This window comes from Pelodiscus sinensis, chromosome 22, assembly GCF_052426305.1.
Source record: "Pelodiscus sinensis isolate ZL-2025 chromosome 22, ASM5242630v1, whole genome shotgun sequence".
NCBI lineage: Eukaryota > Metazoa > Chordata > Testudines > Trionychidae > Pelodiscus > Pelodiscus sinensis.
In genome coordinates this window covers 958,421-1,028,291 of record NC_143073.1, presented here as the reverse complement: position 1 = coordinate 1,028,291, position 69,871 = coordinate 958,421, and the positions used below count along the sequence as shown (strand labels likewise).

The window sequence follows — 69,871 nt, the reverse complement described above, 5'->3', positions numbered from 1 at the left end:
CCCTCTGCCTACATGACGTCCCGCTTAAGCCTTCTAAGTGGAACTGGGGCAGCACTGAAATGGGGCAAGTTATTGGTGGATCCCCCTGGTTTTCAGCCTCATGCCATTCTGCAGAGGTGTCCAGCCAAGCGATGAGAGGGTGGGTCAGCCACTGGAGGGGATCAGAACTGGATGCCCATGGTCCTCCTCCTGCAGGCTTGCTCCTGAGGTGCATCAAAGGGTGCGAGTTGGAGGAAGGAGCGAGCACCTTGCCGCGTACTGATTTAGGGTTAAAATCCTGGAGCTGCTTCTCCCTGGAGGACTGACCAGGCAGTGAGCTGCTGGTGGGACACGGCACCTCCCAGAGCCCAGCAAGGGCCCGCGTGTGGGAGGCCTGGCTCACGCACAGATGAGATGGGAATTCTGCCCACTCGGTCCGGGGGGCGGGCTTAGGAATGAGCTTTCAGGGGAAATTAGAGTAATCTCCTGTAGACACCGTTTTACCACAAGGCACTAGGTCTGGGCTGGGGACAATACGGCCCGGGAGACGGAGCCAGCCCGCCAAGCACCCTGCCGGGACCCTCAGGCACACGCGGCTGCCACATGGAACAGCATCCCTGCACGTCTCCACTCTGCAGGCAGGAGGCGGCTGCATGTGATCTCCCTGCCCCCGGCCCAATCCTCAGCTCCTATTGGCCAGAAACAACCAGCCAATAAAAACTGACCTCAGCTAATCTCTCAGCTTCTATTGGCTGGAAGCAGCCAGCCAATTGGAGCTGAGAGATTGGCCTGAGAAACAGGAGCAGCTGGAGTTGAGAGCCACGTGGAGGGAGCAGCCTGTCTGAGGCTGCCAGCCAGGAGACGCTCAGGTAAACTACTCCCAGCCAGCACCTGCATCTGGCACTCCACCCCTCCTGCACCCCAACTGCCCCCGGTCACCATCCAAACCCTCTGCACCCTCCCGCCCCAGGGGACTACTCCCGCCCAGACCCTGCACCCCCCTGCATCCCTCCCCCAAGCTAGAATCCTCTCGTGCACCCACACCCCTTCCCTGACCCTGCACCCTAATCCCCTGACCCAGGTCCCAACCCCTCCTCCACCTAAACACCCTCTGAGACCCCACGTCTCTCCTGCACCCACACCCCTTCCCTGACCCTGCACCCCAGTCCCCTGACCCAGGTCCCAACCCCTCCTCCACCCAAACACCCTCTGAGACCCCACGTCTCTCCTGCACCTACACCCCTTCCCTGACCCTGCACCCTAATCCCCTGACCCAGGTCCCAACCCCTCCTCCACCTAAACACCCTCTGAGACCCCACGTCTCTCCTGCACCCACACCCCTTCCCTGACCCTGCACCCCAGTCCCCTGACCCAGGTCCCAACCCCTCCTCCACCCAAACACCCTCTGAGACCCCACGTCTCTCCTGCACCTACACCCCTTCCTTGACCCTACACCCTAATCCCCTGACCCAGGTCCCAACCCATCCTCCACCCCCCTCCACAGGAACGTGCAGCCCTTGACTACTTACCAAAATCTTGGAGTGGCCCCCTCACCAAAACTTATTGCCTACCCCTGCACTAGGTCCCTGTAAGAGAGAGAACAGCCCCATGCACTGAGCCAGGGCTCAACAATTGGCAGCTCTTGGGGGATTCTCCTAACCCAGCGGTGTGTGACATTTTTCCCAGCACAACCCCTGGGAAAATTTTGATTGAGAAGAAAAAAAAAGTGCGGCCCCTTTAAATGCTGCTCTGCTTGCCTGCCACTCCCCCCACCCCCGCCGCATGTACGCCAAGCCAGGGCAAAAATGGTGGCCAGCCCGGCTCTGCGACCTGCCCACCCTCCGTAGAAGACAGCTGGGTTGCGCACCGCTGTCCTAGTCCATCGTGCTTTCCCTGCTGGTCCCGAGCCCATGCCAGTCCTGGAAGCAGCTGGCTTGGCCCCACAGCCCCACTGCGGGGCAGGGGTCTTGTCATGGCTCCTGCCTGCAAGCCCCAACCCTGCAGCTCCCATAGGCTGGGAGCAGGGGAACTGGAGCTAACAGGAGCTGAGGGGTCAGTACTGGGAGAAAGGGGCAGCACCCAGAGCCCAAGGGCCACACGGGTGCATTGGCGCCCTCCGGGAGTGGGGTGCGAGCGGCGGGAGGGAGTGTGGGCATGGGGGGGGGGGTCTGGGCTGGAGCAGAGAGGCGGGGGGGGGGGGCAAACTGCTGAACTGCAATGAAGGCAAGGGGTTGGCTCCCGGAGGGGAAGCCCTGGAGGCACCGCTCTGTCTGGCACTAGCAGAGGGCACCGGGATGGGCCCCAGCGAAACGTGTAGCCTGGAAGGGAGTTGAGTCTTTCACACAGAGTGTGACTTGGCCGCAGGGCTGAGCAGCCAAACAGGCTTTTCAAAGAGACAGTGCAGGCTCCCACACTCGACCAGCCGGAGGCGCTCGCGGGAGGTGAGGGCCACTCTGACACAGGCCTGAAGGGAACAGTGGTGTCTGGGCACCGGGATACCATGTCCCCACCTCCCCGAGTAAATTCCCACCAAGATTCTAGCGGGATTCAGGGAACTAACTTGGAACCCTGTGCAGGGCCGCAGCTTGCCACATAGCTCCTGCTGTGAGGCCAGGCCTACACTAAAAGGAAGGTCAATTCAAGATACTGAAACTCCCGTAGCTGGAGTCGCCATACCTTGTTTCGAGGTTCCCCACTGTCCCCCAGAAACAGGAAACCCTCAAGTTTCCCTGCCATCCTGCAGAGAAGCAGGAATACGGCCCCCCTCTCTTCCCAGGGTGGAGAGGGAGGCCCTCTGAGTTAGATTTAGTGAATCTAGTTACTTGGGCACCTCTAATATTTGTTATATGTTGCTACCTTCTCAGCCTGTTCACATGCATCAAGATATTAACACCTGCGGGCCATCTGACCCTTCTGTTTCCATCGCACAATGGTGGCTGGCCTTCATAAATAATGATTCAACTGTACTTAAACAGAATCTTAGAACACTAGGACTGGAAGGGACCTTGAGAGGTCATCAAGTCCAGTCCCCTGCCCTCTTGGCAGGACCAAATACTAACTAGACCATCCCTGATAGACATTTATCTAACCTACTCTTCAATATCTCCACAGATGGGGATTCCACAACCTCCCTGGGTAATTTATTCCAGTGTTTGACCACCCTGACAGTTAGGAACCTTTTTCTAATGTCCAACCTAAACCTCCCTTGCTGCAGTTTAAGCCCCTTGCTTCTTGTTCTATCCCCCGAGGCCAAGATGAACATGTTTTCTCCCTCCTCCTTATGACACCCTTTTAGATACCTGAAAACTGCTATCATGTCCCTCCTCAGTTTTCTCTTTTCTAAACTAAACAAGCCCAATTCTTTCAGCCTTCCTTCATAGGTCATGTTCTCTAGACCTTTCATCATTCTCGTTGCTCTTCTCTGGACCCTCTCCAATTTCTCCACATCTTTCTTGAAATGAAGTGCCCAGAACTGGACACAATACTCCAACTGAGGCCTAACCAGCGCAGAGTAGAGCTGAAGAATGACTTCTCGTGTCTTGCTCACAACACACCTGTTAATGCAACCTAGAATCACGTTTGCATTTTTTGCAACAGCATCACACTGCTGACTCATATTTAGCTTGTGGTCTACTATAAATTAGATCCTTTTCTGAAGTACTCCTTCCTAGACAGTCGCTTCCCATTCTGTGTGTGTGAAACTGATTGTTCCTTCCTAAGTGGAGCACTTTGCATTTGTCTTTATTAAACTTCATCCTGTTTACCTCAGACCATTTCTCCAATTTGTCCAGATCATTTTGAATTATGACCCTATCCTCCAGATTAGTGCCAACCCCTCCCAGCTTGGTATCATCTGCAAACTTAATAAGCGTACTTTCTATACCAATATCTAAATCGTTGATGAAGATATTGAACAGAGCCAGTCCCAAAAGAGACCCCTGTGGAACCCCACTTGTTATGCCTTTCCAGCAGGATTGTGAACCATTAATAACTACTCTCTGAGCACGGTTATCCAGCCAGTCATGCACCCACCTTATAGTAGCCCCATCTAAGTTGTATTTGCCTAGTTTATTGATAAGAATATCATGCGAGGCCGTATCAAACGCCTTACTAAAGTCCAGGTATACCACATCCACGGCTTCTCCCTTATCCACAAGACTTGTTATCCTAGCAAAGAAAGCTATCAGATTGGTTTGACATGAAACCAATGGATGGACAGAGAAAGATGGATAGAACTGTGCTCTACTGAATGGGCACTGCAAAGAGATTTTGAAGAAGAAAATATGGTGTTTTCCTCTTTATTACACACCTTTGTTGTTCTTCAGACTCGCTCTGATCTATCTGTTTCTGTTTCCTAGCCGAGACAGCGGGCTAAAGCACATGGACACATGGTTTAATCAAGTCTGGGAATTCCTCCATTCAAATATGTGTAAACTGCAATTTTTAAATCCAGATAGGAGCTGTGAGCCAGGACAGCTGCTTTCAGGGCAGCTCTGCTATGACTCTTAACACCAGCTGAGGGCCGTCTCTTCATAAAAGAATGTTTTGCTTACTCATTTACATCTAATTGTTGACTCATAAGCATTAGCAACCAAAATGCTACATTCTGTTGCTGCACAGAGCCATCCAAGGGAGCTGGCCTGGCTCCACCAAATTCCTTTTTATGATTTTCCACATTGATTTCAACATGCTATTGGTCTATGGTAGAAACATTCTATGTCTGTCATGTTCTTTTTTATAGTCAGTGATTTATCTAAACTGTCATCCCTGCATTTTGTGGGCTTTACCAGCATACATCTAGGGAGCTGGACTTGAAAGTTCAGACTAGAATAGCAAAAAATCACAATGGAGTGTGCAGAACTGAATAACTGATGGGAACCTTGGGGAGGATGACTAGGTCATAATTCAAAATGACCTTGACAAACAAGAGAAATGCTCTGAGGTAAATAGGATGAAGTTTACCAAAGACAAATGCACTTAGGAAGGAACAATCAGTCTCACACATATAGAATGGGAAGTGATCGTCTAGGAAGGAGTCCTGCAGAAAAGGATCTAGGGGTCTTAGTGGAGCACAAGCTAAATATGAGTCAACAAAACAAAATTGCAACAAAAAAAATCAAACATGATTCTGGGCTGCATTAATAGGAGTGTTGTGAGCAAGACACAAGAAGTCATTCTTCTGCTCTACTCTGTGCTGATTAGGCCTCAACTGGAATATCCTGTCTAGTTCTGGGCACTACATTTCAGGTAATATGTGAAAAAAAATGGGAGAAGGTCCACTGAAGAGCAATAAAAATGATGAAAGGTCTAGAGAACATGAGCTATGAGGGAAGACTGAAAGAACTGGGCTTGATTAGTTTAGAAAAGAGAAGTCTGAGAGGGGACATGACAGCAGCTTTCAAGTATCTCAGGGTATGTCTACGCTACCACCCTAGTTCGAAGCAGGGTGGTAATGTAGGCAACTGGAGTTGCAAATGAAGCCCGGGATTTGAATTTCCCGGGCTTCATTTGTATCTTGCTGGGCGCCGCCATTTTTAAATGTCCGCTAGTGCGGACTCCGTGCCCCACGGCTAAACGCGGCATGGACTAGGTAGTTCGGAGTAGGCTTCCTATTCCGAACTACCGTTACTCCTCGTTGCCTACATTACCACCCTAGTTCGAACTAGGGTGGTAGTGTAGACATACCCTAAAAGGGTGTCTAAGGGTATGTCTACACTACCCCGCTAGCTCGAACTAGCAGGGTAGTGTAGACATACCCAGAGGGAGGAGGGAGAAAAATTGTTCTCCTTGGCTTCTAAGCCCATTGCTTCTTGTCCTATCCTCAAACTGCAACAAAGGAGGTTTCGGTTGGACATTAGAAAAAACTTTCTGTCTGTCAGGGTGGTGAAACACTGAACTAAATTGCCTAGGGGGGTTGTGGAATCTCCATCCCTGGGGATATTTTAGAGCAGGTTGGACAGACACCTGTCAGGGATGATCTAGATGGTGACTGGACTCGCTGATGTCTTGATGTCCCTTCCAGTTCTAATGTTCTATGATTCGATGATTTTAATTCACTTCGGGTATGTCTAAACTACATACCTCTGACAACAGAGGCATGTAGATTAGGCTACCCGGCATAGGGAAATGAAGCCGCGATTTAAATAATCACGGCTTCATTTAAATTAAAATGGCTGCTACGCTCTGCCAACCAGATGATGATCAGCTGTTTGTCGGCAGGTCGGGGCAGTCTAGACGCACCGTGGTTGACAAGGAAGCCTTTGTCGACCGGCGCAGGTATGCCTCGTGAAACCAGGTTTACCTGCGCCGGTCGACAAAGGCTTCCTTGTCGACCGTGGCGCGTCTAGACTGCCCCGATCTGCCGACAAACAGCTGATCATCAGCTGGTCGACAGAGCGTGGCAGCCATTTTAATTTAAATGAAGCCATGATTATTTAAATTGCAGCTTCATTTCCCTATGCTGGGTAGCCTAATTTACATGCCTCTGTCATCAGAGGCATGTAGTTTAGACATACTCTTATAGCGCTCCTCCCCCACCAATACGATCTGTTCTAAGAATGATTTTATGGCTAAGGCTGTGGATTAGATACAAAAACCAAAGTGGCTGCATTGCTCATTTCCAGTGGGATGTTGGACAAGTCTGTAGCAAGATTTGCAGAAGAGCGCAGTACTCAGAGGCTGTGTCTAGACTGGTAAGTTTTTCTGCAAAAGCTGCTTTTGCGAAAAAACTTGCCAGCTGTCTACACTGGCCACTTGAATTTCCGCAACACTGACTTCTACTGTCTGAAATCAGTGCTTCTTGCGGAAATACTATGCTGCTTCCATTCAGGAAAAAGCCAAGCTTTTGTGCAAAAGGGCCAGTGTAGACAGCTCAGATTTGTTTTGCACAAAAAAGCCCCAATCGCAAAAATGGCAATCAGGGCTTTTTTGTGGAAAAGCAAGTCTAGATTGGCATGGACGCTTTTCTGCTAAAAGTGCTTTTGCGGAAAAGCGTCCATGCCAATCTAGATGCTCTTTTCTGCAAATGCTTTTAACAGAAAACGTTTCCGTTAAAAGCATTTGCGGAAGATCATGCCAGTCTAGACGTAGCCAGAATGTGCTTCACTGTATTGAAAAGCTTGCCCTTCATCGCCTTCTTCATCCTCTCCCCAGTGTACTCTGAATCCTCCCTCCCACCTTTCTGCTAGCTTGTGTGGTTGGTGTGTTAGTCTCCATCGCCAAGAGTTGTTTCAGCCTCCGGGTTTGTATTGCAAGTAGCAGAAAGGGGCCAGAGCTCACTGGCTGTGTCCCAGAGACACACAACTTCATTGCTATAATAGGATTAATAACAAGGTGTACCTGAGTTCTCGCCCAGTCTTTCTGCTGAAGTAGCCTTAGGCAGTTAAATTGGTCTGTGGCCATCTGTCATCCTTTATTAGGCAAGAATATAATCACTGCCTGTTTCACATGGGTGTTGTTAGAACAGCAGTGTTGCTATGGAATGGAGAGGCCGTAGTTTCCCAGTGTAGGAAGTTGTAAAAGGAAAGATGAGAAGCTGCATGGATGAAGGATCTAGGAAGAGGAATATTCTCTGTGCTAAGCCTTCAGTCTGTTCCACAGAGCTAGAAGATATATACCCCTCACACACACACACACACACACACACACACAACTCTCAGTCTCTCCTCAAACACTGAACAAATGTGCACCTCTTCAGAAATGACACAAATGCCAGAGCAATAGACTTGAATGTCTGGAAATCAAAGAAACCGCAAAGGTGGTGTTAACATCCCAGTGACGTGGAGGCAGCAGCTGTATCCCAATGCAGGCTCCCATGGGTAAAGCCAACCGCTTGTCCTGGAAGCAAATGTCGATCAGCACACAGCACTGGATTATCCTGTGTGCCTGGTGAATGTCACCCAAGAGGCTTTGGAAGGACTGAGAGAGGAAGGAAAGGCAGAAGGCCAATGCTACGAGGCGGTGTACGTCTGCAAGGCCGTTAGCAGAGGTGTTCATGCTTGCAGGATGAGTTACTGCCAGTGTTACGCAACAAGCTAAGGCCAATATCCCGGCCAACGCGACGCATTTCACACAGCACGTCCGGCTCTCTTTCTTGACGCTGCACGATTGGACAGTCATGCTCCGTTTGCAGCCAAGAGACTCTTGTCTTGGTCCATTCAGCCTCCCATGGAACAGCGCGGGACATTCATTAAGATCAAGTTGCATAAAAATTAGTTTATAACCCGAGGGTCATCTGTAACAATCAGAAGAGGAAGATGGGCCAGTTTTACAGAGGAAATGAACAACCACTGCCAGCTCTGGTTTCAATCTGACTTGTAGACATCTTTGTCTATTAGCTTATTAATGAATATTTATCAGGTCACCTCCTGGTTTGGGGAAAGGGTATTCTGGGTGCCACCATGGAAATTGTGTGCTGTCTTAAAACCCAGAAACATGATTCATGGCCTGAGGAACAAGCTCCCTCATAACCACCGCCGCAAACTCCCCCATAACCACCACCGCAAACTCCCCCATAACCACCTCCATAAACTCCCCCATAACCACCACTGCAAACTCCCCCATAACCACCACTGCAAACTCCCCCATAACCACCGCCGCAAACTCCCCCATAACCACCGCCGCAAACTCCCCCATAACCACCACTGCAAACTCCCCCATAACCACCACCGCAAACTCCCCCATAACCACCACCGCAAACTCCCCCATAACCACCACTACAAACTCCCCCATAACCAGCACCGCAAACTGCCCATAATCGACATCACAAACTGCCCATAATCGACGTCACAGACTCCCCCATAACCACTGCCTCCTGATGTCCCTGCCCGCCCTGAGATTCTAGGATTCATGGGAACAACACTAGCAGCCAACAAGCTCAGTGGAGATGCCCTGCCCACCCTCAGTGGTGAGTCTCTGACTGAGCCGGAAGCAGCATTCTGCCTCTCCCAATCATTTTCCATTGGTCAGTGGGAAACTCCAGGGGCTGCCCGTTGGGACGGGCACTACAGAGAGGAAGAGGCAGTAACTGGAGTTCAAGAGCTCAGACGGGAGGTGTGAGTTCTGGAGTCGGGTTGATGCGCACGTCCGTAAGCAGGTCTCCTGTGTCCTAGTCAGCAGCCTATCGCACATTCAGAGGAGTCCCCAATCCAGCCAGCACACTAACGCCCTGTTGTGTTCCCAGTGGGTCGTCAATTGCCCCGTGCACCCCAAGAAAACCCACTGGCCTGTGACCCATACGTGAGATTGGGGCAAGAGCGCTGAGCAGCCACACAGCATCAGGACTGTGCTGACTTTGTGCGGGCGCGTGGACAGAAACTTTGGTGCCAAGGAAATGTAGGTGCCTGCAGCATTCGCACTGTGGAGGACTTCAGTGTGACCAGACATCAAAGGAAGAAGCAAATGCAGATTTCCTGCATCCCAGTCTTGTGCCACGAGCCCAGACCTTCCTGCCCTCCCCAGTCCGCGAGGGATGAGGGACTCTCACTGACTCCACAGAAGGAAATATTTCCTCCCTTGATGGCTGGAACTTGGAATCCTATTGGAAAGTTTTAGCACAGAGAAACGCAGAGATTCTGTTAGAAATGCGAGTGTCCTTTTCAAACCAGCTCAAAACAAGGGCTAGAGACTTTATCTGCTTGAAGTCATCAGAGCTGCCATTAATGCAAGGGCACTATTTCAACTGACACAAGATAGAAATCTGACTCCAGGATGAAAAGACTTTGCAATTTGCTAGACACGATCAGATCACTCATCGGATTCACCCATTATCCTCTATCTACGGCTATGGAGTACACACCCTTCAGTGGAAATTAGAGAGGTTCTGACAGCCTGTTAGGGAGGAAATGGCTCACCAGGAGAATTTCATCTTCTGATCAATAACGCGCAGGTTAGATTTCCCCTGAAGGAGAATTCATATGAAGAACTACTAATCTCGAATGCTTCCGTTCTCTAATGCTTAGATCTATATTCTCACCAAACTAAAAAGAGCAATCAAGTTGCTGTTCAATACTTATCACCGAAAAGGCACAGCCAGCGTTTTATGGAAAGAGCAGAGTCGGACGATAGGTAGGAGCCAAGTAAAGTCAGCGGAAGGTCCATCAATTGTATTTATTTATAAATGGGGAAAGCTGTTCCAGTCCCGTTGGTGGAACTGGGGTGGGTGTAGCCCATAGTTAAAACTATCACTAAAGAAAAAACTGGAGCCCTCTGAATTCACTGACGTTACCCACTTCACCAAGGGGATAAAATGCAAAGCAGAGGATAAAACTGCCTGGCATTACAAGCACTTTTCTACTCCTTCCTAGACAATGGGAATAAGAGGAGTCACCCTTTTTGTATTAAGACCTTATCAATAACCAGAGTGCTTTCTTGTGGGCCTAATTGCAGAGGAAACATTTTTTCTTGCATTGGTAATGCCTTTAACTGTTGTAATGGTCTTGTCATGGTTGGTCCATTAGTAAATTGCCAGCCCTACATACATGTGCCTTCATATCACACCCAGCACTGCCTTATATCTGACATCTTTATGGGCAACGCACAGGAACGGCCCAAGGCCGGCTGTGGCAGCTGGCACCCCAGGCAGAAGGTGCGATCGGCACCCCCGCCTGTACGGCTGTCAATGGCGGTGACATAATCACGGGGTACTCCGGTGCCCCATGACGTCATCACCGGGCGCCTGGGCCGGTGGCACCCATGGCAACTGCCTAGTTTGTCTAGGCTCACCGGCCGCCCCTGGCAACGCACTACCCTGTATCATCTCCCTGATTTCCTTGGGGTTGGCACATGCCGCCCCTTTTTATTAGCTTTTCCCTGAAGAACTTCCAAACAGGAGGGTGACTCAGAGGGTATGTCTACACTACCCCCCTAGTTCGAACTAGGGGGGTAATGTATGCATACCGAACTTGCTAATGAAGCCCGGGATTTGAATTTCCCGGGCTTCATTAGCATAAAGCCGGCTCCGCCATTTTTAAAAGCCGGCTAGTTCGAACACCGTGCCGCGCGGCTACACGCGGCACGGGCTAGATAGTTCGAACTATGTAGTTATTCTGAACTATCTGTACGCCTTGTGGAACGAGGTGTACAGATAGATCGGAATGGCTACATAGTTCGCACTTGAGAACAAGAACCCACCTGAGATTTACAGAGGTAAAATGGCAGCCTGGGCGTGGCGGCAGATCTCCATACTGGCACGCTTCTGAGCCGCCCTCCTGTTGGAAAGTTCTTGAACGGGGAGGTAATAAAATGGCACTGCCTGTGCCAGCACTGAGCAGATGTGTGAGATGATACTAGGATGGTTTGTGGCCCATAAAGATGTCAGACATAAGGCAATGGTGGGAGTATTATAAACGCCAGTGTAGGTGGGATTGGAAATTTAGTAATGGATCAGCTGTGTCAAGACCATTGCGCTAATGAATAGGGTTGCCAAATCAAGAAAAAAAGTGTTTTCTCAGCAATTAACAGTCAAAAAAACACTTTCATGGGTTATTGTGTTGCCTGATCTAAGATTACGTTTTAATTTCTAATGACCACCTTTAGGGTTGACAGTTCTTTGTCCCAGGGTCAGGCCCAGTATTCAATTATTCTGTGGTTGGGAACCCTGATGTGCACAGTTGCAACACTCACATTATAGAAACTCTTGCACCTTTACAAATATAGTTTATTAATATGGTTAGCACAGTCACACACCCCCAATGTTATAAGATATTGAATGTACAGCCATATTTCCATATCATATACTTATATCATTCCTTCTAGAACAATCTTAGGTGTTAGCCCATCATCTTTCTTGTTACCTTCACCTTCCCCATCATCACCAGGGGCTATCATTCTGGCCCTTCGAAAGACAACATCTTCTTCTCCCTATCACCTCTAGGCCAGGGTCCCACTTTTATACGATGTGACGCTGACATATTTGATGCATATTCAGTAGGGGAGGTTTCCAGTGTGGAAGTGTTCTTTTCCTATAGGTCAATGTATCATTGCTCTCAACTTATTATCATATTAATCAATTTGTTACCATGGGCCTTTGTGGTCATTTTTCACATACTGTGTCCCAATTACTTCAGCTTAGCCTGAACCAGTTATTTTGGGACTTTTTATTATAATAATGTACCTGCTGAGTCTGAGGATATTTTTTCCTCCATCCTGTGTGGGTGAAAGGTCTCAGACGTAAGTTCCGCTTTTCAGTCCAGGGAAGCTATAAAGGAGCTATGACCTGCGTCTGGCTGAGATCAGTGTCTCAGCCACAGAAATCTGCTAACCTTAGCTTCTGCTGATCTTGCAAATGGCCTGTTACAGTTTTTAGCAGATTTCTGAGGCTATGTCTAGACTGCAGGCTTCTTTCGGAAGAAGCTTTTCCAGAAGAGATCTTCCAAAAACATTTCTTCCGAAAGAGAGTATCCACGCTGCCAACGCCCATCGAAAAAGCAATCTGCTTTTTTGAAAGATAGCGTCTATACTGATTGGACGATCTCTCACATTTCAGCTGTGATTACTATGGGCAGAGTGGCCACCAGGGCACCTGTGCTTTTTCCTCTTTCCTCTTCTTGAGAAAGAACTTCCTCTTCCCCATCCACACACACCTTTTCCGAAAGTGCTCTTTCAGAAAAAGGCTTCTTCCTCATAGAAAGAGCTTTACCAATGTCGGAAAAACCCCTCTGGTCTTTTGTTTTTTTGTAGAGAGAACGCGATTGCAGTGTGGACTTAAGTGAAGTTTTTTCAGAAAAATGGCTGTTTTTCCAAAACAACCTCTGCAGTGTAGACATATCCTTGCATTACAGCTCTGAGCTACTAGCTCTCTGCTAAAACTACCCATTAATATATTAATGAAGTAATCTAAATCAACACAACCATGTTATTAGCATGATAGCCTACAATTGGCAAGATGGACAAATTCTGTCTACGTTCCCAATTGAGCTAAAGCAATATCCTCTTTCCTTGTTGTTCTCCCCATATGGAAAAAGGGGGGAGGTGAGAAACCTCCCATTTGAGGGCGATCACCATTGGCTCATCTCCGTAAAAGGATTGTGTAGTCCCTAGTAGCACAGCATGGAAAGGTTTCCCAGTTGAACATGTCTGTAAGGGGCCATGCTGGTTACTGTTTAGCTGTGGGTCTCACAGACCAGGAATGTCAGACCACAGTCCTGTGATCCAACTTTCCTACAAATGCCTCCCTTGTCAGTACCAGGTGGCCTTTTCTGCTTCCCACCACTCTGCTTACCAGAAGCGAAGGCTGTAATGGAGACAATAATTTAAATGCCATTCCAGCACTGATGGGTAGTTTTCTTGGCCAGGAGTTTAGGAATATATATATATACATCTTGCAAAAAAGAAGACCGAAGGGAGCTATGATCAAGATCTAGAAAAGTATGAGGGGTGTGGAGAAAGTTACAAAGCAAGTGCTATTTACCCCTTCCCATAACACGTAACACAGGAGTCACCCAGTGAAACTCATCCATAGCAGGATTAACTCAAACCCACAATCCATGTGTGTAACTTGTTCCCATGGGATGGTGTGAGATCAGAAGAGTAAGTGGATTACAAGAAGTATGAGGTTACAGTCACTGAGATTAGATCCATCAGTGGCTATTACGGCAGATGGTCCAGGAGACAACCCCATGCTGTGAATTTCTCCACACCTGGAACTAGGGGACGGCAGATGGATCACGCAATACATTGTCCTTTTTGGTTCAGTCTCTCTGGAGCACCTGCCATTGGCCGCTCTCAGAAAACAGGATACTGCTCTTGATGGACCCTGGGGCGGACCTTGCAGACCATTCTCATGTTCCCATGGCTTGTGTTCATGACATTCCTGGAGAGGCATCCACTCAAGTGAACCCTGATGGAACATCGGCGACTCAGATGATGACCGGAGCAGGGCAGCCATGGTCGATGTAATGTAGGCTGCCTCCTGTGTTGCAGGGGAAAGTGTAAGATGGTGAACGAAGTGGCCCGTGTTGCGTAAGAGCTTGGGGTTCAAACCTTGGAACTGTATCACCATCTGTAACCTCACAAGACAGCAGTGGTTTTCTGGGAAAGTGCAGGAGTCGCCCCTGAGAGCTGGAAATCAGAAAGTTGTCAGTTGTTGGCAGCAGATGGGATCCCCACCAGCCAGGAAAGGCACGAAAATACTTGGGTTGGAATAACCCCAGTTCAGCGCCTTAGCCCTGAACCCAGTGGGTGTTCTTCTTTGGCATGTCACTCAATCACAGTATTAGTGCCCTAAAGGCGCTTCGCGGCCAGCCAAGGCACATACAGCATCCGAAAGGACGTGGCTCAGACAGCGGAGTGAATTTCTATTCCCTCTTCCATGCTACCAGCTCTTTGCACATGGATACGCACAAGTTATGTGTTGCCCTTTACAAATGCTTTGTTACCCCCCTTTACTGCACATGTTGATTCACTCAAAACTGACCATCTATCCCCCTGCCATCCTGATTTCCACTAGAGGTCCTGGTATCCCTGTAGTGTCTTTGGGGAGTGTCTTCCCACCACATGCTGGTATCGGGGAGTTCTGGTGCTACCCTTCTGGGATGTGCCTACATGAAGGCTTGGAGACTATGAGCGTTTTTGCAATGCCAGGCCTGTTCTTGTCACAGTTTTAGAATAGACAGTGAATTAGCGAGCAAGTATCTGCTTTGTAATAGGGCCAGATCGGGGATTCATTTGGAAGCCTGTGGTGTGAGGGGTTGGTACTGAAAACCTGCACAGGGGAGAATGTTACCCCCTGTACTTGGGAAGGAAAGAAGGGAGGAAAAGGAAAACCAGAAGGCCAATGCTAGGATACAGCGTGATGTTTAATGGGAAAGAAAGGTGGAGAACACAATTGCAGAATACATTGTTGCCGAGTACTTCAGGGTTCCAAAAAGAGCTAACCCAGCCCCCTCTCCAAAGTGATGCATTTTCACACACAGGATGTTCTGGGTTCTTTCTTGAAGGCACAGAGTTTGAAAACCACGTCTGATTCTCACTCCACTGACTTCTTCTATCTCACTTCACATCACAGAGAACAAAGCAGAATAGGAGCATAAGACTAAGCTGCAAAACCATTGGATTGTAAATGTGCAGAAATGGGTAAAACCTGGAAGGTGCAGAGAATCTGGATTCGGAGAGGCGATGTGGGCACGTTGTTCATTAGGCCAGCGATGAATCTTGGTTTTGTCATTTCTAGTTGGTTTCTCATTCCGTACATTGATCTTTTGGTTTCTTAGCAGGGTCCACAATTTCTACCCTGGTACCCAGAATATTGTCCCCCACAAACAGATCTGCTCCCATATAACTTCCTGCCATACCCACATGAGCCCCCGTAACCACCCTGGAATCCACTCCCATAAACGTAACCTCCCCCGCTACCACCATTATAACCTCCAGCGTAAACCCCACTGGAACTGCTCTTAGCTGTGAAGGGGCCCCTTGATCCCACACCAGAACCAGGGAAGCCCCCAGGTCCTCCAGCCAAATATGGAATGGAGGTTCCCACAAAGCTCTCTTGAGGGCAAGTAGCGAGAGTCGGTCCCGGGAATTTCACACAAACTGGTGGCGCACGGCTCATTCTAGATGTCAATCCATGGACGTGGGCAAATCTCAGGATAGCAGTCAGAGGGTGGGCAGCAGAGAGCTTTGGAGTAAGACATCTTCTGTGCTGAAGGGATTCTGAAACACACAGGAGAGAGCAAAGATCACATGAGACACAATGGGGAGTGAACTAAGAATGTCATCATTTGAAAGGTAGGGAAATTAGGGGTAGGTAAGTAAATAGATTAGTTGAAGTCCACGTGTCTACTTCCATTCCTTCCTTACTATCCCTTTGCATTCATTCCTTCTTAGCCTCCAGAAACAACAAGAGTAATAATAATAAATATAATGATATTTGTTTGTTTGTTTAATTGCTAGCCATCTCTTAAATGATGTTCACTGCTTCTTACACCGGTTACGTTGCACAACACTGCACTAGCAGCACTAAGGCTCAGTGGAAAGGCCTTGCCCTTCATTGCTGGCGAGACATTCAATGAGCTGGAGGCAGAATTCAGGCTTTTTCAATCCCTGTACGTGACAGAATGTCCATCTGGTCTCTCCATGCCTGGGCGGTCTGAGAGCTGGGGTCAAACTGCTGCTCCAAATCGGAGAGAGGGAGACTCCGAAAACCGGTCTCCTGCAGCTTCGTAGACTGCTCTAACCATTAGACTATCACATATTTTCAGGCACCCCCATGCAACCAGCACACCCAAGCCGTGATGGCGTCACCCTCAGTTGTCTCCACGATGGGTCTTGAACTTGTCCGTCTGCCCTGAGAGAGCCTACCCGACCATGTCCCGCAAGAGCATCCAAGTGGGAAATTCCCACCGGGAGGTAGGCACTGAGCAGTCCGGCAGCACGAGGACCTTGGTCTCTCTGTGCACGTGCAAATCACAGAGTGTTGGTGAAGCATCAGTCCATAGGTAAAAGTACCCATAAAGCAAGAAGTAGAGTAATGAGAAATCAAGAGACTTACCCAGTTCACCACGGGGACTAAGTCAGGAGAAGTGGATAGAACACCCCAGAGTCGCAAGCACTTTTATATGCCTTCCTGGCCAATGGGGAGCAGAGGAGACACCCTCGCGGTACGAAGAGCTTATGGGTAACAAAATAAAGTGATTTCTCAGATGGGCAACACCTCTGATTGTTGCAACAGCTTTGATCATGAGTCCACTTGGATGACACGAACATGTTTTAAAATACTTTATGAGCAGCATAAGTCCCTGGCATCACTCTGCTGATCTTCTTGGCCTTGGCAGGAGTATGAATTCAGGCCAATTGTATTTGTTCCTGTTCCCCTGACCATAGGAAGTGCAGGTTCTGGCAGGGATGAAATGTAAAGACCCATCTGCCAATGGTGGGGGAGTGTGAGCATCAGATGGAAGTCTCTGCTCTTTCACCAGTGAGGGCAGAAGGCGTTTATAAGGGAAACTCTCCCATTCTTGTGGGCACTAGTGAGGCCTACGCTGGAGTTTCGTCCCCATTGTTGGACAGCCACTTGGGCAGGGAAGATGTGGCCAAACTGGAGAGAGTCTAGTGCAGAGCGACCCAAATGATGGAGACCCGCCCTTCGAGGACAAATTGAAAATAATTGGCGTGTTTCGTATTGAGAACATTAAAACCGGCCCACAAATGGATAATAGTTTCCTATCATAGAATGCTAGAACTGGAAGGGACCTCAAGAGGACATCTAGTCCAGTCCCCGGCCCTCACGGCAGGACCAAGCACTGTCTAGATCATCCCTGACAGGTGTCTGTCCAACCACCACCCTGACAGGCTGGAAGTTTTTCCTAATGTCCAACCTAAACCTTCCTTGCTGCAATTTAAGCCCCTTGTGTCTCATCCTGTCCTCAGAGGCCAAGGAGAATAATTTTTCTCCCTCCTCCTTGTAACTCCATTTCTTAGATCATGTGCAGACCTGTCACAAAGAACATGCTGCTCAAGTCGGCCGAAAATAAGATTCAGCCCAGTTTGTTCAATCTGCAGCAAGAGAAATTTAGGTTCTGTGTGAGCAATAACTTCCTACCCATATTGCTACAGGTTGAACCTCCTAAATCCGAGACTCTCTGGTCCAGCAACATCATGGTCTGGCAGGCTCATGGATGATGCTAGGTCAGAGGGCCCAACGCTCGGGAGTGCAAGCCAGTCGGGAATCTAGTGGCAGGGAGCCCCACCATCTGGACTGGCTATCTCCATCGTGGGAGACCTAACCCAGTGCAGCCGAAGCATGGCAGCCACGGAGCCCCATCGCTGGGAAGCACTGACTAGGCAGGACTGCAGTGGGGCCATGGCGGCTGGGAAGCTCCATGCCTGGAGAACGTCAGCTTGCTGGGAGCAGTGGACCACAGCCAAGCCCAAGAGCTGTAGCAATGAGCCAGCTGGATGGAGGAAATGTGCCCTGAGAGGCTGGGAGCAGGGAACCTCCTCTCATCTGGCAAATTCCATCATTCAGGGTGTGTCAGGTCCCCAGGGTGCCAGACCAGGGGCCCAACCTGTACTCAAGCACTGACTTCAGGTTTCCATGGTAATGTGTGAAATCCTTGTGCTTGACTGTTCTTTACGATGGAATAGACTAAAACAAAACATATCCTGCCTTCGCTCAGAGGGCTGCACGCGGTGATAGCTCCAGTTTCCATCTATCAGCATTTACACTTACTGCTGGGACAGATACGTCCATTCCATTATGAGGTGCACGGGACAAGAGGGAAATTATCTGTGCAGATGCCCTGCACACACATACAAACGGGTTAATGAACCTGAACTACTTCCGAGTTGGGTGCCAGAGCTGTTCAACCTGTAGCTGGCACTGCCTGGGGCTGGTACAAAGCAGCTCTCCTGGGGGAATTTCTCCCAAAGTGCTTGGGGAGGGAAGAACGGAGACAAGGAAACCAGAGGCCGGTGTTATGATGCAGCAGAATTTTTAATGGCAAAGAGCAGAGGAGTCCACACTGCCCAGTGAATTATTGCTGGGCGCACAGAATGGATTGTCAGGGCTCCAGCGAGAGTAAGAACCAGCAACCGCCCCCCCCACCACCACCACCATCCCACGCCAGCTATTCTCCTTCCCTCCGGCAGAGGCAGAGTTGGAAATTCACGTCCTGCCTCCGACCCAGCGACTTCTTTTTGCCCATTCAATGGCAACAGCACAAAGCGCAGCGGCAGCGTGAGACAAGCTTGGGAAGCAGTAAATGAGGCATGCAGCAATAGGGGACCCGTTGGAGACACGGATCCACTGGATTTACGCAGGCGATGAACACCCACAGCCTGTGGGCAGAGCTGTGGGCATCATTGTCCGTTAGCTCAGCGACGAATCTCTGTCTTGTTCTTTCCTGATTGACGGATCTTCTGGGGCTTAACAGGGCCCGCAGCCTCCTTTGCTGGAATATCCTCCCCCACATGAGGAAATGCTACTGTATGACTTCCTGAACCCACATGAGCCCCCATTGCCACCACAGTAACCTCCCCCACATCCTCCACCATAACCTCCCCGATAACCACCCCGATAACCACCGCTATAACCCCCATAATTGCCACCAAAACGTCCCCCATAGGCCCCACCGACACCGCCCCCAACACCAGGGAAGCCCCCGGGGCCAGAGGGCAGCTGCGGCAGGGAGGTTCCCACGAAGCTGTCTTGAGGGCAAGTGGCCAGAGTCGGTCCCGGGAATCTCACAACCACTGGTGGCGCGTAGACCACGGCCGTGGAATCACCACATGACGTGACACATGGCGAGTTGCAGACGTCAATGTATGGGCGCGGGCAAATATCAGAACCACAATCCTGGGGTACGCAAGCCATCTTGTGTGGTGGAGGGAATCCTGAAACAAGAGGAGGGAACAGAGAGAATGTCAGAGACAGCTGAGAGTGGAACAAGAGATTCAGAGTTTGATTTTCAAAGTAATGGAAGAGAAGTAGTTAGGGACAGGTACTTGACCTTCAGTCAAGCTTCCCTGATTCTTCCTCCTTTTACTTTGCATCCATTCCCCTTTGGGTTACAAGCACCAGGAGAAAATCGCAGACATTTCAAAAAAAAAAAAGGATCTTCCCCCCCTTTCTTGCAACCATTATACTACAAGACACACGGCAAAGTCCATGACATTCACTCTGAAATCAAACCTGGCATTTTGGCTCACACCTGCTAAGGGTCTGGATAGAAAATTTCAAATTGCACTCACAAGATTTCAAGTATTGCCTCAATGGGTCTGTCAGAAATTCCCTTTCCTAGACTTTGTTTCTACTTGTTCTTTTAAATTTAGTAGAAGACCAAACAGCTGTGTGTCTAGTTCAGACAGCTGAGCTTCTGAAGTAGCCTTTGTCAGCGTAATGTTGTCTATTACTAATGCAGAGTAAGGCTGAGATTTTTCATGAGTCTCTACTGGATTTACATGCCCTATCCCAGAGAGCCTATTTAGAATGAGTGTCCCAGTCCCATTGGAGAAGATGAAAATCCCAGCATAAGTCCCTATCCACCACAGCCTGAAACTGACAAATGAATAAAAAACGAATAAATGAATAAAAAACGACCCTTGTTAACATTGCCCAAATCACAGTGTCTTGGAGGAAGTTCAGAGCCTAGTTCAAGGGATCACTGCAGCATTATCCAGAGTAACCCTGTTTCAAGGGACTTACCCAGTTCACGGAGAGGACGAAGTCAAGAGAAGTGGGTAGAATAACCCAGAGTTGCAAGCGCTTTTATAGGGCTTCTTGGTACAGAAAGGGAGTCTCTTCTCCTTCCCATTGGCTAAGACCTTATCTGCAAAAAAACAAAGTTTCGCTGGATGGGTAACACCTCTTATTGTTGCAATAGTTTTGATCATGATCAGCCAATTTCTCAATTCCCAGTTGCACATAGATGCTGTGAACATTTGTTCTTAAAACTTTATGGGCACGATACCTCCCTGGAATCACTCCACTGATCTCCTTGGTGTTGACACAGTTGTAAATCCAGGCCCCATTTCATAACATTTTCATTGAGAAACTTCAAAACAGGAGGTGACTCAGGGGTGTATCAATATGACAATCTGCCATCAGGCACAGGGTTCCATGTTAGGTATCAATAGGGATTTAAAGAACTAATTAGCAGCAAGGTGGAGTTCACTCTTCTAAACCCTTGCAGGGTGGGAGACATTGTTCTTCACGCTCCACATCCCCACTTCAAGCTCTGTCTCGTCTGGTTGAGCCAACACCCTGCACCAGTGCTTGGCTGTCTTGCCAATCAAACCTACTACCTTGGACCCAGGTTTCCCCTGGCTTCAGTACTTTCTTGGGGCATGTCTACTCTTATGAGAAGATTGACACTCTGGAGTTCGATCTACTAGCATTCGGTTGAGCAGGTCGCTGGTAGACCCGCTAAATCGAACCCTAACAGGAGCCCCAGCTGGTGTCTGGTACTCCTCCTCCTCTTGTGAGAGGTAAGGGAAGCCAATGGGAGCATGTACTCCTGTCAGCCTACCCCTGTGTGGATGCTGCCATTGCTTGGCTTAAGGTAAACTGACTCCAGGTATGCATTTTGCGTAGGGTAAGCTAGCCTGCCAGGCCTAGTATCGACCAGGGCTTGGACACATGAGCAGGACAATGGCACAAAATGATGCATTACATGCTAGCAACTCACCAGGACCAGCTGGCATTCACCCCAGAGTTCAGATGGAACCTAATATGACACTGTCTAGTCACAGTTGTAAACGATGCATCACTTCTATCATGTTCGCTAGCAGATGAATGGCAGATAGCTAACGGGATGCTGATTTCGAAAAATGTCCCCTCAGTTCGGTACAAGGTAAATTGGTTGAAATTATAGCAAAGGTCCAAGTTTTCAGCCATGATTGTGAACATAATATGTCAGGGAAAACTCAGTATGGCTTGAGAGAAGGGAAGTCCTGGCTTACTAATCACTAGCAGACCTCCCTGGCTTTCCTCGGGTCCTTAACTCAATTAAGGTTTGGAGGGGGGGGGGGTTCAAATAACATAAATCAGAGATGTAAATTTTCTTTTTATTTCAGTTTAAAACTATAGTATTATTTTTATGAAGTTAAATTTTTTGCACATTTTCTTAAATAAGGGAATCTTATAATTTTTCTGTTGAACAATTTTAGTAAATTTTCTAAAGTGGAAATTCCATCCTGCAGAGTTTTTTTTTTTTTCATCCCTATCAGCCCTTATCATTCACTAAGTTATAATAGAAAGGGCTGTCATCAGTTTGTAAACAACAAGAAAATGTTATTTGAGAACGGACTATAGAGCTTTGATGTAGCTGTGAAAACAGAGGACTATTCCAAATTTCTCCATTTTCACTCTTTCCTGTAATGTTTAGTGAGAAGCAATCCTATCTCAGCTTCATCCTATTTGCCTGACTCCTTTAGGTTCAGTCTCTTTCAACATTTATTCAATTATGTCAAATCCCAGCTACGCACACAATGCAGGGGGATAAATGAGCTCATTTTGCTGGAGAAAGATCTCAGAGTGCTTGTGGGGAGCTCTCTGGGAAGATCTGCTCCCTGTGCACCAGTGGTCAAAAAGAAAAAGGGAACGGAACGTTCTGCTCCTTTAGGAAAGAAAAGGAGCACAACAGAGAACAATATTGCAACGCCGCTCTGAAAATCCACAGCGTGCCACCCCCGGAATCCTGCTTCCTCTTCCGCGCAGTCTAAATGCAAGTCCAGAAAAGGGCAATGCATATGAGGAGGGGTACAGAGCAAACTGCGGGTGAGACGAGGTTTAACAGACAGGGAATGTTCAGCTGGCAACAGAGAGGAGTAAGTGGGAGATGATAGTTGTGCATAAAATCATGTAATGGGAGCACATAGGGAAGAATTTCGCACACCACATGAACCAGAGGTCATCCAAAGAACTTATTAGAGATCAGGCTTGAAACAAACACGAGCGAGTCCTTCTTTGTGTCACACACATGTAACTTGTGCCCCAAAAAGCGTGCAACACCCAAAACGATAATTGGATTGAAAAAGAAATAGAGAAGTTGACAGAAGATGTCAATGGCTGTTAGCCCAGGATTCTTGAGGGAGGCAACTCAATGCTCCGGATGTCCCCAAACCCATGATTGGAAGAAACTTGGACCCAATGTGGTACCCAACACTGTGAAGACGACTCTTGCTTTGCCTTTCTAGTGTTTACCAAAGTGGGAACATTGCTCCACTAAACTTCAAGCCTCGCAGTCGCCTTTATTGAATTAATCTTGTTTTTAACCTCACATGAGGACTCGACCGTTTGGGAAATCATTTTTAATTATCATCCTGTCTTCCAAAGCGCATGCAACCCCTCCCAGCGTGTCACATCTGATACTGCTATCTGTAGACTGTCCCTTCTCTAATTCCACTCATTACCTGGAAGAGAACAAGCCCATAGGGGTGATCCATGGGGGTTATCCTGGGGCTTGTTCTCTTCCAGGTAATGAGTGGAATTAGAGAAGGGACAGTCTACAGATAGCAGTATCAGATAACGTATGACATATGAGTTGGATCCAAGCCCTCAATAACTAATATTTGAAACCTGCCTTTCAACCACTTCTGTATCCATCTGTTAATAAGTTTGCCTCAATCGTGTGACTTGGGGAACTCTTTCCCTTCTTTACATATAAGAATGTCACATGGGACTGTGTCCAAAGCTTTACTCATGTCGCCACATTCTTGAGATTCCCAAATATTTTTCCTCTGGCTAATTTCTGGTAAAATATTGGGGATATGAGTGAAAGGCTTTTGGAAGAATAATTATGTTTTCAAATGACACTTACTTTTCGCAGTGGAAACACTTGGCTCGTTTCATGTGGTTAGCTACAGAGGTTTAGAGTCATCTCTGATAAATCGATATCGTTTCTTCTCATTCATCTCCCCATAAGAATACATGGTGGTGGTGATAAATCACTCATCATCTATCTGATCCTTCTGTACTGGGACTTGTCTAAAAGAGGTGATATTGAGTATTCTTCCCAACAATTTAGGAGTCAGGGAAGCACAGGCAATTCCCATGTTCTCGATGCCCCATAAAGACATTTTCCTCTTTGTATTTCTCGATAGGAATTGCACGTTATGGTGAATATTAAAACGTACTATTTTAATTCTGCTAATGGTGGGGTGGTTTGGTGAAAGAGAATATCCTTCTATCTACAGACCAGTTAGCTCAGAGGTGTGATTAGAAGGGAAATAGGGGTTTGTGCCCAGCTTTGAGCACCCCGCTTGGCAAGGAAAGATGTGGACAAACCGGGCAAAGTCCAGGGGAGAGCGACTCAAATAATCACACGCTTAGAAACCTGCCCTCTGAGGATGGAGTAGCAATGTCTGGTGTGTTTAGGGTGGAGAAAAACCAACTGACATGGAACGAGATTCCCAGCATGCACTGGGCTGTCAGAGTGAACATACCAATCACTTGTTCTGCATGTCAAATGGGAATGAGTTTGGATGAAATGGGCTTAATCGGCTGCATGAGAAATGTGGGTGATTCATTGGCAGTTAGTTCCCACCTGTAATGGTAGCTGAGCCCTGATTTCATGGTTTCCGTTGTAATGTGTGGGATCTCCACCTCGCACTGTCAATAATGTGGGAACAGACCAAGACCAGCCAGGCCTTCCCCACCCTCAGAGGGCTGGACTACTCGACTTCTCGAGATTGCTTCCTTGTACTGATGGCCAGGAAAAAGTTTTAATTCCACTCAGAGGCACGTGGAACAAGGGGGAATGTGTTCGTGCAGGCAGCTTGCCCACTGCTATGGACCAGTGAATGTCCCGGGTTGCTCCCGAGTTGGGCGCCGGAGCCGGCGTGTGGCACTGCCTGGGGCTGGAACTGAGCGGATCTCCTGGGGGAATTTCTCCCAACGTACTTGGGGAGGGAAGAACGGAGACAAGGAAACCAGAGGCCGGTGTTATGATGCAGCAGAATGTTTAATGGCAAAGAGCAGAGGAGTCCACACTGCCCAGTGAATTATTGCTGGGCACACAGAATGGATTGTCAGGGCTCCAGCGAGAGTAAGAACCAGCCCTCCCTCCATCCCACGCCAGCTGTTCTCCTTCCCTCTGGCAGAGGCAGAGTTGGAAATTCACGTCCTGCCTCCGACCCAGCGACTTCTTTTTGCCCATTCAATGGCAACAGCACAAAGCGCAGCGGCAGCGTGAGACAAGCTTGGGAAGCAGTAAATGAGGCATGCAGCAATAGGGAACACGTTAGAGACCCGGATCGGCTGGATTTACGCAGGCGATGAACACCCACAGCCTGTGGGCAGAGCTGTGGGCATCATTGTCCGTTAGCTCAGCGACGAATCTCTGTCTTGTTCTTTCCTGATTGACGGATCTTCTGGGGCTTAACAGGGCCCGCAGCCTCCTTTGCTGGAATATCCTCCCCCACATGAGGAAATGCTACTGTATGACTTCCTGAACCCACATGAGCCCCCATTGCCACCACAGTAACCTCCCCCACATCCTCCACCATAACCTCCCCGATAACCACCCCGATAACCACCGCTATAACCCCCATAATTGCCACCAAAACGTCCCCCATAGGCCCCACCGACACCGCCCCCAACACCAGGGAAGCCCCCGGGGCCAGAGGGCAGCTGCGGCAGGGAGGTTCCCACGAAGCTGTCTTGAGGGCAAGTGGCCAGAGTCGGTCCCGGGAATCTCACAACCACTGGTGGCGCGAAGACCACGGCCGTGGAATCGCCGCACGATGAGATACATGGCGAGTTGCAGACATCAATGTATGGGCGCGGGCAAATATCAGAACCGCAATCCTGGGGTACGCAAGCCATCTTGTGTGGTGGAGGGAATCCTGAAACAAGAGGAGGGAACAGAGAGAATGTCAGAGACAGCTGAGAGTGGAACGAGAGATTCAGAGTTTGATTTTCAAAGTAACTGGGCACAAGTAAATAGGGACAGGTACTTGACCTTCAGTCAAGCTTCCCTGATTCTTCCTTCTCTTACTTTGCAACCATTCCCCCTTGGGTTACAAGCACCAGGAGAAAATCGCAGACATTTCAAAAAAAAAAAAAAAAAAAAAGGATCTTTCCCCTCCTTCTTGCAACCATTATACTACAAGACACACGGCAAAGTCCATGACATGCACTCTGAAATCAAACTTGGCTTTTCAGCTGACACCTCTTAAGGGTCTGGATAGAAATTTTCAAATTGCACTCACAAGATTTCAAGTATTGCCTCAATGGGTCTGTCAGAAATTCCCTTTCCTAGGCTTTGTTTCTACTTGTTCTTTTAAGTTTAGTAGAAGTCCAAACAGCTGTGTGTCTAGTTCGGACAGCTGAGCTTCTGAAGTAGCCTTTGTCAGCGTAATGTTGTCTATTACTAATGCAGAGTAAGGCTGAGATTTTTCATGAGTCTCTACTGGATTTACATGCCCTATCCTAGAGAGCCTATTTAGAATGAATGTCCCAGTCCCATTGGAGGAGATGAAAATTTCAGCATAAGTTCCTATCCACCACAGCCTGAAACAGACAAGTGACAGAGCCTCTCTTTTACAAATAAAAAACGACCCTTGTTAACATTGCCCAAATCACAGTGTCTTGGAGGAAGTTCAGAGCCTAGTTCAAGGGATCACTGCAGCATCATCTAGAGTAACCCTGTTTCAAGGGACTTACCCAGTTCACGGAGAGGATGAAGTCAAGAGAAGTGGGTAGAATAACCCAGAGTTGCAAGCGCTTTTATAGGGCTTCTTGATACAGAAAGGGAGTCTCTTCTCCTTCCCATTGGCTAAGACCTTATCTGCAAAACAGCAAACAGTTTCGCTGGATGGGTAACACCTCTGATTGTTGCAATAGTTTTGATCAGGATCAGCCAATTTCTCAATTCCCAGATCCACACAAATATTCTTTTTGAAACTTTATGGGCATGTTGCCTCCCTGCTGTTACCCCACTGAGCTCCTTGGTGTTGACTCAGGTGTAAATCCAGGCTCCATTTCATAACTAGTTCACTGATGAACTTCAAAACAGGAGGTGACTCAGGGGTGTATCAATATGACAATCTGCCGTCAGGCGCAGGGTTCCATGTTAGTTCTTTAAATCCCTATTGATACCTAATTAGCAGCAAGGTGGAGTTCACTCTTCTAAACCCTTGCAGGGTGGGAGACATTGTTCTTCACGCTCCACATCCCCACTTCGAGCTCTGTCTCGTCTGTTTGAGCCACCGGGACCAGCTGGCATTCACCCCAGAGTTGTGCAGGAACCCAATATGACACTGTCTAGTCACTGTTGTAAGTGATACATCACTTCTATCATGTTCGCTAGCAGATGAGTGGCAGATAGCTAACATGATGCTGATTTTGAAAATTGTCCCCTCAGTTCAGTACAAGGTAAATAGGTTGAAAGTACAGGCAGTCCCCGGGTTACGTACAAGATAGGGACTGTAGGTTTGTTCTTAAGTTGAATTTGTATGTAAGTCGGAACTGGTACATATTGTAGGGGAAACTCTAGCCAAACATTTCTCCAGAGCTCAGTTTTATTCTCCCACACCTCACTTCCCTCAGTCCTTTATTCTCAAGCTGAGGTGTCTTCTGAGAAAAACCGCTCCGCGTCTCCCTGGTCTGCTGGGGGGGGGGGGGGGGCGCTAGCTTCACATCTTCCTAGTCTGCTGGGGGGAAGCAGCTAGTGCGGGTTTGCCTCACCCCGTTTGTAAGTAGGGATCCGATGTAAGTCGGATCCATGTAACTTGGGGACTGTCTGTATAGCAAAGGTCCACGTTTTCAGCCATGCTTGTGAACATAATATGGCAGGGAAAAGTCAGTATGGCTTGTGTGAAGGGAAGTCCTGACTTACTAATCACTGGCATTTCTTGGGTCCTTTACTCAATTAAGGGTTGTTGTTTTTTCAAATAATATAAGTAAGGAATGCAAATTTTTCTTTTTGTTTTAGTTTAAAAATACAGTATTATTTTTATGAAGTTAAATTTATTGCACATTTCCTTAAATATGGGTATCTTATAATTTTTCTGTTGAACGATTTTAGTAAATTTTCTAAAGTGGAAATTCCATCCTGCAGAGTTTTTTTTCTTCATCCCTATCAGCCCTTATCATTCGCTAAGTTGTAACCGAAAGGGCTGTCGTCAGTTTGTAAACAACAAGAAAATGTTGTTTGAGAACAGACTATAGAGTTTTGATGTAGCTGTGAAAACAGAGGACTATTCCAAATTTCTCCATTTTCACTCTTTTCTGTAATGTTTACTGAGAAGCAATCCTATTTCAGCTTCATCCTATTGGCTTGGCTCATTTCAGTTCCACCTCTTTCAACGTTTACTCAATTATGTCACATTTAAGGCATGTATTTGCTTTGGTGATTCTGTCTGTTTTCTCAGAGCAATCGCTTTCCTGACACATTCCATTTTCCTGGCACAGTGAACTCTTTATATTTCTTTAAGGTATGATCAGAGGATGTTATTCACTGACATTGGTGGTTCTAGTTCTTAGTGCTTAGCTTGACTTCTTGATCAAGCAGAGAGACAAAATATATAGTAGGTAAAAATATTTTGAATCAGTCAACAACTATATGGACAAGAGTGTTGCAGTGGAGGATAGACACTTTGAGACTAACCAAACTTGTAGATGGTATCATGAGGTTTCATGGGCAGAATTCGCTTCTTCATATGAAGGAGATAACAGTCCATTTTCACAACGGAGAGAGGTAAATAGCAGGCTTCCCACGAATTACACTGTACTGGGACTAGTGGTCCTCAACATATTTCTCAACGAGCTGCAAAGGAAGTATTACTGTGAGTTGGCAGAATGTGCATATCACGCACAATTACTCAAGATAGGTAAGTGTAAACATGCTTCAAACAATTCCAAAGGGATTTTGCTAAGCTGGGTGTCTGGCAACAGAAAGGCAGATGAAATTACTTATTGAGAAACGCTAAGTAATGCATGTTGGAAAACATCATAGCAGCTATGCTCACACAATGCAGGGGGTTAAATGAGCTCGTTTTGCTGGAGAAAGATCTCAGAGTGCTTGTGGGGAGCTCTCTGGGAAGATCTGCTCCATGTGCACCAGTGGTCAAAAAGAAAAAGGGAACGGAACGTTTGGCACCATTAGGAAAAGAAAGGAGCATAACAGAGAACAATATTGCAACACCGCTCTGAAAATCCACAGCGCACCACCCCCGGAATCCTGCTTCCTCTTCTGCTCAGTCTAAATGCAAGTCATGAGAAGGGCAATGCATATGAGGAGGGGTACTAATCAAATTGTGGGTGAAGTGAGGTTTAACAGATGGGGAATGTTCAGCTGGCAACAGAGAAGAGTAAGTGGGAGACGATAGTTGTGCATAAAATCGTGGAATGAGAGCACATAGGGAATAGTTTTGCACACCACGTCAACCAGAGGTCACCCAAAGAACTTATTAGAGATCAGGCTTGAAACAAACACGAGCGAGTCCTTCTTTGTGTCACACATGTGCAACTTCTGTAACTTGTGCCCCAAAAAGCATGTGATGCCCAGAACGATAACTGGATTAAAAAAGAAATAGAGAAGATGACAGATAACAGGTCTGTCAATGGCTGTTAGCCCAGGATTCTTGAGGGGGACAACTCAATGCTCCGGATGCTTCCAAGCTCGTGATTGCTAGAAATTGGACCGAATGTGGTGCCCAACACTGTGGAGACGAGTCTTGATTTGCCTTTCTAGTGTCTATCTGAGTGGGAGCGTTGCTCCGCTAACCTTCATGCCTTGCAGTTACCTTTATTGAATTCATCTTGTTTTTAACTTCAGATGAGGTCTTGACCATTTGGGAAGCCATTTTCGAACTCTCATCCTATCTTCCAAAGCTCATGCAACCCCTCCCAGCGTGTCACCTCTGCAACTGCTATCAGTCAACTGTCCCTTCTCTTATTCCTCTCATTACCTGGAAGAGAACAAGCCCCAGGATAACCCCCATGGATCACCCAGAGACTTAGCGTGTGAGTTGGATCCAAGCTCTTGATAACTAATCTTTGAAACCTGCCTTTCAACCGCTTTTGTAACCATCTGTTCCCAATTTTGCCTCAGCCGTGTGCCTGGGGGAACTCCTTCCCTTCTTTACGTGTAAGAATGTCATATGAGACTGTGCTGAAAGCTTTACTCATATCGCCATATTCTTGAGATTCCCAAATATTTTTCCTCTCGCTAATTTATGATAAAATATAGGACATATGAGTGAAATGTTTTCGGAGGAATAATTGTGTTTTCAAATGACACTTACTTTCCACAGTGGAAACACTTGGCTCGTTTCATGCCCCACATTTCTATGGCTCTGTCCTTCCAAACGTATTCACAAAAGACCTGAACTCCATGAATGACAGAGTTAGCTTGAAACTCATTCATAGGAACAAGGCTCCAGAGAACAGACACTGAGCACTTGAGAAGATTTCCAAAGACAGGTACCAACTTTACCAATGGCTTTTGAAAAATCTTGGTCCTGTGTTTAGCTATAGATGTTTTGAGTGATCTCTGATTAATCGATATCGTCTCTTCTCATTCATCTCCCCATAAGAACGATGCTACGATAGGACCTCCTGGATCTGCTAGGGCCCCATTGCCACCACTATAACCTCCCCCACAACCTCCAGCAGCATAACCTCCCCCATAACAGTCTCTATGTCCCCCATAGTTGCCACCAAAATGTCCCACAGAACTCATTTTAGAAACCACTTTAGCCCCCAGAACCTAAGGAGCCACCGACACCGCCCCCATCACCAGGGAAGCCCCCAGGGCCAGAGGGCAGCTGCGGCAGGACGCTTCCCACAAAGCTGTCTTGAGGGCAAGTGGCCAGAGTCGGTCCCGGAAATCTCACAACCGCTGGTGGCGCGTAGACCACGGCGCGTAGACCACGGCCGTGGAATCGTGGATGAGCTACATGGCGAGTTGCAGACGTCAATGTATGGGCACGGGCAAATATCGAGGCAGCAATTCTGGGGAATACAAGCCATCTTGTGTGGTGGAGGGAATTCTGAAACAACAGGAGGGAGCAAAGACAATGTCAGAGACAGCTGAGAGTGGAACGGGAGATTCAGAGTTGGAGTTTGTGAGTAACAAGGGAGAAGTAGTTAGGGAAGTTTTGTTGAAAGTCAAATAGCTGCTCTGTTTTCTTCCTTCTATTGCTTTGCACTCATTTCCCCTTGAGCTCCAAGCACCACAAAAAACCATTCAGACAATTTTTAATAGATTTTCCTATTTCAAGCAACCCTTATGTTGCATGACAGTCGTGTAGCTGGTGACATTAACTCTTAATTCAAGACTGTGATTTTAGCTTATGCCAACTGAGGATCAAGATAGAAAACTACCAGATGTAGCCAGAAGATTTCTGTTAGTTCTATAAGGGATCAGGCCAAGGATCCATCAACCCCAGTTTCCTGACGCCAGAGCTGTACAGAACTCTGCTCTTTTCTAGGAGGCCTGATGTGGACTGGGATGTAGGCATCTGCTCATCAGGAGAATTTTTCCATAACGTCACTGGAACAGAGGCTAGATTTGCATATAAAGCATTTCCCACTTCGCAGGGTGTTCTAGATTTTCATCATCAATTAAACTAAAAAGAACAACAAAGTTGCTGTTCCGTTAAACAGTTCTCCCAGCTTTATGAATGCAGCAGGGTCAGACTGTGATGTACATGTCTCCAAGTCTAAGGAAGGAACCAGAGCGTCTGGAAGTATTATTCATACATAAAAAGTTGCCCACTACTAAGTAGTTTAAGGCTGGGATATTTCATAACGAATGGGTTTACATGCCCTAACCTATTGTACCTACTGGGACAGAGTGTCCCAGTCTCATGTGTGGAGCTGAAAATCCCAGTATTGTAGTTTTAGTTCCAAATCCCACCAAGTTACAAAGCATGGCTTTACAAACAAAAAGTGACCCATCTTAATAGTCACCTTTACTCTGTGACTTTAGCCCTATGCAGTCCCTAGTTTAAATGTTGGCTACCCAAAACACGAGAGCAATTTGATCTCAAGAGACTTCCCCAGGTCACCAAAGGGATGAAATGAAGAGAAGCAGATAGAACAACCCAGAATGGCATGCACTTTTATAGGGTTCGATAGGCAATGGGTGAGGAGAGGAGACACCCATCCAACGAAACTGTTTTGTTTTTTACAGATAAAATCTTAGTGCAGAAAGGGAAACACCTCCTATTGTTGCAATAGTTCTGATCATGATCAGCCAATTACTCCACTCCCAGGTCCACATCCATCACCTGAAAAATTCTTCTTAAAATGTTATGGGCAAGATACCCCCCTGGCGTTACCCCACTGAGCTCCTTGGTGTTGCTATAGGGGTAAATCCAATCCCGTTTCAGGAGTAGGCCTGTGAAGAACTTCACAATGCCGGGGTGACTCAGGCGTAGTGATGTGACAATAGGAGAGGCGTGTGCAGGGTTCCAGGCTCCTGGTTTAATCCCAACTAATCTCTCTCTATATAGCAAAAAAAGCTTTTCCTGTGGGACGACAGAATGACGTCATGCATCACTCTGCGTCCCACAGCTCCTGCCTCCACCCTCCGCCGGGAAGCCACAAGCCATGAGGCCTCCTGAGCATGGTGGAGGGGGGGAAAGGTGGCCCAGCCCAACCCCCTGTTGGCTGGAGGGAGAGAGCCAGGCCTGGCTCTGGCTTTGGCTCAGCTCAACCTCCCAGAGGCTGTGGGGAGAGAGCCGGGCCTGGCCGGGGACAGAGCCCAGCTGGGAGTGGGGGTGTTAGGGGTAGGCCATGGCAGGAGGTGGGTGGGGGGAAGAGAAAGGTCCTCAGCTGGCCAGGATTGGGTGGAGGGAGAAGAGGCCCATGCTGGCATGGTAGGGTTGTGCGGAAAGAGAAAGGTCCCAGGCTGTCATGACAAGGGAGGGAGATGGAGCCCTGGCTGGTGGAGCCAGGAGAGGGAGGCAGTGGTGGGATGAAGAAAGAGCCCAGGATGGCACAGCATGGCTAGGGGGTGGGGAGGAGGGAGAAGGGGCAATGGTTGGTTTGGCCTGGGGAGGCAGGAAGGGCCCAAGCTGTCATGACAGGAGTGGGGGCACCGAGGGTGGGGGAAGAAAGGACCCGGGCTGGTGCATCAGGGCTGGGGTGATGTGGGGAAGAGAGAAGGGGTCCGGAGTGTGGGGTGGGGAGGGAAGGACCAAAGGCTTGGGCAGGCACAGCAGGGGTGGGGGGTAGTGATGTGGGAGGGAGGGGAAGGGAGAAGCGGGATGGGCTGGTGTGGCAGGGGTGGGGGGTAGTGATGTGGGAGGGAGGGGAAGGGAGAAGCGGGATGGGCTGGCGTGGCAGGGGTGGGGGGTAGTGATGTGGGAGGGAGGGGAAGGGAAAGGGGGCATGGCTGGTGTGGCAGGGGTGGGGCGTTGTGGGGGAGGCAGTAGGGGCTTGGGCTGCCGTGGGTGCAGCCTGGTCTGCCCCAGTGGCGGGGGGGAGATCCAGGTTTGCCTGCCCCCGTAAGAGGGAGGTGGGCAGGTGTCTAATTAGCACCAACGTGGAGTTCACCCTTCTAAATCTTTGCAGGGTGGGAGCCCTTGTTCCTCCTGCAGCGTGTCCTCCCCTTCAGCTGCGCACTGTGCGCCGGGGCCAGCACCTTTGGGAGCGCAGGCGGCCTTGGCCAGCAATCACCAGGCCTTGCACTCAGGCGTGTGGCTGCAGTTCTCTCCCAGAAGCCTGCTCAGGATGCTGGCACAAGCCGATCAATACATGTGAACTGGCAGGGATCCCCCGAGTCCAGAAAGTGGGAAATTCTCGAGTGTCCCATGGAAAGGCGTCCACGGTTCGCATCGGTCTCACTAGCAGATGCCTGGCGGATAACTCACGGGATGCGGATTTTTAGGAATGTGCCCTGGGTTGAGTACGAGGTAATTGGGTGAAATTGGGACAAAGATCAAAATGATCAGCCGTGAGTGTGAACAGAACATGTCAGCAGAAACGTCAATCTGGCCTTTATTGAGCCATGGCTCCCCATCCCCATTGCTAGGATGTGTCCCCGATGTTGCACTCGTCCTACAGTCAACTGAGTTTCAAAAAAACAAAAAGGAAACGTCCACTTTTGTTTACATTTAATGTATTTTTAAATATTCAAATTATTGTATTTTGAAAAACACAGTGTTATTCTTAGGAAATTAAATGTATTTTGGATTTCTTTAAATAAGGGATTGGTAAAATGTCTCTGATGTTTTAGTAAATTTTCTTAAATGGGAATTCCATCCTGTGGTTTGGGTTTTTTTCCCTTATGCACATAAGCTCTTATCTTGTATTAAAACATAGCAAATAAGGGCTATCGTCAGTTTGGAGTTCAATAATATTTTCTTCCAGTTTTTAAGCCTTAAGCATTGACGTAGCTGCACCCAAACAGAGCTCTGCTCCAAATTGCTCCGTTTTCATTCTTTTCTGTATAGTTTACTGAGAAGCAATCCTGTTCCAGCTTCCCCCTATGTCTGGGTCCTCTTGGTTCGGTCTCTTTCAGCATTCACTCAGTTATGTCAGCTTGGAGGACTGTACTTGCTTTGCTGATTCTGTCTCTTTTCTCTTTGGCTTTATGAGGAGCAATCCCATTCCAGGCACATCCCATTTTGCTGGCACAAGCAAATCCGTATGTTGCTTTATGGTATGATGAGAGGAAGCTGTGTACCGAATTTGGTGGTCTTAGCGCTGATATCTTTGGAAGATTTCTTGATGAAACAAACCCTCCAAACTATATGGTAGTTTAGAATTTTTGGAACGTGACAACTACTCTATGGACAAGAGTGTCCCAGTGGACAATAGATACTTGGTTGGCAATGTACCGACACTTAACTGACCTAATGCCAAATGACAGTGTCATCAGTCAGGGTTTCGGGGTTGTCCTGGTGCCTTCCTGACAGGTCCTCTACTCCGTTGGTGATGATGAACTCTCGGCTGCGTGTGTGCATGCGTGAGTGTGCGCCCTTTATCTACAGCACTAAACCCCGTGCACGTGGGTCAACACGGTAGACCTCTGAGAGCCCCCAGAAAGGACAGATTCAGGCCAGGCTGAAACCAATCGAGCAGGTTTATTGCCAAATGCCAGGCATTAACAGGTGTCAGCAGAAAATCTCAATGCCAAGCCACTGTGTATTCTGCAAGCGTTGGCAATGCTCCAACACATAGCAGGCCTATTGCCAAATGACAGACACTGAGTGGTTAGCCGACAATCTCAACACCAAACCACTGTGCATTCTGCAAGCTTTGGTAATGACACCCACCTATACTGATGCCTACTGCACCCCGCCCCCCAGGTCGGTCGGCACTCACTGTTTGCGGTGCCCTTTTATAGATATGGACAAATAACTTACACCACGTCTTACATACCAGGTAGCCACCCTTTGTTGCATAGAATGGGGGTCTACTTACTATCCTTCATGCTGTCAATATCAACCCAGTCCTGAACTGAGGTCATTATGCACATTCGTTTTTGGGGAGTCGTTGGTATCAAGACGTTTCTTATGGAGATGTTCTGTCACTTGCCTCTAGCTCACAATCTGTACCCGGTATCTCCCTGTGTCCTTCCATGCTCCACCTAACTTACCCAATCACACACTTATCAATCGGGCCTCTTTCTTGGCTGCAGTGTGACTGAACCAAAGTCTTGCTTACTAGATTCCAGGTCTGTTGCTGTTTTCATGTTCCAGGCCTTTTTTCAGGCCTGCTGACTCCATGTGACCTACCCTCAACTTACGACAACCTGGACTTTCCAAAAGTCTTTGCCAAAGAGCCTTTGGTGGGGGAGCTTGTCAAAGTACATAATTGGGGGCTGCGAGGGAAGGGTATCTCCTGGATCAGTAAGTGGTTACAGTTCACGGCGCAGAGAGGCCTGGGGAAAGTGCTGTTCAATGGGATCTGAAGTAGCTGGAGAGGAGGTCATGCCGTGAGCTGGCAGAATTTACAGATCACACAAGACAGTTAAGTGCAAAGCCTCCTTCAAAGAGTTCCAAAGGGATTTTACACACCTGGGTGCCAGGCAGGAAAAGGGGAGATGAAATTCCATGTTGAGAAATGCCAAATAAAATGTAATTCCAGCCCTGGCCACACAATGCAGGGGTCTGAATGAGCTAGTTTTGCTGAAGAAAAAGATCTGAGACTCCTTGTGGGGAGTTCTCTAGGAAGATCTGCTCCATGTGCGGCAGAAGGGGGGAAAGGGAACAGGATGTTAGGAGCCGTTAGGAAACGGGTCGGATCAGAAGACAGAGCAATATTGCAGTGCCGCTCCGGAAATCCCTGGCACATCACCCCCGGAATCCTGCTCGCTCTTCCAGTCGGTCTAATGCAAGTCCAGAGACGGGCAACACAAATGAAGAGGGATATTGAGCTGCTTCCAGATGAGGCGAGATGTAACGGACGGGGAGTGTTCAGCTGGCAACAGAGAGGAGTAAGGGGGGGAGAGATGGTTGTGCCTAGAATGGAGTAATGGGAGCACTTAGGGCAGTGTTTTGCACAACAACCAGAGGTCAACCAAAGAACTTATTAGAGACCAAGTTTGCAACAAAACTAGCGAGTCCTTCTTTGTGTGACACACGTGCAATTGTGTAATGTGTTCCAAGTGACGCCCAAAACGGTAACTGGATTGAAAAAGAAATAGAGATGCTGGCAGAGGACAGGTCCTTCAATGGCTGTTAGCCCAAGTTTCAGGGAAGGAACTCAGTGCTCTGGGCGTCCCTACGTCTGTGATCCCTGGAAGCTGGGACCAGACATGGTACCCAATGCTGCAGAGAACTTTCCAGTCTCTGTCAGAGTGGGACAGGTTCCCCACTTTACATTATGCTTTGTAGTTGCCTTTCCTGAATTTCCTGAATTTCTGAGATGTAACTAAAAAAGCAGTGAGGAGTTGGAGCATAAGCTTTCGTGGGCAAAGACCCACTTCATCAGATGCATGTTAGTCTCTAAGGCACCACAGGACTCCTCACTGCTTTTGCAGATTCAGACTAACACTGCTCCCCCGCTGATACTTGAGATTTAACTAATTAATGAAAAGGTTGAAGAGTAAAAGACCCAGGACAACCTCCTGTCGGTCGCGCCCAGGTACAGCCTGTGAGGCTGACAACAAAATATTGATACACTATCTTGGAACCCAGACTTTCAACAACTTGTTTCGCTGCCACCTGTTAATTATTTTGCCTCCACCAGGAATTTGAGGGAACTATTTCCCGAGCTTGCTTATAAAAACGTTATGTGGGACTGCGTCAAAAGCTTTACTAATATCATGATATTGTGGAAGCTGTAAAATAATTTCCCTCAAGCTCATTTTTTTGTAAACTTTAGGGGATATAAGTGAAAGGCCTTTTAGCTGAATAAAATTTCAACTGATGCCTACTCACTCCACTGACACACATACGCTACATTAGAAACGTTTGGTTTCCTTAGTGCCCAGAATTTCTAAGGTCCTTTTTGCCAAAAGGAATTCTGGGATGATGTGAAGGCTGGGAATTTCAAGAGTGCACGGAATTTAGCATGAGACATGTTCACGGGAACAAGGCTCCAGAGAATAGTCACTGAAAACGTCTGAAAATGAGTGTTTTTCAGGATATTCAAAGATAGGTACCAGCTTCACCAATCACTCTTCAAACTCTTGGCCTTGTGTTTAGAAACAGAGGTTCTCAGTGATCTCTGGTAATGGTGGTGGAGACAAATCCCTCATCGTCTATCTGAGGATATTGTACCCTCCCCCAAAAACACAACCTGCAAGACTTTCAGATAAGTTTGCGCAGGAAAGAGGTGATGAGAGCTATCATTGTGCAAGTGATACAGAAGCCAGGGAAGCACAGACAGTCCCTCTCTTCCGGATTTCAAAAAAGGCTTTACTCCTCTCCCTTCCCCGCCTTGCTCTACCAAGTGCAGATCATGGTGCAGATAGAAATGTAAACTCTATTTTGCAAATCACGGGGTAGCTTGGTGATAGAGAAGAGCCATCCATCTGCATCTCAGTGAGCTCAGAAGTGTGTTTAGAAGGGAACCTCTCCCATATGGAACAATTGTTCCACAAACGAAATCAGATTGGATGATATGCGCTTAATCTACAGCAAGAGAAATGTGAGTCTCATTTGGCAAAAACGCCATCCTATAATAGGAACAAAGTACTGAATTCAGGTTTCCATGGTAATTTGGGATCCCTATCACTGCTGAATTATAACCACAGACTAGACCAAGACCACACAAGTCCTGCCTTCGCTCAAAGTGTTGGACTAGTTGGTAGCTCAAGCTTCCACTAGAACTATTTATGTTCTAGTATTTGTCGGGAAATATCATCTATTTCAATTCTGAGAAGGTGGAACAAGGGGGAATGTGTCTGTGCAGGCAGCTTGCCCACTGCTATGGACCAGTGAATGTCCTGGGTTCCTCCCGAGTTGGGCGCTGGAGCCGGCGTGTGGCATTGCCTGGGGCTGGGACGGAGCCGCTCTCCTGGGGGAATTTCTCCCAACGTACTTGGGGAGGGAAGAACGGAGACAAGGAAACCAGAGGCCGGTGTTATGATGCAGCAGAATGTTTAATGGCAAAGAGCAGAGGAGTCCACACTGCCCAGTGAATTATTGCTGGGCACACAGAATGGATCGTCAGGGCTTCAGCGAGAGTAAGAACCAGCCCCCCCTCCATCCCACGCCAGCTGTTCTCCTTCCCTCTGGCAGAGGCAGAGTTGGAAATTCACGTCCTGCCTCCGACCCAGCGACTTCTTTTTGCCCATTCAATGGCAACAGCACAAAGCACAGCGGCAGCGTGAGACAAGCTTGGGAAGCAGTAAATGAGGCATGCAGCAATAGGGAACACGTTAGAGACCCGGATCGGCTGGATTTACGCAGGCGATGAACACCCACAGCCTGTGGGCAGAGCTGTGGGCATCATTGTCCGTTAGCTCAGCGACGAATCTCTGTCTTGTTCTTTCCTGATTGACGGATCTTCTGGGGCTTAACAGGGCCCGCAGCCTCCTTTGCTGGAATATCCTCCCCCACATGAGGAAATGCTACGATAGGACCTCCTGGATCCGCATGAGCCCCCATAGCCACCACTGTAACCTCCCCCACAGCCACCAGCAGCATAACCTCCCCCAGAACCGCCACTATAACCCCCATAATTGCCACCAAAACGTCCCCCAGAGACACCACCATAGCCCACAGCAAAGGGGCCACCGACACCGCCCCCAACACCAGGGAAGCCCCTGGGGCCAGAGGGCAGCTGCGGCAGGGCACTTCCCACGATGCTGTCTTGAGGGCAAGTGGCCAGAGTCGGTCCTGGGAATCTCACAACCACTGGAGGCGCGAAGACCACGGCCGTGGAATCGCCGCACGATGAGACACATGGCGAGTTGCAGACGTCAATGTATGGGCGCGGGCAAATATCGGAACCGCAATCCTGGGGAACGCAAGCCATCTTGTGTGCTGGAGGGAATCCTGAAACAAGAGGAGGGAGCAAAGAGAATGTCAGGGACAGCTGGGAGTGGAATGAGAGGTTCAGAGTTTGATTTTCAAAGTAATGGGGGAGAAGAAGTTAGGGACAGGTACTTGACCTTCAGCCAAAATTCCCTGATTCTTCTTTCTATTTCTTTTCACCCATTCTGCTTTATCTTTGAAGATCCCCCCAAAAAATCTCAGACACTTCAAACAAATTGATCTTTTTCCTGCTTCATGCAATCATTCCACATGACACCCTTTAAAAAGAGTGGCATTTACCCTGTATTCAAACATGGTATTTCAGCTTACACCTGCTAAGGCTCTGGATGGGAAATGCCCAGTTCTACACAGGAGATTTCTAGGATTGTCATAGGAGGTCGGTCAGAACTTCCCGTTCCTCCGACTTTTCTGCATTTTGATTGTTTACTAAAATGAAACAATGAAACAACAAAATCAAAACAAGTTGCTGCGAGTCTGGCTAAGGCAGCTGAGCAGCTGGAAGTGGTATTTGTACATAAAGGGTAAGTTAAAGTTGCCCATAGTTCTCTCATGGGTTTACATGCCCTGTGCTACAGTTGCTAATAGGAATGAGTTTTCCAGTCCCATTGGTGCAGCTGACAATCCCAGCATGATCATTTTAAAGCCTGCATCCCCCTTGGCCAGAAACTGACAAGTTACAGAGCATCTCTCTTGCAAACAAGTGACCTTCCTTAATAGGCCTTAATAGGTCTAATTGCTGGAAATTCAATCCCTAGGTCAAATGATCTCTGACACGACAGAAAACTTAACTGGAATTCAATAGACTTACCCAAGTCACCGAGGCGATGAAGTGAAGAGAAGTGGAGTGAATAACCTAGAGTGACAGACACTTTTATAGGGCTCTGTAGCCAATGGGAAGGAGAGGAGACTCCCTCTGTGCTAAGACCTTATCTGTAAAATACCAGAGTTTTGCTGGATGGGTAACACCTTGAATTATTGCAGTAGGTTTGGTCATAATCAGTCAATTACTTAATTCCCAATGCCACGCACATGACGTGAACATTTCTTCTTAAACCTTTATGGGCAACCTCCCTCCCTGGGATCATCCCACCAATCTCCTCGGTGCTGACATAGATAGGAATCCATTTGCATTTGAAGGGTTTCAAAAGAGGAGGCTGACTCAGAGCTGTATCAATATTACCCTGCCGCCATGCCCAGGGCTCCGTGTTACTGATTCCAACCCTGACCGATAGCACATTAGTGGCAAGGTGGAGTTCATCCTTGGAAATCCATGCAGGGTGGGAGACATTGTTCATCATGGGCGTACCTCCACCTTCAGTCTTGTTCAGCCACCACCCTTCAGGAGGGCAGGACTGTCTTGCCAATCCATCCAGAGCCTGGACCCAGGTCTTCCGAGTTACCCTTGTCTCCTGGACACAGAAGCAAGACAATGACACAAACCGATCCATGAAATACTGATCAGTCACCCGGAGCAGCTGCCATTCACCCCCAAGTTCGGAAGAAACTCAGTAGGAAATGGTCGAATTACTGTCCTAAGTCCATCACTTCCATCAATCTCCTGATCACTTGCCAGGTGGCTAACCAATGGGATAGGGATTCTTTACCGTTTCCCCTTATTTCTACGTAGAATAAATTGGTTGAAATTGTTCTAAACGTCAGGATTACCAGCCACACGGCAGAGCATGATTTGCTGGTGAAGTGTCATAGTGGATTTTGTGAAAGGACCTTGTCAAGGCTGTTCCCCCTCTGGCACAATGAATGCAGAAGTTGGGGACCCGCAAGAGCATCCCAACCCCTTGCCTCTACAGGTCTGGTACAAAACTTCCCCCACAAAATCTTAATTCCCAGATTTGGGGGGACCCGCTGCCACCACCCAAGTAATTCCAAGAAAATCAGGGAAGAGATCACCTGGGAAATCCGCTCCCTTAGGTGAAGCTCTCCCCCCTACCCCAACCTCTATGTTGCTTGGAGTTGGGAAACCAGAGGGAATCCACAGACCACAATGGACTCTGCCCTTGGAACTAGGCACTGAGTCCTAAGGACACAACAATCAATACAAGATTGGGTTTTTTCTAATTAACCAGTATTGGTTATCAAAATGAAACTACAGTTGCAAGCATAGGAAATTGACTAGATGGAAAGAGCCACCATTTCATATAGATACTCAGGGAAAACCTCTGGGCCCATAATGCTTAGTTACAAAAGAGAAAAAAAACCAATTAACCAGCTCAGACAAGATTTCAAAACCACTAGACAAGGAAAACAGGAAACCCCAATGGATTATCTAAACTTTTCCATATTTACACATTTTAAGAAGTCCATTCTTCAGAGAGAAGCATCCCCCATCTCCCTCAATACCTGGGAGAAACTGCTCTGAGCTCAAACAAAGAGAGAGACAAAACCCTCTTTTCCAGTTTGAATTTCCTACCTGCATTGTTATCGGCTGATGGTCGGACACCTTTGCTAGATACCTGAGTTTACCGCTTAGTCACCAGATGCTGGTCAGCACTGCTGATTATGACAGCCTTCATAGTGTATTAATCATTAGAATTTCATGAATTAGCCACCAAAGACATACAAAAGGGTGATCCCATGGAAACAGGGCTTGGGATTTCAGAAAAAGTTTGACCAGTTCACCTGCCAAAGACTCTTTGACATTGTGAATTGTTCCAGGCTAAGAGGGAAGGGTCTCTTCTGGATCGGTAAGCAGTTAAAATAAATTGTGCTGCAAGTTCACAGTCCAATTTCACAGTCGAAAGAGGTGACTAGCAGGCTCCCCAGGGACTGTGATATAATGGGACGTGTGATGGTCAACATATTTTGATCTGATCTCAGAAGGGGGCCATATTAGGAGTTGGCACAATTTGCAGATCACACAAAATTCTTCAAGATAATTCAGTGCAAAGAATCATTCCAAGAGATAAAAAGGGAACTCAGAAACCTGGGTGCCTAGCAAGAAAACGGCAGATAAAATTCCATGTTGAGAAATGCAAAGGAACGTAGATTGGAAAACGTAATCCCAGCCATGGCTACACAATAGAGGGGTTTAAATGAGCTAGTTTCACTGAAGAAAGATCTGAGACTCCTGGGGTGAGGTGGAGGGTGTTCCTGGGAAGATCTGTTCCGTGAGCAGCAGCAGTGAGAAAAAGGGAACAGGACATTAGGGGTATGTCTAGACTACATGCCTCTGGTAACAGAGACAAGTAGATTAGGCTACCCGGCGTAGGAAAATGAAGCAGCAATTTAAATAATCGCCACTTCATTTAAATTAAAATGGCTGCCCCGCGGAGCCGATCAGTTGTTTGTCGGCTCAGCGCATTAGTCTGGATGCTCCGCGGTCGACATCAGAAGTATTTGTCGACCACCCCGGTACGCCTTATGGGATGAGTTTTACCAGGGCGGTCGACAAATGCCTTTGATGTCAACCATGGAGCGTCCAGACTAGCGCACTGAGCCAACTAACAGCAGATCGGCTCGGCGGGGCAGCCATTTGAATTTAAATGAAGCGGCGATTATTTAAATTGCCGCTTCATTTTCCTATGCCAGGTAGCTTAATCTACATGCCTCTGGCGACAGAGGCATGTAGTCTACACATAGCCTAGTAGCCGTTAGCAAATGGGTCGGATCAGAAGAGAGAACAATATTGCAACGCAGGAAATCCAAGGTGGTCCGCCCCCAGAATCCTGCTTCCTGTTCTGGTCAGTCTGAAAGCAAGAAGAGAGAAAGGCAACGCAAAGGACGAGGGGCATGGAGGTAGGGCTGACAAGGCTGGGAGTATGGAGAGTGAAAACGAGAGGATTGAGTGCCGATAGGAGAGTTGCACATACTATCCTTAACGGGAGCACACAGGGCAGAGTTTTGTATCAACATGACCCAGGGGTCACCCAAAGAAATGTATCAGAGAACTGCTTTGAAACCAACATAAGGAAATCCTTCCTAATGCAACACACATGCAGCTTGGCTAGAATCATAGAAGCCTAGAACACTAGAACTGGAAGGGACCTCGAGAGTCATCGAGTCCAGTCCCCTGCCCTCAAGGCAGGACCAAGCTCTGTCTACACCATCCCTGACAGATGTCTATCTAACCTGCTCTTAAATATCTCCAGAGATGGAGATTCCACAACCTCCCTGGGCAATTCATTCCAGTGTTTAAGCACCTTGGCAGTTAGGACATTTTTCCTAATGTCCAACCTAAACCTCCCTTGCTGCAGTTTAAGCCCATTGCTTCTTGTTCTATCATCGGAGGCCAAGGAGAACAATTTTTCTCCCTCCTCCTTGTGACACCCTTTTAGATACTTGAAAAGTATCATGTCCCCTCTCCGTCTTCCCTTTTCCAAACTAAATAAGCCCAATTCTTTCAGTCTTCTTTCATAGGTCATGTTCTCTAGACCTTTCATCATTCTTGTTGCTCTTTTCTGGACCTTCTCCAATTTCTCCACATCTTACAGGGATAAATAAAGGGGAATAATCACTTCTCTAGATCTGTTGGCAATGCTCCTCCTAATGCACCCTAATATGCCATTAGCCTTCTTGGCTACGAGAGCACACTGCTAATGCATATCCAGCTTCTTATCCATTTTAATTCCCAGGGCCTTTTCTGCTGAACTGCTACCTAGCCAGTTGGTGCCCAGCCTGTAACAAAACTTGGGATTCTTCCGTCCCACATACAGGGACTTGTCCCTGTTGAACCTCATCAGATTTCTTTTGGCCTAATCCTCTAATTTGTCTAGTTCACTCTGGACCCTATCCCTGCCCTCCAGCGTATCTACCTCTCCTCCTAGCTTAGTGTCATCTGCAAACTTGCTGAGGGTGCAATCCATCCCCTCATCCAGACCATTAATAAAGATGTTGAACAAAACTGGCCCTAGAACCGATCCTTGGGGCACTCCGCTTGAAACGGATGACCAACCAGACATCGAGCTGTTGATCATTACCCGTTGGGACCAACAATCTAGCCAGATTTCTAGCCACCTTACAGGCTATTTATCCAATCCATACTTCCTTAGTTTGTTGGCAAGAATGTGTGGGAGACCATACCAGAAGTATCCCAGGATAGTCGTGTTAATCTAAATCTGCATAAACAATGAGAAGTCCTGTGGCACCCCACAGACCAACAGATCCACCGGAGCACAAGCACAGTGGGCAAAGACCCACCCCACCAGACGCATGACATGCATCTGACAAAGTGGGACCCCATCCACGAAAGCCCACACTCCAACAAATCTGCTAGTCCAGAAGGTGCCACGGGACCTCCCGTATCAAAAGCTTTGCTAAAGTCAAGGTATATCCCATCCACTGACGTTCCCATGTCCACACAGCCAGTTACCTCATCACAGCAGCTAATCAGATTGGTCAGGGATGGTCTAACTTGTTCCCAAAAACATCTTGTCCAACCCAAAACTATAACTGCATTAAAAATGAAATGGAGAAGTTGACAGAGGACTGGTCCTTCAATGGTGTCAACCCAGGCTATTTGAGGGAGACAACATAATGCTCCAGATGTCCCTAAACCTGTGTTCGCTGGGGGGGGACTGGATGTGGTGCCTAAAAGTGCAGAGACAACTCTAGCTTGTGCCTTTCCGGTCTCCATCTGAGCTGAAGTTCCGCTGTTAAACTTCATGCTTCGCAGTTGCCTTTATTAAATTTCACAGAGTTGAGTTCAGGTGACAGCTCCAATTTGAGAATCTCCTTTTGAATTCTCCTCCTGCTTTCCGAAGCATGGTGACCTCTGAGCATGGTGACCTCTGCAGATTTTATCAATGGCCCCTCTGTTCACATATTCAAGTAATTAGTGAAAATACTGATGAGAACAAGACCCAAGACAACCTCTTTTGTGTCATCCCTGGGTGCAGCATGTGAGGCTGGTACCAAACCACTGATAACTAACCTTTGAAACCAGGCTCTCAACCACTTAAACCTGTTCATCGTTGTGTCTTAGCTGCGTGTTTGGGGGAACTCTCTCCCTATTGGCGCCTAAGAGTGTCGTGTGGGACTGTATCCAAAGATTTATTAATACTGAGATATCGTTGAGGTTCTCAAATAATTTCCTCAAGATAAATAATGTTAAACATTAGGGGATCTGAGCAAAAAGGTTTTCAGCTGAAGAATATTTTCTCAACTGACACGAACTCTCTCCACTAGGAACACTTGGCTTCTTTCATGCCTACATTTTCTCAGGCCCTTTTCCTGCAAAATGGATTCAGAGAAGCCCTGAAAGCCATGGAATTGTAATGTGCCTGAGAAACTTTCCTGGGAACAGGGTCCAGAGAACAGACACTGAGCACTTCTGAAAAACAGAGTTTTCTCAAGATTTCTGATGGTGGGACGAACTGGAGAGAGTCCAGAGGAGAGCCACACAAATGGGGAAATGGTCGAAATGCTTATCTCTGGGGACAAGTTGAAAATATTTGGCGTGTTGTCTCTGGCTCGGATGACAGTTTCCAAGCACGTTCAGCGCAATCGTATGGAACAAACCCATCACTACCTCTACATGTCACATGGAAAGAGGATTGGATGAAATGGGCTTAATCGGCAGCATGAGAAATGGGGGTGACACATGGGCAGTAATTTCTCATCTCTAATGGGGGCTGAGCCCTGATTTCAGGATTTCCATGGTAATTCGTGGGGCCTCTACCCCTCACTGTTAATAATGTTGGAACAGACCAAGACCAGCCAGGCCCTCCCTTTCCTCAGAGGGCTGGACTACTCATCTTCCCGAGATTGCTTCCTTATACTGATGGCCAGGAAAATGTTTTAATTCCACTTGGAGGCACGTGGAACAAGGGGGAATGTGTCCGTGCAGGCAGCTTGCCCACTGCTATAGACAGTGAATGTCCCGGGTTGCTCCCGAGTTGGGCGCCGGAGCCGGCGTGTGGCATTGCCTGGGGCTGGGATGGAGCCGCTCCCCCAGGGAAATTTCTCCCAACTTGCTTGGGGAGGGAAGAACGGAGACAAGGAAACCAGAGGCCGGTGTTATGATGCAGCAGAATGTTTAATGGCAAAGAGCAGAGGAGTCCACACTGCCCAATGAATTATTGCTGGGCACACAGAATGGATCGTCAGGGCTCCAGCGAGAGCGAGAACCAGCCCCCTCCCATCCCACGCCAGCTGTTCTCCTTCCCTCTGGCAGAGGCAGAGTTGGAAATTCACGTCCTGCCTCCAACCCAGCGACTTCTTTTAGCCCATTCAATGGCAACAGCACAAAGCGCAGTGGCAGCGTGAGACAAGCTTGGGAAGCAGTAAATGAGGCATGCAGCAATAGGGAACACGTTAGAGACCCGGATCGGCTGGATTTACGCAGGCGATGAACACCCACATCCCGTGGGCAGAGCTGTGGGCATCATTGTCCGTTAGCTCAGCGACGAATCTCTGTCTTGTTCTTTCCTGATTGACGGATCTTCTGGGGCTTAACAGGGCCCGCAGCCTCCTTTGCTGGAATATCCTCCCCCACATGAGGAAATGCTACGATAGGACCTCCTGGATCCGCATGATCCCCCATAGCCACCACTGTAACCTCCCCCACATCCACCAGCAGCATAACCTCCCCCAGAACCGCCACTATAACCCCCATAATTGCCACCAAAACGTCCCCCAGAGACACCACCATAGCCCACAGCAAAGGGGCCACCGACACCGCCCCCAACACCAGGGAAGCCCCCGGGGCCATAGGGCAGCTGCGGCAGGGCACTTCCCACGAAGCTGTCTTGAGGGCAAGTGGCCAGAGTCGGTCCCGGGAATCTCACAACCACTGGAGGCGCGAAGACCACGGCCGTGGAATCGCCGCACGATGAGACACATGGCGAGTTGCAGACGTCAATGTATGGGCGCGGGCAAATATCGGAACCGCAATCCTGGGGAACGCAAGCCATCTTGTGTGCTGGAGGGAATCCTGAAACAAGAGGAGGGAACAGAGAGAATGTCAGAGACAGCTGGGAGTGGAACGAGAGATTCAGAGTTGAGAGTAATGGAGGACAAGAAGTTTGTGAAGCTTGGCTGAAGATCAAATCTCCACTCCTGTTTCGTCCTGTTGTTGCTTTTCACACATTCCCCTGTCGCTTCCAAACACCACCAAAAAAATCCCAACCCCTTCAAACAGATTGACCTTTTCCTGCTTCGTGCAATCATTATACCACGTGACACCCCTTGAGGAGACTGACATTCACTCTGTATTCAAACCTTGTATTTCAGCTTAGGGCTGCTAAGGATCTGGAAGAAAATGCCAAATCTTACCCAGGAGATTTCTAGGACTGGCATAATAGGTCGGTCAGAACTTCCCGTTTCCCAGACTTTTTTACATTTTGATTTTCTATCAAACTAAAAAGAACCACGAAGTTGCTGTTTCAATCAACAGATCTCTGATGCGGTATGCACACGGCAGGGTACAATGACCAGTCTTCCAAGTATCTGGGAGTCTGACTTTTTTGGACAAATAGAACTTTCAGATACGTAGTTACTGTAATTACACTCCAGGTTTCCATTATTGAAAATCTCAGCCCCAGGCTAGTTCAGTAACTATCTAAAGGATTTGCATGCCCTATCCTATTATGCCTATTGGGAACGGGTGTCCCAGTCCCGCTGGGGGCGTTGAAGAACCCAGCATAATATATTGCAAGTGGGAATCCACCACGGCCTGGAATCGACAAGGGACAGAGCGTCTAGTTTGCAAAGAAAAAACCACCCCCGTTAATAAGGCTAAAATCCCGGAATGCTGGTGAAGGTTCAGTCCCCAGTTAAAACGATCCCTGCAGCGACTATGGGTTTTGTTTGAATTGCATAGACTTACCGAGCTCAGTGAGGGGATGAAGTCTAGAGAAGGAGATAGAACAACCCGGAGTGGAAAGCACTTTTATAGGGCTCTGTGGCCAATGGGCAGGGGAGGAGACTCCCTCTCTGTGCTAAGACCTTATCTGTAGCAAACAAAAGAGTTTCATTAGCTGGGTAACACCTCCAATTGTTGCCACAGTTCTGATCATGATCAGCCAATGACTCAATTGCCAATTCCACACAAACATTCCTCTTAATACTTAATGGGCAAGTTTCCTCCCTGCTGTTACCCCACTGAGCTCCTTGGTGTTGACTCAGGTGTAAATCCAATCCCATTTCATAAGTCACCCACTGAAGAACTTCAAACCAGGTGGGTGACTCAGAGGTGTGTGGATGTGGCAGTCGGCCGCCGTGGCCAGGGTTCCATGCTTGCTCTTTAAATCCCAACTAATATGTTATTAGCGGCAAGGTGGTGTTCACCTTCTAAATCCTAGAAGGGTGGGAGACATTGTTCTTAGTGTTACGTGTCTGCTCCTTCCGCTCTACACGGTCTGAGCCAACACCCTTGGGAAGTTCGGGACTGATAGGAACGCAAAACAGGAAAATATGGTAAATCCACGGTGTGCCACCCCGGGAATCCGCCTGGCTGTTCTGGACACTCCAAGAGGAAGTGCAGAGATGGCCAACACAACCGAGGAGGGCCATTGAGCGGCTTGCAGACTAGGCGAGGTTTAACCGAAGGGGAGCGTTCAGCTTGAATAAGAGAGGGTGAAGTGGGGAGATGACAGTTGTACATAAAATCATTCATGGGGCACATAGGGGTGTTTTGCACAACACAGGGACTAAGGGTTACCCCCCAAAATTATTGGAGAACAGGTTTGCAACTAACATGCAGAAACCCGGCTTCATGCAACCCACAGGCAACTTATGTATCTGGGGCTTCACAAGGGTTTTAGGAACAAAACTGTAAGTGGAGTGCAGAGAAACAGAGAAGACGACAGAGGACAGGCCCGCCAATGGCTCTTAGCCCAGGCTATCAGGGAGGCAACTCAATGTTCTGGAGGTCACTAAACCTGAGATGACTAGACCCTGGGAGGGGATGTGCTGCCGAACACCGCGCAGACAGCTCCACCGTAGGCCTTCGGAATGCCTGTCTGGAAATGTCATGCTTTGCAGTTGCCTTCATTGAATATCCTTGTGTTGAGTTCACATGAGGTCTCTGCTTTTGGAAATTCACTTTGGATTCTCATGCCCTCTTCCAAACACCATGGAACTGCTCTCAGCTTGGCGACCTCTGTGGACGTGAGCAATGGACGCTCCGCTCTGTTCTTCAAGTAATTCAAGAAAATATTGGAGAGTAAAAGTCCATGACAGCCTCCGGGAGGTCAGCCCCACGTAGAGCCTTGAGGCTGTGGACAAACCCGTGATAACTTATCCTTCAATCCAGGCTTTCAACCACTTCTGTCCCCCTCCCTCCAGTCTGCCTCAACCATGTGTTTGAGGGTAGCCTTGCTTATTAGAAAGTCGGCTGGGACTGCGAGAATAGCTGTACTAATATCGAGATGTCATTCAGGTTCTAAAATAATTTCCCTTCAGCTCCCTTGGGATAAAGATTAGGGGATATGAGTGAAGGGATTTTTAGATGAAAAATATTTTGTTCCACTGAGAGATACTCACTACACTAGAAACACTTGCAGGGCTACGTCAACAGTGGCAGCTTCTTGCGCAAGAATTCTTTTGCGGAAGAGTTCTCGGTCACAAGGAGGAAGGAGAAAATTTGTTCCTCTTTGTTTCTGAGGACAGGACAAGGAGTAATGGGCTTAAAGTGCAGCAGGGGAGGTTTAGATTGGACATTAGGAAAAAATTCCTAACTGTCAGGGTGGTCAAATATTGGAATAAATTGCCAAGGGAGGTGGTGGAATCTCCCTCTCTGGAGATATTTAAGAACAGGTTAGAAAGACATCTGTCAGGTGTAGGTGGAGCTTGGTCTTGCCTTGAGGGCGGGGGGCTGTACTCGATGACCTCTTGAGGTCCCTTCCAGTCCTATTATTCTATGATTCTATGAAGAGAGCATCTACACTGGCATGTGCTTTTGCTGTCAGACAGGAGCCTTCCGTCTCATTATCAGCGCAAGTAGCCCAGGCTGTGTCCAGACTCCATGCCTCCGTCGACGGAGGCATGTAGATTAGCCAGCTCGGAAGAGGGAAATGAAGCCGCGATTAAAATAATCGCGGCTTCATTTAAATTTAAATAGCTGCCCCGATCTGCCGATCAGCTGTTTGTCGGCAGATCGGGAGAGTCTGGACGCGATGCCCCGACAAAGAAGCCTTTCTTCATCGACACAGGTAAACCTGGTTTCACGAGGCTTACCTGTGTCGATGAAGAAAGGCTTCTTTGTCGGGGCATCGTGTCCAGACTCTCCCGATCTGCCGACAAACAGCTGATCGGCAGATCGGGGCAGCCATTTAAATTTAAATGAAGCCGCGATTATTTTAATCGCGGCTTCATTTCCCTCTTCCGAGCTGGCTAATCTACATGCCTCCGTCGACGGAGGCATGGAGTCTGGACACAGCCCCAGAAGTGAACTTAGAAGGGAACCTGGAGTTCTGTGCCCAGCCTTGGGTGGACCGCTTGGGAGGGGAAGATGTGGACAAAGTAGGCAGAGTCCAGAGGAGGACGGCACAAATGATCACAGCCCCAGAAACCTGCCGTCTGTGGCCAGATTGGAAGTATGCGGTGTCCTTTGTGTTAAGAACATAAGAGCGGCCAGGCTGGGTCAGAACAAAGGTCCCTCCCGCCCAGTGTCCTGTCTGTCCTCAGTGGCTGTTGGGAATAATTCTTGGACACACTGGGTGCAGGTGAAAACAGGCAGAGGATTTACTGAACACTCAGCGCTGGTGGAGTGCGGACGTGGGCGTTAGCCCGGAGAGCACTAACTTAACCAAAAATACAATTGATTATATAGGTAACAGAAGGGCGGAGGAGAAGTGATTCGATAGGTCTAGCAGCGGAAGTGAGCTATGCACATACGCCAATGAGCTACAAAGTTACACAGTATCTCCGCCCATTGCCAATTAAACAGATTATCACTAATACAAATAATTATTCCTAGCTAGCTAAATGAGCCAACATAAACAAAGGCATGTTGATGGTCATTTTGTCGGCCAGAAATATAATGCGTCTCCCGTGGGGGTGGTATTGCCCTGGCGCGATCTTTGGGATCCAAGCTTATTTTCTAGGAACAAAGCAGACAATGAAAAACAATCCCGCGCGGTTGTTTGGTTGTTTGGTACCGGCCTTATCAAAGTGAGGCCCTTTTGGAATGTGGTTGCCAGTGGAGCCAGGTCACAGTAACTGTTGAACTTTATGCTTCCCACGCATGGCCTGATACTTTCAGATCTGAGTTTGTCAGTTCTCAGCAAGACACCATGGGCTGCCTCAATTTACCCTACAGTGGCCAATGCCAGGTGCCCTAGAGGGAGTGAACAGAATAGGTAATGATCGAACGATCTCTCTCCTACCGTCCATCCTCACCCTCTGACAAACACAGGTAGGGACTCCATTCCTTACCCATCCTGGCTAATAGCCATTGATGGACTTAACCTCCATGAATTTATCTAGTTCTCTTTGAAACCCTGTTATAGGCCTACCCTTCATAACCTCCTCAGGCAAGGAGTTCCACAGGTTGACTGTGCTCTGTATGAAGAAGAACTTCCTTTTATTTGTGTTAAACCTGCTGCCTAGTAATTTCATTTGGTGGCCCCTAGTTCTTCTATTATAACTTTTCCTTATTCACTTTGTCCACACTATTCAGGATTTTATAGACCTCTATCATATCCCTCCTTAGTCTCTTCTTTTCCGAGCTGAAAAGTCCCAGTTTCTTTAAGCTCTCCTCATAGGAGATCCCTTCCAAGCCCCTAATCACTTTAGTTGTCCTTCGCTAAAGCTTTTCTAATACCAGTGTATCTTTTTTGAGATGAGGAGACCATATCTGTACACAGTATTCAAGAAGTGGGCGTACCATGGATTTATATAGAGGCAATAAGATATTCTCCGTTCTATTCTCTATCCCGTTTTTCTGATTCCTAACCTCCTGTTTGATTTTTGACTGCCGCTGGACACTGCATGGACGTCCTCAGAGAACTAGCCACGATGACTCCAAGATCTCTTTCCTGATTAGTCGTAGCTAAATTAGTCCCCATCATACTGTACGTATAGTTGGGATGATTTTTTCCAACGTGCGTTACTTTACGTTTATCCCCATTATATTTCACTTGCCATTTTGTTGCCCAATCACTAAACTTAGTGAGATCTTTTTGAAGTTTTCACAGTCTGCTTTGGTCTCAACTATCTTGTGTTGAGAAAAACCAGCTGACACAGAACCGGGTGACAGTTTCCGAGCCTGCGCTGGGCTGTCAAACAGAACATCCCAATCACTCGTTCTGCATGTCAACCGGGAATACGATCGGATGAAACAGGCTTAATGGGCAGCAAGAGAAATGTGGGTGACACGTGGGCAGTGAGTTCCCACCTCTACTGGGAGCTGAGCCCTGATTTCAGGCTTGCCTGGTCGTCTGTGGGATCTCCACCCCGCACTGTTTATAATGTGGGACTAGGCCAAGAACAGCCAGGCCCTGCTTTCCCTCCAAGGGCTGGAGAGGTTGGTAGCTCAAGGTCCCTGCTAGTGCCATTGAGGTTCTCCTTGCTGCAGGGCTGGCCCACAACATTCTGGCACCTGAGGCGGGGAGCTCAGATGACGCCCCCAGGCCCTCTCGCTTGGGCCAACACTGTGCAAGGTCTCAGTTCTGCCTCCTCCCTGCTCTTTGTGCCCCCTTCCTCCAGCACAGCACTCCCCCATCTCTGTGCATCCAGAGCAGAGAGAATGCACGTGCACCAGCAACAGACACCATTTCCTACCCTCTGGGTCCTAGTGGCGCCCCCCACAGTCCGGCACCTGAGGCGGCCGCCTGAATTCGCCTCGTGGTAAGGCCGGCCCTGCTTTGCTGCCAGGCGTTAGTCTGTTTCCCTTGTGAGGCAGGTGAAACAAGGGAAACTATCGGTGCAGACGCCCTGCCCACTGCTATGGACAGTGAATGTCCCGGGTTGCTCCCGAGTTGGGCGCCGGAGCCGGCGTGTGGCATTGCCTGAGGCTGGGACAGAGCCGCTCTCCTGGGGGAATTTCTCCCAACGTGCTTGGGGAGGGAAGAACGGAGACAAGGAAACCAGAGGCCGGTGTTATGATGCAGCAGAATGTTTAATGGCAAAGAGCAGAGGAGTCCACACTGCCCAGTGAATTATTGCTGGGCACACAGAATGGATCGTCAGGGCTCCAGCGAGAGTAAGAACCAGCCCCCTCCCATCCCACGCCAGCTGTTCTCCTTCCCTCCGGCAGAGGCAGAGTTGGAAATTCACGTCCTGCCTCCGACCCAGCGACTTCTTTTAGCCCATTCAATGGCAACAGCACAAAGCGCAGTGGCAGCGTGAGACAAGCTTGGGAAGCAGTAAATGAGGCATGCAGCAATAGGGAACACGTTAGAGACCCGGATCGGCTGGATTTACGCAGGCGATGAACACCCACAGCCCGTGGGCAGAGCTGTAGGCATCATTGTCCGTTAGCTCAGCGACGAATCTCTGTCTTGTTCTTTCCTGATTGACGGATCTTCTGGGGCTTAACAGGGCCCGCAGCCTCCTTTGCTGGAATATCCTCCCCCACATGAGGAAATGCTACGATAGGACCTCCTGGATCCGCATGATCCCCCATAGCCACCACTGTAACCTCCCCCACATCCACCAGCAGCATAACCTCCCCCAGAACCGCCACTATAACCCCCATAATTGCCACCAAAACGTCCCCCAGAGACACCACCATAGCTCCCAGCAAAGGGGCCACCGACACCGCCCCCAACACCAGGGAAGCCCCCGGGGCCATAGGGCAGCTGCGGCAGGGCACTTCCCACGATGCTGTCTTGAGGGCAAGTGGCCAGAGTCGGTCCCGGGAATCTCACAACCACTGGAGGCGCGAAGACCACGGCCGTGGAATCGCCGCACGATGAGACACATGGCGAGTTGCAGACGTCAATGTATGGGCGCGGGCAAATATCGGAACCGCAATCCTGGGGAACGCAAGCCATCTTGTGTGCTGGAGGGAATCCTGAAACAAGAGGAGGGAGCAAAGAGAATGTCAGAGACAGCTGAGAGTGGAACGAGAGATTCAGACTTGAGAGTAATGGAGGACAAGAAGTTTGTGAAGTTTGGCTGAAGGTCAAATCTCCACTCCTGTTTCGTCCTGTTGTTGCTTTTCACACATTCCCCTGTCGCTTCCAAACACCACCAAAGAAATCCCAACCCCTTCAAACAGATTGACCTTTTCCTGCTTCGTGCAATCATTATACCACGTGACACCCCTTGAGGAGACTGACATTCACTCTGTATTCAAACCTTGTATTTCAGCTTAGGGCTGCTAAGGATCTGGAGGAAAATGCCAAATCTTACCCAGGAGATTTCTAGGACTGGCATAATAGGTCGGTCAGAACTTCCCGTTTCTCAGACTTTTTTACATTTTGATTTTCTATCAAACTAAAAAGAACCACAAAGTTGCTGTTTCAATCAACAGATCTCTGATGCGGTATGCACACGGCAGGGTACAATGACCACTCTTCCAAGTATCTGGGAGTCTGACTTTTTTGGACAAATAGAACTTTCAGATACGTAATTACTGTAATTAGACTCCAGGTTTCCATTATTGAAAATCTCAGCCCCAGGCTAGTTCAGTAACTATCTAAAGGATTTGCATGCCCTATCCTATTATGCCTATTGGGAACGGGTGTCCCAGTCCCGCTGGGGGCGTTGAAGAACCCAGCATAATATATTGCAAGTGGGAATCCACCACGGCCTGGAATCGACAAGGGACAGAGCGTCTAGTTTGCAAAGAAAAAACCACCCCCGTTAATAAGGCTAAAATCCCGGAATGCTGGTGAAGGTTCAGTCCCCAGTTAAAACGATCCCTGCAGCGACTACGGGTTTTGTTTGAATTGCATAGACTTACCGAGCTCAGCGAGGGGATGAAGTCTAGAGAAGGAGATAGAACAACCCGGAGTGGAAAGCACTTTTATAGGGCTCTGTGGCCAATGGGCAGGGGAGGAGACTCCCTCTCTGTGCTAAGACCTTATCTGTAGCAAACAAAAGAGTTTCGTTAGCTGGGTAACACCTCCAATTGTTGCCACAGTTCTGATCATGATCAGCCAATGACTCAATTGCCAATTCCACACAAACATTCCTCTTAATACTTAATGGGCAAGTTTCCTCCCTGCTGTTACCCCACTGAGCTCCTTGGTGTTGACTCAGGTGTAAATCCAATCCCATTTCATAAGTCGCCCACTGAAGAACTTCAAACCAGGTGGGTGACTCAGAGGTGTGTGGATGTGGCAGTCGGCCGCCGTGCCCAGGGTTCCATGCTTGCTCTTGAAATCCCAACTAATATGTTATTAGCGGCAAGGTGGTGTTCACCTTCTAAATCCTAGAAGGGTGGGAGACATTGTTCTTAGTGTTACGTGTCTGCACCTTCCACTCTACACGGTCTGAGCCAACACCCTTGGGAAGTGCGGGACTGATAGGCGCGCAAAACAGGAAAATATGGTAAATCCACGGTGTGCCACCCCGGGAATCCGCCTGGCTGTTCTGGACACTCCAAGAGGAAGTGCAGAGATGGCCAACACAACCGAGCAGGGCGATTGAGCGGCTTCCAGATGAGGCGAGGTTTAACCGACTGGGAGTGTTCAGCTTGAATAAGAGAGGGTGAAGTGGGGAGATGACAGTTGTACATAAAATCATTCATGGGGCACATAGGGGTGTTTTGCACAACACAGGGACTAAGGGTTACCCCCCAAAATTATTGGAGAACAGGTTTGCAACTAACATGCAGAAACCCGGCTTCATGCAACCCACATGCAACTTATGTATCTGGGGCTTCACAAGGGTTTTAGGAACAAAACTGTAAGTGGAGTGCAGAGAAACAGAGAAGACGACAGAGGACAGGCCCGCCAATGGCTCTTAGCCCAGGCTATCAGGGAGGCAACTCAATGTTCTGGAGGTCACTAAACCTGAGATGACTAGACCCTGGGAGGGGATGTGCTGCCGAACACCGCGCAGACAGCTCCACCGTAGGCCTTCGGAATGCCTGTCTGGAAATGTCATGCTTTGCAGTTGCCTTCATTGAATTTCCTTGTGTTGAGTTCACATGAGGTCTCTGCTTTTGGAAATTCATTTTGGAATCTCATCCCGTCTTCCAAAGACCATGGAACTGCTCTCAGCTTGGCGACCTCTGCGGACGTGAGCAATGGACGCTCCGCTCTGTTCTTCAAGTAATTCAAGAAAATATTGGAGAGTAAAAGTCCATGACAGCCTCCGGGAGGTCAGCCCCACGTAGAGCCTTGAGGCTGTGGACAAACCCGTGATAACTTATCCTTCAATCCAGGCTTTCAACCACTTCTGTCCCCCTCCCTCCAGTCTGCCTCAACCATGTGTTTGAGGGTAGCCTTGCTTATTAGAAAGTCGGCTGGGACTGCGAGAATAGCTGTACTAATATCGAGATGTCATTCAGGTTCTAAAATAATTTCCCTCCAGCTCCCTTGGGATAAAGTTTAAGGGCTATGAGTGAAGGGATTTTTAGATGAAGAATATTTTGTTCCACTCATAGGGTATGTCTATACTACAGCACTAATTCGAACTAACTTAGTTTGAATTAGTTAACTCGAACTAAGCTAATTCGAATTAGCGCATCTAGACTTAAAAACTAGTTCGAATTAGCGTTTTGCTAATTCGAACTAGCATGTCCACACTGAGTGGACCCTGAACCGAGGTTAAGGGTGGCCGGAAGCAGTGCCGGCAGGGCATCAGGTTAGGACTAAGAGGGTGGAGCTGCTGCCTCAGGCTAGCCGAGGGCTGTGCTTAAAGGGACCCGACCCCCACCCCGGACAGACAGTTCTCAGGGGTTCCCTGCTTGCAAAGCAGTCCTGGCTTGGAGTGCCCTGAGTGCCCACACGTGGAACATCACAGTACTCGGCCATCAGCCCGGCTGCACTTGCCGCAGGCTGCCATCCGGGGGAGGGGGGTGTCAATCAAGGGGCTTTAGGAGAGGTTCCACCCCGAGAAGCCCACAGAGCCATCCCAGTCCTCCCCATCAGGGGCTCGTGCCCCATTCCTCCCTCACCTCCTTCCACTTACCCCTCCCTAGCCCCCCTTCCTGATGTACAAAAAAAGGACACGTGTGTTCAAAAATAGAAACTCTCTTTATTGAACAAAACACGGGGAGACTGGGAAAAGGAGGTGGGAGAGGGGAAGAGAGAGGGTGGGAGAAGGGAGGGCAACTAAAATGATCAAGGGTTTGGAACAGGTCCCATATGAAGAGAGGCTAAAGAGACTGGGACTGCTCAGCTTAGAAAAGAGGAGACTGAGGGGGGATATGATATAGGTCTATAAAAGCGTGAGTGGTGTGGAGAGGGTGCATAAAGAAAAGTTCTTCATTAGTTCCCATAATAGAAGGACTAAAGGACACCAAATGAAATCAATGGGTAGCAGGCTTCAAACTAAGAACAGAAAGTTCTTCTTCACAAAGCAAAGAGTCAACCTGTGGAACTCCTTGCTGCAGGAGGCTGTGAAGGCTAGAACTAGAACAGAGTTTAAAGAGAAGTGAGATAAAGTCATGGAGGTTGGGTCCATGGAGTGCTATTAGCCAGGGGGAAGGAATGGTGTCCCTGGCCTCTGTTTGTGGAAGGCTGGAGATGGATGGCACGAGACAAATAGCTTGGTCATTGTCTTCGGTCCATCCCCTCCAGGGTACCTAGTGTTGGCCGCTGTTGGCAGACAGGCTAGTGGGCTAGATGGACCTTTGGTCTGACCCAGTACGGCCATTCTAAGCTCAGGACTCAGGATCGGGGGTCTCACTACACTAGAAACACTTGCAAGGCTACGTCTACAGTGGCAGCTTCTTGCGCAAGAATTCTTTTGCGGAAGAGTTCTCGTGAAAACTCTTCCACAAGAGAGCTTCTACACTGGCATGTGCTTTTGCTGTCAGACAGGAGCCTTCCGTCTCATTATCAGCGCAAGTAGCCCAGAAGTGAACTTAGAAGGGAACCTGGAGTTCTGTGCCCAGCCTTGGGCGGCCCGCTTGGGAGGGGAAGATGTGGACAAACTGGGCAGAGTCCAGAGGAGGGCGGCACAAATGATCACAGCCCCAGAAACCTGCCGTCTGTGGCCAGATTGGAAGTATGCGGTGTCCTTTGTGTTAAGAACATAAGAGCGGCCAGGCTGAGTCAGATCAAAGGTCCCTCCCGCCCAGTGTCCTGTCTGCCCTCAGTGGCTGTTGGGAATAATTCTTGGACACACTGGGTGCAGGTGAAAACAGGCAGAGGATTTACTGAACACTCAGCGCTGGTGGAGTGCGGACGTGGGCGTTAGCCCGGAGAGCACTAACTTAACCAAAAATACAATAGATTATATAGGTAACAGAAGGGCGGAGGAGAAGTGATTCGATAGGTCTAGCAGCGGAAGTGAGCTATGCACATACGCCAATGAGCTACAAAGTTACACAGTATCTCCGCCCATTGCCAATTAAACAGATTATCACTAATACAAATAATTATTCCTAGCTAGCTAAATGAGCCAACATAAACAAAGGCATGTTGATGGTCATTTTGTCGGCCAGAAATATAATGCGTCTCCCGTGGGGGTGGTATTGCCCTGGCGCGATCTTTGGGATCCAAGCTTATTTTCTAGGAACAAAGCAGACAATGAAAAACAATCCCGCGCGGTTGTTTGGTTGTTTGGTACCGGCCTTATCAAAGTGAGGCCCTTTTGGAATGTGGTTGCCAGGGGAACCAGGTCACAGTAACTGTTGAACTTTATGCTTCCCACGCTTGGCCTGATACTTTCAGATCTGAGTTTGTCAGTTCTCAGCAAGATACCGTGGGCTGCCTCAATTTACCCTACAGTGGCCAATGCCAGGTGCCCCAGAGGGATTGAAAAGAATAGGTAATGATCGAACGATCTCTCTCCTGCCATCCATCTCCACCCTCTGGCAAACAGAGTCTAGGGACTCCATTCCTTACCCATCCTGGCTAATAGCCATTGATGGACTTAACCTCCATGAATTTATCTAGTTCTCTTTGAAACCCTGTTATAGTCCTAGCCTTCAGAACCTCCTCAGGCAAGGAGTTCCACAGGTTGACTGCTCTGTATGAAGAAGAACTTCCTTTTATTTGTTTTAAACCTGCTGCCTATTAATTTCATTTGGTGGCCCCTAGTCCTTCTATTACAACTTTTCCTTATTCACTTTGTCCACACTATTCAGGATTTTATAGACCTCTATCATATCCCTCCTTAGTCTCTTCTTTTCCGAGCTGAAAAGTCCCAGTTTCTTTAAGCTCTCCTCATAAGAGGCCCCTTCCAAGCCCCTAATCACTTTAGTTGTCCTTCGCTAAAGCTTTTCTAATACCAGTGTATCTTTTTTGAGATGAGGAGACCATATCTGTACACAGTATTCAAGAAGTGGGCGTACCATGGATTTATATAGAGGCAATAAGATATTCTCCGTTCTATTCTCTATCCCGTTTTTCTGATTCCTAACCTCCTGTTTGATTTTTGACTGCCGCTGGACACTGCATGGACGTCCTCAGAGAACTAGCCACGATGACTCCAAGATCTCTTTCCTGATTAGTCGTAGCTAAATTAGTCCCCATCATACTGTACGTATAGTTGGGATGATTTTTTCCAACGTGCGTTACTTTACGTTTATCCCCATTATATTTCACTTGCCATTTTGTTGCCCAATCACTAAACTTAGTGAGATCTTTTTGAAGTTTTCACAGTCTGCTTTGGTCTCAACTATCTTGGGTTGAGAAAAACCAGCTGACACAGAACCGGGTGACAGTTTCCGAGCCTGCGCTGGGCTGTCAAACAGAACATCCCAATCACTCGTTCTGCATGTCAACCGGGAATACGATCGGATGAAACAGGCTTAATGGGCAGCAAGAGAAATGTGGGTGACACGTGGGCAGTGAGTTCCCACCTCTACTGGGAGCTGAGCCCTGATTTCAGGCTTGCCTGGTCGTCTGTGGGATCTCCACCCCGCACTGTTTATAATGTGGGACTAGGCCAAGAACAGCCAGGCCCTGCTTTCCCTCCAAGGGCTGGAGAGGTTGGTAGCTCAAGGTCCCTGCTAGTGCCATTGAGGTTCTCCTTGCTGCAGGGCCGGCTCACAACATTCTGGCACCTGAGGCGGGGAGCTCAGATGACGCCCCCAGGCCCTCTCGCTTGGGCCAACACTGTGCAAGGTCTCAGTTCTGCCTCCTCCCTGCTCTTTGTGCCCCCTTCCTCCAGCACAGCACTCCCCCATCTCTGTGCATCCAGAGCAGAGAGAATGCACGTGCACCAGCAACAGACACCATTTCCTACCCTCTGGGTCCTAGTGGCGCCCCCCACAGTCCGGCACCTGAGGCGGCCGCCTGAGTTCGCCTCGTGGTAAGGCCGGCCCTGCTTTGCTGCCAGGCGTTAGTCTGTTTCCCTTGTGAGGCAGGTGAAACAAGGGAAACTATCGGTGCAGACGCCCTGCCCACTGCTATGGACAGTGAATGTCCCGGGTTGCTCCCGAGTTGGGCGCCGGAGCCGGCGTGTGGCATTGCCAGGGGCTGGGACAGAGCTGCTCTCCTGGGGGAATTTCTCCCAACGTGCTTGGGGAGGGAAGAACGGAGACAAGGAAACCAGAGGCCGGTGTTATGATGCAGCAGAATGTTTAATGGCAAAGAGCAGAGGAGTCCACACTGCCCAGTGAATTATTGCTGGGCACACAGAATGGATCGTCAGGGCTCCAGCGAGAGTAAGAACCAGCCCCCTCCCATCCCACGCCAGCTGTTCTCCTTCCCTCTGGCAGAGGCAGAGTTGGAAATTCACGTCCTGCCTCCGACCCAGCGACTTCTTTTTGCCCATTCAATGGCAACAGCACAAAGCGCAGCGGCAGCGTGAGACAAGCTTGGGAAGCAGTAAAGGAGGCATGCAGCAATAGGGAACACGTTAGAGACCCGGATCGGCTGGATTTACGCAGGCGATGAACACCCACAGCCCGTGGGCAGAGCTGTAGGCATCATTGTCCGTTAGCTCAGCGACGAATCTCTGTCTTGTTCTTTCCTGATTGACGGATCTTCTGGGGCTTAACAGGGCCCGCAGCCTCCTTTGCTGGAATATCCTCCCCCACATGAGGAAATGCTACGATAGGACCTCCTGGATCCGCATGATCCCCCATAGCCACCACTGTAACCTCCCCCACATCCACCAGCAGCATAACCTCCCCCAGAACCGCCACTATAACCCCCATAATTGCCACCAAAACGTCCCCCAGAGACACCACCATAGCCCCCAGCAAAGGGGCCACCGACACCGCCCCCAACACCAGGGAAGCCCCCGGGGCCATAGGGCAGCTGCGGCAGGGCACTTCCCACGATGCTGTCTTGAGGGCAAGTGGCCAGAGTCGGTCCCGGGAATCTCACAACCACTGGAGGCGCGAAGACCACGGCCGTGGAATCGCCGCACGATGAGACACATGGCGAGTTGCAGACGTCAATGTATGGGCGCGGGCAAATATCGGAACCGCAATCCTGGGGAACGCAAGCCATCTTGTGTGCTGGAGGGAATCCTGAAACAAGAGGAGGGAACAGAGAGAATGTCAGAGACAGCTGAGAGTGGAACGAGAGATTCAGACTTGAGAGTAATGGAGGACAAGAAGTTTGTGAAGCTTGGCTGAAGGTCAAATCTCCACTCCTGTTTCGTCCTGTTGTTGCTTTTCACACATTCCCCTGTCGCTTCCAAACACCACCAAAAAAATCCCAACCCCTTCAAACAGATTGACCTTTTCCTGCTTCGTGCAATCATTATACCACGTGACACCCCTTGAGGAGACTGACATTCACTCTGTATTCAAACCTTGTATTTCAGCTTAGGGCTGCTAAGGATCTGGAGGAAAATGCCAAATCTTACCCAGGAGATTTCTAGGACTGGCATAATAGGTCGGTCAGAACTTCCCATTTCTCAGACTTTTTTACATTTTGATTTTCTATCAAACTAAAAAGAACCACAAAGTTGCTGTTTCAATCAACAGATCTCTGATGCGGTATGCACACGGCAGGGTACAATGACCAGTCTTCCAAGTATCTGGGAGTCTGACTTTTTTGGACAAATAGAACTTTCAGATACGTAATTACTGTAATTAGACTCCAGGTTTCCATTATTGAAAATCTCAGCCTCAGCCTAGTTCAGTAACTATCTAAAGGATTTGCATGCCCTATCCTATTATGCCTATTGGGAACGGGTGTCCCAGTCCCGCTGGGGGCGTTGAAGAACCCAGCATAATATATTGCAAGTGGGAATCCACCACGGCCTGGAATCGACAAGGGACAGAGCGTCTAGTTTGCAAAGAAAAAACCACCCCCGTTAATAAGGCTAAAATCCCGGAATGCTGGTGAAGGTTCAGTCCCCAGTTAAAACGATCCCTGCAGCGACTACGGGTTTTGTTTGAATTGCATAGACTTACCGAGCTCAGCGAGGGGATGAAGTCTAGAGAAGGAGATAGAACAACCCGGAGTGGAAAGCACTTTTATAGGGCTCTGTGGCCAATGGGCAGGGGAGGAGACTCCCTCTCTGTGCTAAGACCTTATCTGTAGCAAACAAAAGAGTTTCGTTAGCTGGGTAACACCTCCAATTGTTGCCACAGTTCTGATCATGATCAGCCAATGACTCAATTGCCAATTCCACACAAACATTCCTCTTAATACTTAATGGGCAAGTTTCCTCCCTGCTGTTACCCCACTGAGCTCCTTGGTGTTGACTCAGGTGTAAATCCAATCCCATTTCATAAGTCGCCCACTGAAGAACTTCAAACCAGGTGGGTGACTCAGAGGTGTGTGGATGTGGCAGTCGGCCGCCGTGGCCAGGGTTCCATGCTTGCTCTTGAAATCCCAACTAATATGTTATTAGCGGCAAGGTGGTGTTCACCTTCTAAATCCTAGAAGGGTGGGAGACATTGTTCTTAGTGTTACGTGTCTGCACCTTCCGCTCTACACGGTCTGAGCCAACACCCTTGGGAAGTGCGGGACTGATAGGCACGCAAAACAGGAAAATATGGTAAATCCACGGTGTGCCACCCCGGGAATCGGCCTGGCTGTTCTGGACACTCCAATAGGAAGTGCAGAGATGGCCAACACAACCGAGCAGGGCGATTGAGCGGCTTCCAGATGAGGCGAGGTTTAACCGACTGGGAGTGTTCAGCTTGAATAAGAGAGGGTGAAGTGGGGAGATGACAGTTGTACATAAAATCATTCATGGGGCACATAGGGGTGTTTTGCACAACACAGGGACTAAGGGTTACCCCCCAAAATTATTGGAGAACAGGTTTGCAACTAACATGCAGAAACTCGGCTTCACGCAACCCACATGCAACTTATGTATCTGGGGCTTCACAAGGGTTTTAGGAACAAAACTGTAAGTGGAGTGCAGAGAAACAGAGAAGACGACAGAGGACAGGCCCGCCAATGGCTCTTAGCCCAGGCTATCAGGGAGGCAACTCAATGTTCTGGAGGTCACTAAACCTGAGATGACTAGACCCTGGGAGGGGATGTGCTGCCGAACACCGCGCAGACAGCTCCACCGTAGGCCTTCGGAATGCCTGTCTGGAAATGTCATGCTTTGCAGTTGCCTTCATTGAATATCCTTGTGTTGAGTTCACATGAGGTCTCTGCTTTTGGAAATTCACTTTGGATTCTCATGTCCTCTTCCAAACACCATGGAACTGCTCTCAGCTTGGCGACCTCTGCGGACGTGAGCAATGGACGCTCCGCTCTGTTCTTCAAGTAATTCAAGAAAATATTGGAGAGTAAAAGTCCATGACAGCCTCCGGGAGGTCAGCCCCACGTAGAGCCTTGAGGCTGTGGACAAACCCGTGATAACTTATCCTTCAATCCAGGCTTTCAACAACTTCTGTCCCCCTCCCTCCAGTCTGCCTCAACCATGTGTTTGAGGGTAGCCTTGCTTATTAGAAAGTCGGCTGGGACTGCGAGAATAGCTGTACTAATATCGAGATGTCATTCAGGTTCTAAAATAATTTCCCTTCAGCTCCCTTAGGATAAAGATTAGGGGATATGAGTGAAGGGATTTTTAGATGAAAAATATTTTGTTCCACTGAGAGATACTCACTATACTAGAATCACTTGCAGGGCTACGTCAACAGTGGCAGCTTCTTGCGCAAGAATTCTTTTGCGGAAGAGTTCTCGGTCACAAGGAGGAAGGAGAAAATTTGTTCCTCTTGGTTTCTGAGGACAGGACAAGGAGTAATGGGCTTAAAGTGCAGCAGGGGAGGTTTAGATTGGACATTAGGAAAAAATTCCTAACTGTCAGGGTGGTCAAATATTGGAATAAATTGCCAAGGGAGGTGGTGGAATCTCCCTCTCTGGAGATATTTAAGAACAGGTTAGAAAGACATCTGTCAGGTGTAGGTGGAGCTTGGTCCTGCCTTGAGGGCGGGGGGCTGGACTCGATGACCTCTTGAGGTCCCTTCCAGTCCTATTATTCTATGATTCTATGATTCTATGAAGAGAGCATCTACACTGGCATGTGCTTTTGCTGTCAGACAGGAGCCTTCCGTCTCATTATCAGCGCAAGTAGCCCAGAAGTGAACTTAGAAGGGAACCTGGAGTTCTGTGCCCAGCCTTGGGTGGCCCGCTTGGGAAGGGAAGATGTGGACAAAGTGGGCAGAGTCCAGAGGAGGGCGGCACAAATGATCACAGCCCCAGAAACCTGCCGTCTGTGGCCAGATTGGAAGTATGCGGTGTCCTTTGTGTTAAGAACATAAGAGCGGCCAGGCTGGGTCAGAACAAAGGTCCCTCCCGCCCAGTGTCCTGTCTGTCCTCAGTGGCTGTTGGGAATAATTCTTGGACACACTGGGTGCAGGTGAAAACAGGCAGAGGATTTACTGAACACTCAGTGCTGGTGGAGTGCGGACGTGGGCGTTAGCCCGGAGAGCACTAACTTAACCAAAACTACAATAGATTATATAGGTAACAGAAGGGCGGAGGAGAAGTGATTCGATAGGTCTAGCAGCGGAAGTGAGCTATGCACATACGCCAATGAGCTACAAAGTTACACAGTATCTCCGCCCATTGCCAATTAAACAGATTATCACTAATACAAATAATTATTCCTAGCTAGCTAAATGAGCCAACATAAACAAAGGCATGTTGATGGTCATTTTGTCGGCCAGAAATATAATGCGTCTCCCGTGGGGGTGGTATTGCCCTGGCGCGATCTTAGGGATCCAAGCTTATTTTCTAGGAACAAAGCAGACAATGAAAAACAATCCCGCGCGGTTGTTTGGTTGTTTGGTACCGGCCTTATCAAAGTGAGGCCCTTTTGGAATGTGGTTGCCAGTGGAGCCAGGTCACAGTAACTGTTGAACTTTATGCTTCCCACGCTTGGCCTGATACTTTCAGATCTGAGTTTGTCAGTTCTCAGCAAGATACCATGGGCTGCCTCAATTTACCCTACAGTGGCCAATGCCAGGTGCCCCAGAGGGAGTGAATAGAATAGGTAATGATTGATCGATCTCTCTCCTACCGTCCATCCTCACCCTCTGACAAACACAGGTAGGGACTCCATTCCTTACCCATCCTGGCTAATAGCCATTGATGGACTTAACCTCCATGAATTTATTTAGTTCTCTTTGAAACCCTGTTATAGGCCTACCCTTCATAACCTCCTCAGGCAAGGAGTTCCACAGGTTGACTGCTGTGTATGAAGAAGAACTTCCTTTTATTTGTGTTAAACTGCTGCCTATTAATTTCATTTGGTGGCCCCTAGTTCTTCTATTATAACTTTTCCTTATTCACGTTGTCCACACTATTCAGGATTTTATAGACCTCTATCATATCCCTCCTTAGTCTCTTCTTTTCCGAGCTGAAAAGTCCCAGTTTCTTTAAGCTCTCCTCATAGGAGACCCCTTCCAAGCCCCTAATCACTTTAGTTGTCCTTCGCTAAAGCTTTTCTAATACCAGTGTATCTTTTTTGAGATGAGGAGACCATATCTGTACACAGTATTCAAGAAGTGGGCGTACCATGGATTTATATAGAGGTAATAAGATATTCTCCGTTCTATTCTCTATCCCGTTTTTCTGATTCCTAACCTCCTGTTTGATTTTTGACTGCCGCTGGACACTGCGTGGACGTCCTCAGAGAACTAGCCACGATGACTCCAAGATCTCTTTCCTGATTAGTCGTAGCTAAATTAGTCCCCATCATACTGTACGTATAGTTGGGATGATTTTTTCCAACGTGCGTTACTTTACGTTTATCCCCATTATATTTCACTTGCCATTTTGTTGCCCAATCACTAAACTTAGTGAGATCTTTTTGAAGTTTTCACAGTCTGCTTTGGTCTCAACTATCTTGTGTTGAGAAAAACCAGCTGACACAGAACCGGGTGACAGTTTCCGAGCCTGCGCTGGGCTGTCAAACAGAACATCCCAATCACTCGTTCTGCATGTCAACCGGGAATACGATCGGATGAAACAGGCTTAATGGGCAGCAAGAGAAATGTGGGTGACACGTGGGCAGTGAGTTCCCACCTCTACTGGGAGCTGAGCCCTGATTTCAGGCTTGCCTGGTCGTCTGTGGGATCTCCACCCCGCACTGTTTATAATGTGGGACTAGGCCAAGAACAGCCAGGCCCTGCTTTCCCTCCAAGGGCTGGAGAGGTTGGTAGCTCAAGGTCCCTGCTAGTGCCATTGAGGTTCTCCTTGCTGCAGGGCTGGCCCACAACATTCTGGCACCTGAGGCGGGGAGCTCAGATGACGCCCCCAGGCCCTCTCGCTTGGGCCAACACTGTGCAAGGTCTCAGTTCTGCCTCCTCCCTGCTCTTTGTGCCCCCTTCCTCCAGCACAGCACTCCCCCATCTCTGTGCATCCAGAGCAGAGAGAATGCACGTGCACCAGCAACAGACACCATTTCCTACCCTCTGGGTCCTAGTGGCGCCCCCCACAGTCCGGCACCTGAGGCGGCCGCCTGAATTCGCCTCGTGGTAAGGCCGGCCCTGCTTTGCTGCCAGGCGTTAGTCTGTTTCCCTTGTGAGGCAGGTGAAACAAGGGAAACTATCGGTGCAGACGCCCTGCCCACTGCTATGGACAGTGAATGTCCCGGGTTGCTCCCAAGTTGGGCGCCGGAGCCGGCGTGTGGCATTGCCTGAGGCTGGGACGGAGCCGCTCTCCTGGGGGAATTTCTCCCAATGTACTTGGGGAGGGAAGAACGGAGACAAGGAAACCAGAGGCCGGTGTTATGATGCAGCAGAATGTTTAATGGCAAAGAGCAGAGGAGTCCACACTGCCCAGTGAATTATTGCTGGGCACACAGAATGGATCGTCAGGGCTCCAGCGAGAGTAAGAACCAGCCCCCTCCCATCCCACGCCAGCTGTTCTCCTTCCCTCTGGCAGAGGCAGAGTTGGAAATTCACGTCCTGCCTCCGACCCAGCGACTTCTTTTAGCCCATTCAATGGCAACAGCACAAAGCGCAGTGGCAGCGTGAGACAAGCTTGGGAAGCAGTAAATGAGGCATGCAGCAATAGGGAACACGTTAGAGACCCGGATCGGCTGGATTTACGCAGGCGATGAACACCCACAGCCCGTGGGCAGAGCTGTAGGCATCATTGTCCGTTAGCTCAGCGACGAATCTCTGTCTTGTTCTTTCCTGATTGACGGATCTTCTGGGGCTTAACAGGGCCCGCAGCCTCCTTTGCTGGAATATCCTCCCCCACATGAGGAAATGCTACGATAGGACCTCCTGGATCCGCATGATCCCCCATAGCCACCACTGTAACCTCCCCCACATCCACCAGCAGCATAACCTCCCCCAGAACCGCCACTATAACCCCCATAATTGCCACCAAAACGTCCCCCAGAGACACCACCATAGCCCCCAGCAAAGGGGCCACCGACACCGCCCCCAACACCAGGGAAGCCCCCGGGGCCATAGGGCAGCTGCGGCAGGGCACTTCCCACGAAGCTGTCTTGAGGGCAAGTGGCCAGAGTCGGTCCCGGGAATCTCACAACAACTGGAGGCGCGTAGACCACGGCCGTGGAATCGCCGCACGATGAGACACATGGCGAGTTGCAGACGTCAATGTATGGGCGCGGGCAAATATCGGAACCGCAATCCTGGGGAACGCAAGCCATCTTGTGTGCTGGAGGGAATCCTGAAACAAGAGGAGGGAGCAAAGAGAATGTCAGAGACAGCTGAGAGTGGAATGAGAGATTCAGACTTGAGAGTAATGGAGGACAAGAAGTTTGTGAAGCTTGGCTGAAGGTCAAATCTCCACTCCTGTTTGGTCCTGTTGTTGCTTTTCACACATTCCCCTGTCGCTTCCAAACACCACCAAAAAAATCCCAACCCCTTCAAACAGATTGACCTTTTCCTGCTTCGTGCAATCATTATACCACGTGACACCCCTTGAGGAGACTGACATTCACTCTGTATTCAAACCTTGTATTTCAGCTTAGGGCTGCTAAGGATCTGGAGGAAAATGCCAAATCTTACCCAGGAGATTTCTAGGACTGGCATAATAGGTCGGTCAGAACTTCCCGTTTCTCAGACTTTTTTACATTTTGATTTTCTATCAAACTAAAAAGAACCACAAAGTTGCTGTTTCAATCAACAGATCTCTGATGCGGTATGCACACGGCAGGGTACAATGACCAGTCTTCCAAGTATCTGGGAGTCTGACTTTTTTGGACAAATAGAACTTTCAGATACGTAGTTACTGTAATTACACTCCAGGTTTCCATTATTGAAAATCTCAGCCCCAGGCTAGTTCAGTAACTATCTAAAGGATTTGCATGCCCTATCCTATTATGCCTATTGGGAACGGGTGTCCCAGTCCCGCTGGGGGCGTTGAAGAACCCAGCATAATATATTGCAAGTGGGAATCCACCACGGCCTGGAATCGACAAGGGACAGAGCGTCTAGTTTGCAAAGAAAAAACCACCCCCGTTAATAAGGCTAAAATCCCCGAGTGCTGGTGAAGGTTCAGTCCCCAGTTAAAACGATCCCTGCAGCAACTACAGGTTTTGTTTGAATTGCATAGACTTACCGAGCTCAGCGAGGGGATGAAGTCTAGAGAAGGAGATAGAAAAACCCGGAGTGGAAAGCACTTTTATAGGGCTCTGTGGCCAATGGGCAGGGGAGGAGACTCCCTCTCTGTGCTAAGACCTTATCTGTACCAAACAAAAGAGTTTCATTAGCTGGGTAACACCTCCAATTGTTGCCACAGTTCTGATCATGATCAGCCAATGACTCAATTGCCAATTCCACACAAACATTCCTCTTAATACTTAATGGGCAAGTTTCCTCCCTGCTGTTACCCCACTGAGCTCCTTGGTGTTGACTCAGGTGTAAATCCAATCCCATTTCATAAGTCGCCCACTGAAGAACTTCAAACCAGGTGGGTGACTCAGAGGTGTGTGGATGTGGCAGTCGGCCGCCGTGGCCAGGGTTCCATGCTTGCTCTTGAAATCCCAACTAATATGTTATTAGCGGCAAGGTGGTGTTCACCTTCTAAATCCTAGAAGGGTGGGAGACATTGTTCTTAGTGTTACGCGTCTGCTCCTTCCGCTCTACACGGTCTGAGCCAACGTACTTCTGAAGTCCCTGGAAATTCACAGTCCTTGTTCGCAGTGGAGAGAGGTGACCAACAGGCTTGCTAGGAACTGGTCTACACCGGGACTAGTAAAGTTTAACATATTTGTATATGAACTGCAAAGTGGGTCCCATTGTGAGTTGGCAAAAGTTGCAAGTCACACAAAATTATTCCAGATAGTTACGTGCAAAGCAGGCTTCAAAGAGTCCCAAAGGAATCTTACAGCCCACTGGGAGTGTCAAGAAAAAGGCAGATGAAATTCCATATTGATAAACGGAAAGCAGTGAATATTGGAAAACACAAGCCCAAGGATGCCTACATAATATCAGGGTTAAAAAGAGCCCTTAGGTCACGTCTACTCTATGAGATGAGGTCAAGTTTACTACAATCAATTTCTTACCACCCGATCTTGCAAAGTCGAAGTTCCATGTCCCCTCTGTACAAAGGAATTAAATGTAGTTCGAAGTGGTGTGTCCCCTGTAGGGAGACTGCTATTGACTTTTAGAGTGCTGCATTGTGGGCAGCTATCGCACAGTGCCTGTGCTGCTTTTGATTCTGGGTTATGG

The 69,871-nt window shown here is 48.6% G+C and overlaps 7 protein-coding genes across 7 annotated transcripts; all 7 read right to left on the bottom strand.

Moving 5' to 3' along the window:
- Positions 1–18,393: 18,393 nt before the first annotated feature.
- LOC149521765 (uncharacterized) lies at positions 18,394–20,279 on the bottom strand. Its single transcript, XM_089772434.1, has 2 exons — positions 20,123–20,279; positions 18,394–19,311 (listed from the first exon to the last, which is right to left on the bottom strand). Exon 2 carries the CDS (start codon positions 19,289–19,291, stop codon positions 18,845–18,847), a length of 447 nt encoding a protein of 148 aa, XP_089628560.1. The 5' UTR covers positions 19,292–19,311; positions 20,123–20,279; the 3' UTR covers positions 18,394–18,844.
- Positions 20,280–24,361: 4,082 nt separating this feature from the next.
- LOC149521764 (uncharacterized) lies at positions 24,362–26,237 on the bottom strand. The gene is made up of 2 exons (XM_089772435.1): positions 26,084–26,237; positions 24,362–25,263 (listed from the first exon to the last, which is right to left on the bottom strand). Exon 2 carries the CDS (start codon positions 25,241–25,243, stop codon positions 24,797–24,799), a length of 447 nt encoding a protein of 148 aa, XP_089628561.1. The 5' UTR covers positions 25,244–25,263; positions 26,084–26,237; the 3' UTR covers positions 24,362–24,796.
- An 11,669-nt stretch (positions 26,238–37,906) lies between these two features.
- On the bottom strand, positions 37,907–39,783 carry LOC149521763 (uncharacterized). Its single transcript, XM_089772578.1, has 2 exons — positions 39,632–39,783; positions 37,907–38,823 (listed from the first exon to the last, which is right to left on the bottom strand). The coding sequence occupies exon 2, from the start codon at positions 38,801–38,803 to the stop codon at positions 38,342–38,344; it is 462 nt and encodes a 153-aa protein (XP_089628704.1). The 5' UTR covers positions 38,804–38,823; positions 39,632–39,783; the 3' UTR covers positions 37,907–38,341.
- A 6,012-nt stretch (positions 39,784–45,795) lies between these two features.
- Positions 45,796–47,750, bottom strand: LOC149521762 (uncharacterized). The gene is made up of 2 exons (XM_089772600.1): positions 47,606–47,750; positions 45,796–46,711 (listed from the first exon to the last, which is right to left on the bottom strand). The coding sequence occupies exon 2, from the start codon at positions 46,689–46,691 to the stop codon at positions 46,230–46,232; it is 462 nt and encodes a 153-aa protein (XP_089628726.1). The 5' UTR covers positions 46,692–46,711; positions 47,606–47,750; the 3' UTR covers positions 45,796–46,229.
- A 5,071-nt stretch (positions 47,751–52,821) lies between these two features.
- LOC149521761 (uncharacterized) lies at positions 52,822–54,786 on the bottom strand. Its single transcript, XM_089772549.1, has 2 exons — positions 54,632–54,786; positions 52,822–53,737 (listed from the first exon to the last, which is right to left on the bottom strand). Exon 2 carries the CDS (start codon positions 53,715–53,717, stop codon positions 53,256–53,258), a length of 462 nt encoding a protein of 153 aa, XP_089628675.1. The 5' UTR covers positions 53,718–53,737; positions 54,632–54,786; the 3' UTR covers positions 52,822–53,255.
- Positions 54,787–60,354: 5,568 nt separating this feature from the next.
- LOC149521760 (uncharacterized) lies at positions 60,355–62,319 on the bottom strand. The gene is made up of 2 exons (XM_089772545.1): positions 62,165–62,319; positions 60,355–61,270 (listed from the first exon to the last, which is right to left on the bottom strand). Exon 2 carries the CDS (start codon positions 61,248–61,250, stop codon positions 60,789–60,791), a length of 462 nt encoding a protein of 153 aa, XP_089628671.1. The 5' UTR covers positions 61,251–61,270; positions 62,165–62,319; the 3' UTR covers positions 60,355–60,788.
- Positions 62,320–66,949: 4,630 nt separating this feature from the next.
- On the bottom strand, positions 66,950–68,907 carry LOC149521759 (uncharacterized). The gene is made up of 2 exons (XM_089772550.1): positions 68,760–68,907; positions 66,950–67,865 (listed from the first exon to the last, which is right to left on the bottom strand). Exon 2 carries the CDS (start codon positions 67,843–67,845, stop codon positions 67,384–67,386), a length of 462 nt encoding a protein of 153 aa, XP_089628676.1. The 5' UTR covers positions 67,846–67,865; positions 68,760–68,907; the 3' UTR covers positions 66,950–67,383.
- Between the last annotated feature and the right edge of the window lie 964 nt (positions 68,908–69,871).

Coding starts and splice junctions, on each gene's coding strand:
- LOC149521761 (XM_089772549.1), bottom strand. CDS start 53,717: ATGGCTTGCGTTCCCCAGGATTGCGGTTCCGATATTTGCCCGCGCCCA.
- LOC149521762 (XM_089772600.1), bottom strand. CDS start 46,691: ATGGCTTGCGTTCCCCAGGATTGCGGTTCCGATATTTGCCCGCGCCCA.
- LOC149521764 (XM_089772435.1), bottom strand. CDS start 25,243: ATGGCTTGCGTACCCCAGGATTGCGGTTCTGATATTTGCCCGCGCCCA.
- LOC149521759 (XM_089772550.1), bottom strand. CDS start 67,845: ATGGCTTGCGTTCCCCAGGATTGCGGTTCCGATATTTGCCCGCGCCCA.
- LOC149521760 (XM_089772545.1), bottom strand. CDS start 61,250: ATGGCTTGCGTTCCCCAGGATTGCGGTTCCGATATTTGCCCGCGCCCA.
- LOC149521765 (XM_089772434.1), bottom strand. CDS start 19,291: ATGGCTTGCGTACCCCAGGATTGTGGTTCTGATATTTGCCCGCGCCCA.
- LOC149521763 (XM_089772578.1), bottom strand. CDS start 38,803: ATGGCTTGCGTTCCCCAGGATTGCGGTTCCGATATTTGCCCGCGCCCA.